This window comes from Gymnoscopelus braueri (genome assembly GCF_963280865.1).
Source record: "Gymnoscopelus braueri genome assembly, chromosome: 7".
Taxonomy (NCBI): Eukaryota; Metazoa; Chordata; class Actinopteri; order Myctophiformes; family Myctophidae; genus Gymnoscopelus; species Gymnoscopelus braueri.
Window position 1 is genome coordinate 56126321 of NC_137608.1, and position 72089 is coordinate 56198409.

At 42.6% G+C, this 72089-nt stretch overlaps 2 protein-coding genes across 3 annotated transcripts in view; both read right to left on the reverse strand.

Annotated features, from left to right (window-relative positions):
- Positions 1–1073, reverse strand: part of LOC308089515 (protein NLRC3-like) — a 67476-nt gene extending 66403 nt beyond the window's left edge. The window contains exon 1 of the mRNA XM_080434287.1: positions 955–1073. The gene's annotated coding sequence lies outside the window, so the exon portion shown is untranslated. The remainder of the gene's footprint in view (positions 1–954) is intronic.
- A 20511-nt stretch (positions 1074–21584) lies between these two features.
- On the reverse strand, positions 21585–55219 carry LOC308089536 (ras-related protein Rab-35-like). 2 transcript variants are annotated; one of them, XM_080434326.1, is made up of 8 exons: positions 55066–55219; positions 52159–52206; positions 51921–52041; positions 43515–43651; positions 42512–42636; positions 26375–26481; positions 23774–23929; positions 21585–23255 (listed from the first exon to the last, which is right to left on the reverse strand). In XM_080434326.1, exons 1-7 carry the CDS (start codon positions 55175–55177, stop codon positions 23794–23796), a joined length of 786 nt encoding a protein of 261 aa, XP_080290452.1. In that variant the 5' UTR covers positions 55178–55219; the 3' UTR covers positions 21585–23255; positions 23774–23793. The 2 variants fall into 2 exon arrangements, with proteins under 2 accessions (XP_080290452.1, XP_080290451.1); XM_080434325.1 differs by having other exon boundaries at positions 21585–23929.
- Positions 55220–72089: the final 16870 nt, after the last annotated feature.

Here is a 72089-nt window from a genome sequence, read left to right on the forward strand (position 1 = left end):
AGCACCAGTAAACATAGATCTATAGCACCAATAAACATAGATCTATAGCACCAATAAACATAGATCTATAGCACAGTAAACATTAGATCTATAGCACCAGTAAACATAGATCTATAGCACCAGTAAACATAGATCTATAGCACCAGTAAACATAGATCTATAATACCAGTAAACATAGATCTATAGCAACAGTAAACAAAAAATGTCAGTTTGAGGGTCCTTCACATGAAAATGTGAAAATGTTTTGAATTCACATTATTTTATAATGGTCTTAAGTTCTCTAAGTAATGAATTCATGACTTTTCCAGTTCACTAACAGTTAAAATTACAGACATTTAAATGAATAGTTACTCGTTACTTGTGAAATGTGAAAATAATGAACATCTTCATAGGATTATAATGATTATTATCATCCAGCGATGTGCTCTCACTCTAACCTCACTACAGTACATATGACCCGACCCTACTCTGCCTCTGATTGGTTTAGGTGATGATGACATGATGCGAGATGATTGGTTGAAGTATAGTGTCAAATATCATGGTAAGCCAATCTGAAGCAGAGTTGGAGCGGGTCTTTGTTTTAGCTTTCCTGGAGCGACCGCAAACAAACCACATGACAGTATGAGTAGATTACAGGAAACTGTCTCAACACACGCATGCACGCACACACGCACACATGCACACACACAATGGTAAGTTGAAGCATGAGCATGAGAGAGGGAGGGAGGGAGGGAGGGGGAGAGAGAGAGAGAGAGAGGAGAGACAGAGCAGGGGAGGGTAATATTCAAAGTTCTCCTTCATTGTTTGTATCTTAAAACAAACTTTTATAGACGATAACAAGTAGTTCTAATATATTGCATATAACACTTAAACAGCATTAACCTTCATAACAGCGGACTAGCAGTATGATTACCTTACATTAACCTCCGTACAGACCTGATTAATAACACTTACCCTAAATTAATCTTTATGCTTTAATCCAACATGGTAAAACAACATGGAGTCCAGACTGTTCAGTTCACTGAGTTGTTGTCGTGTCTAAATGGTTGAATGTACCGACGCATCATGTGTTTCACTGGGTGTGTCTAAGAGAGAGAGAGAGAGAGAGAGAGAGAGAGAGAGAGAGAGAGAGAGAGAGAGAGAGAGAGAGAGAGAGAGAGAGAAGAGAAGAGAGAGAGAGAGAGAGAGAGAGAGAGAGAAAAGAGAAGACGTGTTTGTCTCCACTTTGTTTTCAGCCAAACAAGTTCAAACAAGAGAGAGAATAAAGACAGATGAATATTGTATTTAAACAGCACCTCGATCTCCAACGCGCCTTATGTACGCACGCCCACGCCCACACACACACATATGGCACACACTGTACACACACACACACACACACACACAGGCAGAGCCCTGGAGACAGCAGCTGAAGTCTTTGTCATGTCGGTCTGTCTATTAGTCCCTCCTGGTACACACAACACCACTGACAACTTTCTTAACACGCTGAGGAGGGCTTGACGCCGAAACGCTATTAATTCAAAAGTACCAGAAGTTTTGTTTTTTTAACTGGCTGTCTTGACCCCCCCCCCCCCCCCCCACGCACACACACACACACACACACACACACACACACACACACACACACACACACACATACACCCCGTGACGCGGGTGGAACTAAATGTAGCTTTACAAGGTACGCTTTCAAAGTAGCTTCCCCACACACACACACACACACACACACACACACACACACACACACACACACACACACACACCTTTCATCTGCCGTTCATGTTGTAACTGAGTATCTTCAATGTGTTTCCTGTCAATTCAACCGTCTGTCTGTCGCCTCACTCTCCCGTGGATGAACACAGAGCGGTACAAACTTCCTTTTCTGCTAGCTGCCATCAGACTGCTGTAGTATCGTTTTTAAACATAAGCACGGTGTTCGATATAAGTAATTTCATTTCATATTGAGATACAGTACTAGGTGATTCTGGGTTTTGCAGTTAACAGTGCTTGGATTGGAAAATAACCCATTTGCTTATTTAGGCTGAGAGGCGATCAACTTTGCATTCCCCCACACCCAAACCTTTTGTTCCTCACTGATATGTAGAACTTCAGAACCTAGGTGTCGACACACTGTAACCACAGAGCCATGCTTTTGTCTTAATTTGAACGTATTAAAATAACCATTGTCCCCTTGTGAGAGGCGGCTGGCCACAGACAGTGAATGCGTAGTGGATGGTAATCCAGGGACAAGATGTCTGCAAGACAGCCACCTTTTGGAGAGGGTGGAGGGATTTAAGAGTTTAACTATAATGCTGGCAAAATAATAATACTAAGAACCTTTTAAATGAGTTGTTGAAATGATTAAAGTTTTGATAACTATGACTTGTGTTGTTAACAAAGAGAAAAGCCAAAAGGTCAAAAGTATTCACTCTGAATTGATTTCTGTGTCATTAAAAGCCTCATTGAGTTAACTATTGTTTACAGATGCATGGGGATGTGATTCTTGGTATTATTCTAAAGTGTATAATGTGCAAAGTATTAATCTCATAACAAAACTTCACTGTGAAATATGGTTTTGTACTGAAAGCAGATATTGTCGAATTGATTTCCCTGTACTGTGTGACCTACTATAATATGCGCTGTAGCTGTCCGCTCGGCAACGACGGATCAGCTTGTGATTGGTTGAAAATGAGGACAGGAGGAGCTTTGAGACTAGGAGCGCCTTTTGAAATCTCCAGTATATATGCGTTGTTTGAATGTGATGACTGGGTGCTGCTGAATGGACCCTTCGCTAAGCCCCACCCACTCCACTCTGTGACTGGTGGTGCGAAGTTAGTCACACCCAGGCCTGGCAGCGCCTGGCAATCTCTGCTTCTCACCCATTGACTTGCATGTTAAATGACGGCTTTTCCCCTTTAAAATAATCGATCATTTCAGCAGCAATAGCTTCAAAATCTCTTCTAAATCTAGTCAACAAGGCCTGCAGTAGGCTATGCACAGGACAAATGTGCAGGACATTATTTCAATAAACTAAAAACACGGGAAATGTTAGAGGGAGTAATAGCCATGGATACACGACGGTCGTCTGTCTCGACCGTCATGGATGAACTTCAACCTGGTGTTTGCACTTTCTCCATTTATAGCCCGTACATCTACAGAAACGTTCATATTTCAAATATAAAGTGCTTATCCCATGGCCACGGATGTTACATTTATGTACGGGCTCTCAAAAGTACCCGTATCATCCGTATTGTTAAATAAAAAGCATTTTAATCTGATCGGTGGCCATTTTCTCCATATGCTTTCACCTAAGCGACCCTATCGGTTGGTAGGTGTATTGCACTCTGATACATTATAATTCTATGAGAAAATGATTAAAATGCTTTTTATTGAACAATACAGAATATACGGGTACTTTTGAGAGTCCCGTGCATCATTTTAACATCCGTGGCCATAGGGTAAGCAATTTATATTTGAAATCTGAACGTTTATATAGATGTACGGAACCGTAAATGGAGAAAATGCAAACACCAGGTTGAAGTTGATCCATGACTGTAACAGGAGTTTTCATGTACCACGGGGTAAGACTACAGTAGCAGTTAATAAATCGACGAACAAATGAATGAATATACTTTAACGTGGGGAAACAGGCAGCGCTGTGATTCTGAATTTTGTTATGATTACGGTGATTAGTGACACCACCTGGGCGAGTGGGTCGTGTAACTTTCCCGACGTTAAGCTGTGTATGTGTTCAACAACACAACCATGCAGCCTTGCAGTTTAAATGCAGATTTCAGCTTGGGAAAATAACCTTCCAACGGTTTTGGGTACGTGGAATCTGTTGCTGGTTCATAGTCACCATTGCGTTATCGTGGTACATTATTGTGTGTGTGTGCGGGCGAAATAACATTGACAGCTATGGCAGGTGACGAAAGCTTGCCAGACCTGTGCCAGGCTAACAACGGTTTCTAAGCTGGCATTGGACAATCGCTTTTGGGGTGGGGTTTAGCGAAGGGTCCATTAGACCCACATGGCAGTTGGCCAGTCGGGCGGAAATAAAATATGCTTGACTTGAAACCTTGGACCGGAATCTCTCTCCTTGAACCTTTTCCCAGGAAACTGATTATAGCCACTCTTGGATCATAAAATATACTTCACTGCAAAATGCATGAGAACTCTTTCCTTAATGCATATGGTGCTGTGTCGGCCCTGTTCCTGTGTGATTATGTCCATGTGTGTCTGATGCAGGGCAGGAATTTCACGGCGGCCACGGCCGTCGTTGCCCCTCTCATTGGCCGTGTGCCCCTTGAAAAATGACTTGCCTTCACGGCCACAGTGGCCGTGGTTCCCCCTGCATGCACCGCCCACGCTGATTTAACCGTTTCCCCTCTGCGCTATCTTCCTGTCAATATGGTACACACAGAGAGACATAGGTTCCGGCACGGCGTGCAAGGCCGTCGAGTGAGCATTGCACCCCTGGCTGTGTGTCTCATTGATTGTCAGTGACAGAGCATGTGTGCACATCAAATCACAGTAAAGAAAAAACGACATTTGATCAACAGCAAAATATAGATTAATACATTTGACAACATACAGCCAAAATCCCAAAATTTCTTCTTAATATCCAGCAAGCAATAGAAATTAATAACTGCAAACAACTTAAAAGTTTAGGCTATCAATATCATCAGAGAAGCTGCGTGACCTCACCGCTCTGATGGACAATACATAAATAATCCTTTTGCAAATAATATCCATGTTCTGTTTGTTTTCCAACAATGATCCAAATGGGAAGTTTATATCAGCAGTTAGAATGTGACAGTTTGACATAGTTTGAGCTGTTTTGGTGCACAGCTCCTCGTTTAAGTTAATTGCCTTCACCTGTTATGCTGCTGCGCAACAGGGCAGATCCCCGCCAGGCCAGGTTGACCTAGAGACCCATGAAATTCATAGGCAGTCATAGCCAATTACATTTAAATCTGCTAAAACTGACTCATATACTGATAAAGGTCCACATATAGGCTATATTGTCGCTGTATAATCCAATAATACAAGCTATAATTATTAATAATTAAGAAATACTATATTTTAAATAGTGAAAAATCTACTTAAGACATTATTAGTGCAAGTTCAATTACATTTCATTTGAATGAAAATAACTACATACAATCTCTAATCGGTGAATCTAATAGTGATTAATGTGACCCCTACAGTCAGTGAGGTCCAGGGCTGAATGTGACAAATATTGAGACCAATAGGCTAAGACTTTGTACAAATGTTGGTAATTTGCCAATACATTATTTTGTAAAATGAATGGTTATATTTCACAGATAGTTATCACCCATTCTTGAGAATCGGCACAATATTCTTCAATTATGCAGAGAAAAGATATTTCAAAAGATCAAAGTGTTGACTATTAAACCATGTATGGGCCAACCTCCCACAGTTGTTTTTCCTGGTGTCTCCATACGATGGCATATCTGACGGAGTTGACATCTGAGTTGCTTAGGTTCTATTAATGCTAATAGAATTGCACTTTTTTTTTCTTTTTTGGGGGAGTTTAGAAGGACTGACGGAGTTGACATGTTATGGTTGGGACACTCCAGATAGTATTATTATTTAATGCATTTATCAAAAAATGTAAGCTTACCAGAGCTTTCGCAGCTTTCCAGACTTTTTTTAAACCCGGAAGTGAAACAGGGGACCTTAGAATATAGCTAAAACCTGTTTATGCCTGAATTAAATTACGTTTTTGTAGGAATCTGACAGAGTTGACAACGATCTTGGACACAACTTTAAAGGGCAAAAACTTTTACAAAAAAACACATTTAAAAAAAAGTTGATGGCAAATGTACATTCTTACACCTATGTTATCAATACACATGGTTAGTTTTTTTTTAATGATTTTAACAAAAAAACAAAAAAAACAATTGAAGTTGTGAATCCTTGTCTTAGACAAGGATGTTTTCTGGCAGAGTGCACGTTTAGATGTAAAAAAGAAAGAAAGAAGGAAACCAGACCAAAACATTGAATGAATCATATCCTTATATATTTTCACCAAACTTTTTTTTAATTGGTTTACTAATAAATAATAATCTGAAATGTTTTGGTAGGACATGATTTGTCCCAATTCTCAAGAATGGGTGCTTGTAAAAGAGTTCCTTCTGATGAGGGCTAGAATGTTTCAATAATCCGTCTTTATTTTCAAATAGGTGCTCAAAGATAATGTCCAGTTTTAAAAAATGTAATTGAAAAAAATACAAAACAATAAACTTACATGCTTTCAAACAGTCTAGAGAATACACTGACTTGGGCTGATAACGTGGGTATCGGGTGTTTATTCCTATAAAACGTAGAAAATACTGGCAAAATGTAAACTCATAAACTTCATTTGCCAACTGTGTTCATAAAACCATGAACTTTATTATTCCAGGCCTGAAACGTCTCATTTTGAACAATAATAATGATCTCCAGACAACACACTGACCATATAAAAGTATTGACATCAAAATGTACTCAAAGTACCAAAAGTAAAAGTACTCATTCTACAGAATGTCCCATTACAAGTTTTCAAATGTATAAAAACCTTTGAAAATAGCAGATCTCAGATCTACAAGCACAATGCGTCGCAAGCTTTTAGATTGGCTATTTTAAATTAGAATCCTGAAAAGTAAGGTGAGGTTTGGACATAATGAGGTTTCAGCCCAACAACAACCATATATAAAGATGAGATTACATTTTATACACCAGAATGTCATTTTTTACGTCACATTACAAGTAATTCAAAACTGTGCTAAAGCTCTTTCATTTCTGCCTCTCTGCCCATAAAACATAACATGAGGACATTACATTTTATACCAGAATGTTGTTTATTTCTCTTTTCTTTTTTGGAAAAATAAAATCATTTTGGTTTAAATAACTGGAGTCGTTTTAAAACATGTTTTGGTTACTCCACAGCGCCCTTTACATATCTGGTCAATGGAACTTTTCTATTGACCAGATTTTTCCTTCCGGTGAAATATTTTCTTTTCCGGCCAAAAAGTGTATTTTAGACGTGAGGTGGGGGAGTGTTCCCACTAAGTAGAGTAGGCTTTCAACTCCATAAAACTCCATAAAACCCTCTTTGTTTTGGTGAGTAGCGGAAGATTTTTTTTTCTTCTAAAAACGAGAGGGTGCGCAAATGCTCGAAAGTCCCATAGCGTTAAGGATAACTCCTAACACTATGGACCAGAGATAAACTGCACCCAACTCTGCTGCGACTCAGGCTAAGTGCGCAGACGTTTATCGAGTCTGACTTTTACTTTTGTATACGAAAGTAAAAGTCAGACTCGATAAAATACATATAGAGTCTTGATCCAAGTCTAGCGCAGACGCATGACAGAAGATAGGACAGAAGATCTGTTCCATTCAATTGATTTGATCCTACTCTCTCTCTACGTCGTCCTCAGACCAGTCCTCCGTTGGAGTCTCCAGTCATCTTGGTTCTCCATACATCTGGCCAGCTCCTTTGTGCTTTCTGCACCAGAATCTTTCCTTAGTACATCCACGTAGGTAGGTGTGGTTCCCACAGTATGAGCTTTTTGACCGGGAATTCTCAGTGTCGGTGGCCGGCTAGTCTCATCCTCCTGACTGCAATCTTTTCTGATACACTCGGTAGTGCCCCGTACAGACGCTTGTTGGTAATGTGCTCGTCCTGGTTGATGTTCAGTACCACACGTAACATTCTGGTATAGCACCCGTCCAGGGACTTCTGTAGGGCTTGCTTTAGTGTCCATTATTCACAGCCGTAGGAGAATGGACTCCACAGTCGCAGAGAAGAAACTGATCTTGATGTGTCGGGGGAGGTTGGATTTCCACATACTGGTCATGCCATTAAGAGCTCTCCAGGCAAGTGCTTTCCTCACTTTAAGGTCCTTTTCTGTGGAGCCGACCCATGCACCCAGGTATTTAAAGTCACTGACCTCCTTTAGCACAGTGCCTTCTGTTGTTGTTAGGGGTGGATGTTCTTGGGGGATGTTATTGGTCATGACCTCAGTTTTCTTTGCATTTAGCATGAGGCCAACCCTAGCACACTCTAACTCCACTCTGGTCAAGAACTCCTGTGCCTGCTTTACGTGGTCAGATAGCAGGCAGATGTCGTCAGCGTAGTCCAGGTCTGTCAGGGTTTCTGCAGGGTGTCTCGTAGACCTTCTGGGTGCGATAGTGAAGCCGAGCTCATGCTCCCTTCCTTTCACAGCTTGTCTCAGAGCATAGTCCAGTACTGTTATAAAAAGGAAGGGGGCTAGGGTGTCACCCTGCAGCACTCCGGTTTGGATGTTGAACTCCTCGCTGTTACCGTCGTGCGTTGTCACTTGGGCTCTCGTTCCCGTGTACATGGTCCCAATGGCTTGGAGTAGGTTGGGAGGAACATCGTAGGCTTTAAGTATTCTCAACATCATTCCTCTGTGGATAGTGTCGAAGGCCTTCCTGAAGTCGATGAAGCACAGCACCGCCGCCAGGTTGTTCCTCTTTACCTCCTCAATGATCCTCCGTAACGCTGGAGCTAAGGTGGTGCTCCCCTCTCGAAATCCGTTTTGGATTACTAATATTTATATCCAACTAATCTGCTTCACTGGAACTGATAGGACACAACTGAACCCCTGATAATCAGCATTTTTTTTTAGCATTATTAAGGCACCAAACTTTCAATTATATAAGTAAACCATGTCTAAGTTGCACAGATTTCTGTAATATCAGACATACTGTAGGGGAAATGTCACGGTTTGTTACCCACACCTACTCCAGAGCAAAGGGTTCCCACATTTCAAACGAGACTTGATCAAATCATGTTCATTTTATTTTATTTGTATTGCCTTTACACAACCGTATAATCAACAAGAATATCAACTCATTGCATAAGGTTGTTTTCTATCTTCAGGGATCGGCGGTGACATTCTGACAGGAGGTTGTTACTGGCAGAGTCCAGGATGGCTGTGACACCCTGAAAAATACAGTTGAATATACAGAGATATTACATTAATGAGATTTAATATATGAAACTAGAAACAACATTTCTTCGAAATTTTAAGTGTGCCTGCAACTCGCTAAGTCTGTGCAACCTTGTGTTCGAGAGGTAGGGTGAAATAAATGAATGTATTGTTTTAAGCACTTACCCAAGATCGTACAAAGTCGAGACCTAGCTCATTCCCTAGCTCAGTGATATGTTATGGACCCAAAATAGTGTCACAACAAAGTATCACCATTCGACTCCAAATGGCCTGACACGTGCTCCTAACTGGTTTTTGGGTGGTCGAAAATATATATAATTTTTTCCAAAAATCTTCGAAGTCCCTAGCTCAGTGAAATGTTATGGACCCAATTCTTCGTAGATCCCCACTTAGGGGGTGTGGGCGAAGTGTAGTGACCACATATCCTTTTGTTAAAAAACTACTTTTCCCATTTGTGTGAGTCACTCTTTGGGCAGACTGAAATAATAGACACTTGTTGCAGATCAGGTTGAAGAATAGAAGGTCCACTCCAGGTTTGTTTAGGTTTCAAATTAAATTAAGTTTATTTTCTTCCTTTCCAGAGCAGCAAAACATGAGAAGATACTGAACTTGAAGTAGAATAAAATAATAAATTAAATACATCTCCAGCACGCAAACAAGGTCTAAAGACTGTGTCCTTCTCAGTCTGTCACGCCCCTGTAGTGACGCACATGTCCTTATAAGGGAGACCTGCTGGGGATTGAGCCCAATGCAGCCATTAGTAGCCCCACACCACTATACATGGCCAATAAATAAATAATATTGAATATAAAGAACTGGCTCCTACAAAACCGGCCCCTAATTGTATTTTGGAGCAACAAAAAACAATTACAATATACACTGTATCTTATAGGAGCTTCTAAACATTTCATTAACTTAGGTGTGGTGTGGGTTCATCATAGATTGGCGAAGTCATCATGCCATCATTCATGAGGAAAGGAGCATCACTCCTCACATTCTAGCACTAGGCAGATCTTGGTTATTGGCCTCTCTAGGACATTGGTCTGTGTTTTGACGTTTACAGCTCGCACCAATCCTTTAGAATCCGCCATAACTTCCAGCACCCTTCCCAAGAGCCAAGAGCCACGTGGAGCAGAGGGGTCCACTATCATAACCACATCTCCAGATGTGAAGCTTCTCCTCCGTTTGCACCATTTCTGCCTTTCTTGCAAGAGGGGCAGGTATTCCTGGCACCAGCGCTTCCAAAATAAATCAGACATGTACTGCACCTGTTTCCATCGGCGTCTCACGTACAGGTCATTCTTGTCAAAGACTCCAGGTGGCAGAATGGGCTTGGTGTTCAGGAGTAAGATGTGGTTGGGGGTAAGAGGCTCTAGGTCTTGTGGGTCATTAGAGACAGTAGTGATTGGGCGGCTGTTTAAGATGGCCTCCACTTCGCATAACAGAGTCTGTAGTCCCTCATCGTCTAGAGCCTGCTGTTTCAAAACAGAATGGAGCACTTGCCTTACAGACTTTATGAGTCGCTCCCAAACTCCTCCATGGTGGGATGCTCCTGGTGGGTTGAAACTCCACTGTATGCCCTTTTGAAGCAAAGCTCCTCGAATCCTTTGCTGGTTTAGTGCAGCAAGGGCTTCCTTCAATTCTCTCTGAGCCCCAACAAAATTAGTTCCATTATCGGTTTCACTTGTCCTCTTCTACAAATGAAACGTCTCAAGGCATTGAGGCATGAGTCTGTGTCGAGGGAGTTGGCCACTTCAATGTGCACAGCTCTACTAGTCATGCAAGTGAATAGCACTGAGCACTCCATACCTCTTCAAGATGGTTCGTCCTCTTTTAGTTTCAATAGGGCCAAAATAATCTACGCCAACATTGGAAAATGGAGGCAAGTCTGGCTCGAGCCTTCCCTGTGGCAAATCGGCCATCTTTTGCTCTCCAATTCTGGCCCTGTGCCGTCTGCATACAACACATTCTCCTATTATTTTTCTTGCTGCAGAGTTGGCCTTGATTATCCAATATTTTTTCCTGAGTTCGGAGAGAATGTGGTTTCTTCCTCCATGTCCAGTTTTGTCATGTATGTGCCTGAGAATGAGTGTGGATACGTGAGAATATTTGGGGAGTATGACAGGGAATTTGCTCTCTTCTGGCATAGCTGCCCTACTCAGACGTCCTCCCACTCTGAGCACACCATCCTTGAACACTGGGTCAAGCTTGTAGATGTTACTTGCCTTTTTGACACCAGATGTCCCTATTTGCAAGGTTGTCATTTCTTCTGGAAAATATTGCTTTTGCGTTTGACAGATGATTGCGTTTTCTGCCTTCTCTAGATCTTCCAGAGTAACTGTCTGTCCACCCAATGTGGTTTTGACATTTGTCATCTTCTGGTCCATCACTTTCCTAGTGCTTCAAGTGATTATGTTTGAGGCACTCACAGTGGAATGAAATTCCTTTTTCCGTGAACCAGCAGTTTCAAAGTTTCTTTGAGTTTTAAAATCCATGCTACTGCAACTTTCAGCTTTCTCCAGCTGGAAAAGTGTGTGAGAAGTGTGTCAGTTGGATTTCCATTGTCTTTTACAATGATTGTACTCACAGCAGGATTTCTCTTGACCTCTGGGTCATCGAAGGAGTGTGAGACCAATTCTAATGGAAACTGTGGCCAGTCCATTTCTGACTTCCAGAGTATGTCTGGGCCATGGATCCAGTTCCAATTTTTCATGAATTTGTCTGCATTCTGTCCCCTGGAGGCAACATCAGCAGGGTTCACCTTTGTGTTGACATATCTCCACTGGGTCATTTTTGTGGCTTCCCTAATGGTGGAAACTCAGTTAGCCACAAATGTATGGAATCTTGTGTGTTGGTTTGCTATATATTTTAGCACTGATTGGCTATCAGTCCAAAACATTGAGCTTTCAAGCTGCAACTGCAACTCTCTTCTGAGAACTTTATCCACTTTAGTGGCCAGCACTGCAGCAGCAAACTCCATCCTGGGGATTGTAATCATTTTGAGGGGGGCAACTCTCGCCTTCCCCATCATGAACGCGACGTGAATGGTGTTTTTGTCATTCATCAGTCTCAAATAGCTCACTGTACCATACCCTAATTCACTTGCGTCTGCAAAATGATGAAGTTGTGCCTGTATGGGTTTGCCAAAGTCATTGGGTTTGAGGCATCTTCTAACTTTGAAGTCAGTGATCTTCTGGAGATCTAATTTCCATTTAACCCACCGCTCAGAGAACATCTTGGGTATTTCCTCATCCCAGCCAAGGTTTAAGCTACATAGCTCTTGCAATAGCAATACCAATTTGGCAGGCAGAGTGAAAGGTGCAAGAAACCCTAAAGGGTCATAAATGGAGCTAACAACAAACAGGATCCCTCTCCTTGTGTGTGGCTGCGTCTTGGTGGTGACATTGAATGTAAAATTGTCATCCTCCACGCACCACTGCACACCAAGTGCTCTTTCTGTTGGGAGTCGATCTTTGTCCAGGTTGAGCTCTTTCAACTCTTTAGCTTCAGGGACTGAGAACAGTACTCTGCGGCTGTTGGTTATCCATTTGGAAAAGTGGAAACCTCCACTATGACAGACAGCTGTGAGCTCTTTGATAAGAAGTATTGCTTCATCCTCTGTGGCTACAGATTTTAAGCAATCATCCACATAGATATTGTTTAGAACACCTATATCACCCCCTGGCCACCACAGGAATCTCAGAAAATTGACATCTTGTTTTGCAACTTTCACTTGATGAAACATTTCTTGAATGTCTCCCATTATTGCAATAGGCTCCTGTCGGAACCTGGTGAGCACTCCTATGAGAGGTTTAATTAAGTCAGGACCCTGGAGTAGCTCTGAGTTGAATGAGGTGCCTTTAAAGGATGCTCCACAGTCAAAAACCACTCTGAGCTTTCTTTTTCTGGGGTGGTACACCCCCTGATGAGGTATGTACCACACTGTCCCATCCCTTTGCTTCAGCTGCCCCTGTGGCACTGCCTCAGCGTATCCTTGATCGATGACATCACTGAGGAAACGTGTGTACTCCTCGTGGTATGATGCATTTTTTAAGAACTTCCTTTTTAAGCTCCAAAGTCGTTGTTCTGCAACCTGACGATTGTTTGGCAGTGAAACATCATGGCTCCTGAATGGTAATTTAAAACTGTAGTGTCCATCCACAATCATGGTTGAATCTTCAACAATTTTCAAAAACTGTTTGTCCTCTATTGACATTTCCCTTTTGTCCTTATAGGATTTTTCAACAAAGTCAGCGTTGTACTGTGTGACCAGTAAATCATGAAGGTCAACTCCTGTTGACTGCAGCTGCATTGTTGGCCTTTGTACCTCCTCCCCTTTATGGACCATTGACCACCCATCCTAGCAGTGTCCTTGCATATGGGCCTTCTCCTTGGCTGTTAATGATATGTTGTGGTTCCATTACCTTGGGTGCATTTGTGCCAATCAGCAGGCCAATGTCTGCATCTATGGTGGGGAGTTTGATGTTTTTGAGGTACGGCCAATTGGATATATCAGCCTGGTTGGGAATGTTGTGTTTTGTAACAGGCATGGTTTTCTGGGTGTAAAATTCTGGGAGGGCTATAAAGGTGTTGCCATGAAGCTCACTCACCTCCAAACCTGTTACTATGTGACTACTGACAGTCTTTTCTTGACCCATGGTCCTCTTATGTTCAGCTGATGCATGAGACTGTTTGTGCAAAATGAGGCTGAACTGCCAGGGTCAAGGAATTCATATGTTTGTATAATTTTATTTCCTTTGTTGGATTTTATTTTAACAGGCACAATAGCACACACTCCTCTTCACCGGCCCCAATATGCCCACATGCTTTCGGAGATGCACTGGCCTGTGCTGTTTCAGACATTTCAGTTGTTTCTGATGCTGTTCCTTTTTTCTTTCCTATATGAAGCACAGTTGGGTGGTTAAGTTTGCACTCTTTACATGACAAGCGTTTATGGCAGTTGTTGCTCATGTGTCCTTGTACAAGACATCCAAAACATATTCCCCTTTCTTTCAAAAAGGTGATTTTGTCTCTGTGCAATTTCCTCTTGAATTGTTGACATGTATCCTTTATATGGGCACCTGAACAGGTTACGTGGCGCTGCTCCGACGACCCGCTGTTCGCGATGCCCAGCGCGAGGTTCCGTCTCGGGTGGCGGCGCGGGCCCCCTGCTCTTGGATCTCCGCGTCGTACCTCCCTGTCCCCTCCCCGTAGCCCAGGAGGCGTCTGGCTCGTCCCTGCCTCCCTCCTGTGAAAAAGTCTCCCGGGCGAGACGCCGACTCACTCCAGAACGTACCTATGGAGCTTGGCCGTCACGAAGCCCGGCGCGAGGCTCCGTCTGGGGGGCCGAGCGGGGCGCCCGGTGGTGGTGGCCGCGGGTCCCTTTCCCCCCTCCCCGATAGGGGGGATAGAACCATGAAATCGGAGGGCACGGTGGCCATCGGGCTGATGGGAAGAGAGGTGCCTCCGGTCGGGCACGGCCGGGCACACTGGAGGTCCTCGTGGAGCCCAGGAGGATCTGGGCTCTAACGTGGCCCCCTCCTTTGAAAAACTCTCCCGGGATTCCCATCCCGGATATATGGAACAGGCGTGCGGACGCCGAGGATGGGCGACGGCAGGCCAGAGAGAGCTCATCGCAAAAGACCTCCCCCTCCCCCCTTCAGAGGGAACACAGATCTCCAAAGGATGGCTGCATAAGCCAAGATTCTGCATCTTCAGTGTAAGGAGAAACCGTTATTGCCCAATGGAATTTCACCAGAGACACACACAGCCTGTCTTTCTAGAGATAAGGGAAACCTTAGAGCTTTACGACATGTTGGAATGTCGTCACCAAGCCCACAGTATTGACACACACAGACTCACTGAAGCGCAATACAGTGAGGGACAAGTAAATGTGAATAAACTGTTTACGTGTTATGTTCTGTGACTTTAAAATATATAATTATTGTCCTGTATTATGACTACAACAATAATATGAACTTTTGTGTTTTTAAATGTGATGCTTCTCTTGTAAATTAGACTTCGATGCTTACCTGCTTTCTAGTTGACATAATGCTGTCACGATTAGTATCTAGACAATTCTTAATTCATTGTGATTCCAAATATTCAGTCAAATGTATTAATAGAAGGTCCCCCAAGATAGTTAGAAGAGAAGTTTAGTTTTTCATACTGTAGGAAGGGAAGTTGCCACACAGCTGCCTCCAACACGCCTCCAGTGTGACCAAGGAGCTAAGCTCCCCCTTCTACCTATAAATGAGATGGGGAACCCTGTCTCACCCTCTCTTATCCACTGCGCTCTTGATGAACCGAGGGTTGACTGAGTCCCCTCTCCCTGCTCTTCATAATCTGGATTGACAAATCCCCCACCTCTCTCGACGGCTCTCTTGATGATCCAGGGTTGACCAAGTCCTCTCATCTCCTCTCTACACGTTGGGTGGCTCCCAGTCCAATGCTTCCAAAGGACCCGGGGGGTTGACGATAGCCACGTCCCCCCACCACAGCTCTCTCTTCTACAAGGGTGGATCGGAGTCCTCCTTCCCCCCACGAGAAGAGCCACCAGCCTACGTCCAGCTCTCCAGCCAAAGCCAGATGCCCTGCTACCAGATGACCTCACAACTGCCCTGCCTCCTCTACACGTGGGCCACACATCCTGTCTCTTCAACCCGAGTTTGAATGGAGACTGAGGAGGACTGCGTGACGCAGTGAAGTAGCAGCACAGACGCCACTGCCTGGACGCTAGCTAAACCTGCTAGCCAACAAATGTAATAGAAAAATAATGTTCCATTCGGGTGAAGTTTTTGATCATTTATTAGGAAGATTCAGGCAGAGAGCAACAGCATACAGATCATTCAGAGCCAGGCCTCCTGGCCTGACCAACAGCCCATTCGGGGCACAAGCCTCTCAAACCTCCTCTACCACAGTTCTTTATACTCCACATTGTACCAAAGAGGCTTTTCTAAATGGTCTTATAAGGTATGGACTAAATATAAGAGAGACACAACCATAGCTACACAAATACACATAGCTGAGACAGTGACAGTAGCATGAAGGATTCAGATCAGCTGTTCCATTTACAGCTGTAGGTGAGTTACATTTAGCACATTCATGTGTAGAGTGGTTGACTAAAGACCCCTGCTGTGAGTTTAAACCTTCTTAGTTCAGATAAAGTTAGATAGTACAGAAATGATAGAAGAACAGGTTGGCATTCTAATTTATCCATTACATTCCAGAGTTTTTTCTTTTTGTACATGAATAATCATATTCATGTACATACGACATAGAATGCCAAATCAATAGACATTTTCCTACCTACATGTTGATATAGCTATATATTTACTCAACCATTTACTGTATGATCAATCAGACAAAAATATCAGGAGACAGGACGTGCGACTTATAACTGATGCATAATTGCCTGACACAGAAGGCATCACTGACTCTGCCATTAACCTAATAATAATATCCAAAGTAGATCTACTTGTTTGGGTTTGAGAGCTCTCTCTCTCTCTCATTTTCTAGAATTTAGTATATGTGAAATCTTTTATCTGGTTGGACGTTAAATCTCTGTTTTTCAAGGCAAAGGGCCCTTAGCACGCTGGCTAATTGGGGCGATACGCGTGTCTAAACACTTCTCTCCCTTCTAAACGTTAAAAGGCCAGAGACTATGCAGTCAAAACAAATATTTCAACATTTATGGCCAATGCCCAGTTGACTATATATTTTTTTAGATATCAGCTTTTATCTAAAATTCCTATATTAATTAATTCAGATAGATATCAAACATATCACATGAAACATATTACAGAATAATAGACCTGGTTGTTTTAGGTTTGAAAGCCTCTCACTCATAATGTCAAATTTATATCCGTTTGTATGTTAAATCTCTGTTTCTCACGGCTGAGGGCTCCATTATCATCACGTGGAATTTGCTAACAAATGGAATTTTCATCACTCGGGCATTTTCGCTACATGGAATACAAATCTCACCCTTCTAGACGTTGACATGCCAGAGATTAGGCAGTAAGAACAAATATGTTCACATTAGTTATCGAATATAGTTTTCCAGTCTTCATGGCTCTTTCCTCCATCTTCACTTGGCATACGGGTCCATTTGGTTATGTCTCTGACAGCGATCTCCACTTTGCTAGTGGTTCCAGTAGTGCCTCTCACGTGCAGCATGTCTCTCTGTGGCAGTGATCTCCATTGGGCTGGTGGGTCCCAGTTCAGTGGCTCTCAAATGCTCTCTGTGGCTCTCTGTGCCTTGTCCTCCTGCTGTGGCAAAGTCTCTTGGTTGTTGACATGGTGTCGATTTCGTCACCTCTGCTGCTGCATGGTGACATTGTTGGTGCGGCTCTCATGGCTGGTGACCATGCATGCTCTGCTGTGGAAAACGCATGCTCTGCTCCTTCCCTCTGTGGCTTGAAGCTTGTGGTTTCCTTGTTGTCATCACAGACAGAATAGATCGGTCTGCAAGGTTCCAATCGTGTAGACCTTGTTGAAGATCATCAGAAGTTGATTCTGCATAGCTTGCTTCTGTAGTGCTCCTCTTTGTCCTCCATCGTCTGGATCTGGTCCGGATCTGCTTTGAGAAAATCTTTTTCCCAAAAAGTCCTTCACCCTTAAGTTCTTTTGATCAAGTATCCATAATCATAATTAGTTATGAAATATGAAATATTGATCCTGCCGACAACGCCAAATGTAATAGAAAAATAATGTTCCATTCGGGTGAAGTTTTTGATCATTTATTAGGAAGATTCAGGCAGAGAGCAACAGCATACAGATCATTCAGAGCCAGGCCTCCTGGCCTGACCAACAGCCCATTCGGGGCACAAGCCTCTCAAACCTCCTCTACCACAGTTCTTTATACTCCACATTGTACCAAAGAGGCTTTTCTAAATGGTCTTATAAGGTATGGACTAAATATAAGAGAGACACAACCATAGCTACACAAATACACATAGCTGAGACAGTGACAGTAGCATGAAGGATTCAGATCAGCTGTTCCATTTACAGCTGTAGGTGAGTTACATTTAGCACATTCATGTGTAGAGTGGTTGACTAAAGACCCCTGCTGTGAGTTTAAACCTTCTTAGTTCAGATAAAGTTAGATAGTACAGAAATGATAGAAGAACAGGTTGGCATTCTAATTTATCCATTACACAACCTCATGGTCTCTCCTCCCGGAGACAAAGGAATCCGCATCTTCTCTCCCCCCAATGGACAGACGAGCATATGCATCCACATGTGGCTGGCAACTGAGTTTATTTGTGAGGGCAGAATAGCTATTATTTATCATTGATCTTTCTTTTTTCTTTATGACTTTAATCCCTTCTTCTCCTTTAGTAGATTAAAATGTGGCCATTTCCTTATTTGACCTTATTGATCTGATCATATTGTAGATCTGTTATTTTGTATATTGTTGAGATTTTAACCAGTTTCATCATCTTTTGAGTTATTGATCTATTGTTCTTTTCCCCATTTCATTGGTTGTTTTATTATCATCTACATAGGATTTATTATACTTTATTTTGATATAAACGGAAGTCCTTTTCCAAATGATTTCAACTCATATATTTCCAATCAATCTCTAACCAGAATCCATGCATCATACTGTGTCCAAGATTCTTACGTAGCCTTTTTCATGGTTGTGTTGAGGTGCGAATTAATCCCTTAATTTTATTTTTCATAAAATATTTTTAATATTTGCATAATTATCATTAATATTTCCCATAATAAATACGCCATGTCCGCTACACTGGAGGTCCTCGTGGAGCCCACGAGGATCTGGGCTCTGCCATGGCCCCCTCCTTTGAAATTCTCTCCCGGGAGTATCGGCAACTTTTCCCAGACCGGATATATGGACCAGCGTGCGGACGCTGGGGACGGAACGCAGGCAGGCCCTCCCGGATTGCGGGCCTGCCGGCGGCCGCTAGTCGCTGCACTGTGACCCGGGAACCAGGCCTCCCCGAAGGCCGCGTTTGAGGTCCGCCGCGTTTGATTCGGTTCCATTCATTTCTTGATCCATTTGATTTGCATCGGTTACAGTTTTTAATCAACGTGAATACACAGTACAAGCACAATCAGATGCTGCTGTGTCCAGTCCAATCCATTCCATGACATTCATTGATTCAGGTAGAGAGGGCGGGGGTTTTAGCGCACATTTTGTTATTCAGTGGCAATGAAATAAATTAATGTCAATGTCAATGCGCATCAAAAGTCACTTTTCTTTGCTCCTAAATTAACTTCAGGTCCTCCTTTATCGAATTCATCCACACATGTGGAGTGTCAGATCATAGTTTCTTCTTTATGATTTGTTTTAAAAAGTTTGTATTTACCACTGTTGCGTTGCAAAAGCACCGCGCCGACTTTCTTTGTCCTCCTTTGTTCTCTCAGCCACACTGTCCTCCACTCAAACAGATGGCTATATCTTCCAATCCATTCGTTCAAAATGTAGCAATCCAAAGCGAGTCTTTAGACTATTGTAGTGACCACATATCCTTTTGTTAAAAAACTACTTTTCCCATTTGTGTCACTCTTTGGGCAGACTGAAATAATAGACACTTGTTGCAGATCAGGTTGAAGAATAGAAGGTCCACTCCAGGTTTGTTTAGGTTTCAAATTAAATTAAGTTTATTTTCTTCCTTTCCAGAGCAGCAAAACATGAAAAGATACTGAACTTGAAGTAGAATAAAATAATAAATTAAATACATCTCCAGCACGCAAACAAGGTCTAAAGACTGTGTCCTTCTCAGTCTGTCACGCCCCTGTAGTGACGCACATGCAGGGAGACCTGCTGGGGATTGAGCCCAATGCAGCCATTAGTAGCCCCACACCACTATACAAGGCCAATAAATAAATAATATTGAATATAAAGAACTGGCTCCTACACGAAGTTTCGGAGCATTTTGGGCACTTTTTCTTTAAACATGGGTTTCAATGGGGGACTAAAAGGGGGGCGTGGTTACATAGTTTTGCGTACAACTATATTGTAATAGTAATCATTGCTATAGAGTACTTGTTCATTAACAGGGGTCTCTGCGTCTCTCCAGCTCTTTGATAAACAGAAAATACCTTTTCAGGTAGGTGACAAAATGTCAGCCAATCAAGGAGAGAGTACCTATTTTTTTATAGTGTTCCAGTTCCAATCTTGTCTGCTCATTTCTTTGAGTCATCACTTCCAATTTCACTTGTTTAACCTGTATCCTGACTGAATTCTCTATCCCGATTGGATAAAATTGCTATCCCGACCTGAAAATGCATTTTCTGTTCAATTAAGAGCTGGAGAGACATGGAGACTCCCGTTACTGAACAAACACTCTATAGCAATGAGTACTATCATAATATAGAGCCATTTAACACTTATTTTAACCAAAGAAAATCACTTTCCCTACCTTTAATATGAAATGAACGGTCAAATAATTGCATATTTCTGAACACTTTTGAGTGCCATCATGAGTGGTCTTCGGTCACTCAAGTTTTAAAAACATATCTTTCATTGCATTGTGCCATGTCAGTCAAAAGTTCCCAAAGCACTACATTGATTGATTGACTACGTCAGTGGTGCCCACACTTTATAGCTCAAGACCCAGAAGAAAAATCAGATGTTTGCCCGGGACCCAAACTAATAGCAGATCTACAAGTTGACAACGCATCACTTCACGCCATGTTGCGAGCTTTATTTTCTAAATTAGGGAATTTCTTTGACTTTTTGAAAAATGTTTGAATTTGTTTTCAACTCATGAAAATGTGTGAAATCTTTAGAAATTCTTTGAAAATTATAATAATTAATTATGACAATGTTGAAAAAAATGGATATTCACTCACGACCTACGGAAATGGATCCGCAACCCACTGTTTGGGAAACAGTGGACTATATAATACGAGTCTCACCTGTATGGTCTCCTCTCCCTGGTGCAGTCAAAGCATGCTGCCGCTGGTCTGTTCACTCTGGGCTCGGACAGTGGGGTGGATTCTAAACATCCACTATTGCCCATCAATTTCCAGGTATTTACCCTCTATCTAGAAAGTTGGACCACACACATTTACAAAACGTTATCAAGTAAAATCTCACGAGTTACCCTGTAAGAAAGGTGGAACAGTACTGTGACAGGAAGCGGTTTGTTTCCATGACATTACCCCGTACTTTCCCTGTAATTGCAGGAACGGTAGTTTTGACTGTGTTACCTGGCAACAACTCAGATATTTCCCCAGCATTTCCCCAGTATTTAGTGTATTTTTACCCAATCACTTTTCACCCAGTAATCACAAACTTGTACCACTTACATTTCAAAATGTTAAAATCTTGCAAGTTAGCTATAATGGATCAGAGCCTCTGCATGATGACCAAAATACTAATATCTCCCCCGGCCGCTAGAATTCCCCTTTACGCTAGTAATTCCCAGGTGTTACAGTAGTACCACTACTGCTGTGAACTACTTATAATACAATTACAAACAACACACATGAAACAGTAATTTATGCTGAATTTATTAAATTATATTTTAGAACATATATTGTGCACTAAACATTAGAGCAGATTTACACTTCATAATTATAAAAACAAATGTACAGTATTTCTCAGTGACTTTTCAGAAGCCTTGTGACCATATGCTGAATCCCCAAAAAGAGGACACCACATACATATACATATATGTATACTAGGGGTGGGACGATATATCGATATCGCGATACTTTCTCCCACGATAACTAATTGATATACTGCCGAAAAATATCTATATAAAAATAAAAGGTTTGTGATACGTTGTTTTTCCTACTCTGTATTTGTGTAATGATGATTTTGAACTGTTTGGTGCTATTTTATGTGTTTATGAATTGAATACAAGGACTATCGTGATATATCGTTAGTGAAATTTCATGCAAATAGCTGTAATTAAATAATTACTCGCTCACTTCCGTGCTTCAAATTATACTACTCTTATAAAAAAATAGTCTTCAATTATATAATTATATATAGAAAAGTATATATATATATATATATGTATATGTATATGTATGTATACACACACATACATACATATAGATAGATACACATCGACTCTTGTTAATACAAGTAAGACGCGCGAACGCTGGAAGCGAACGCAGCTCGAAAATATTGTGTATTTACGGACTTGTAATCCGTGTTATTTCACCGTGATGGGGAGAGAAGTGTGTGTGTGTGTGTGTGTGTGTGTGTGTGAGGCTGTTGTGCATTGTAATCAGAGCAGGCTGTTGTGCATTGTAATCAGAGCAGGCTGTTGTGCATTGTAATCAGAGCATTATGAGAGCATGAACACAGACAGACACACACACAGACAGACACACACACAACCTGAGCAGGGTTACATAGTAAGCTCCACTTGGTCGGAGGCGCGGCGAACCGCGTTCGCAACTATGAATAGAATAGAATAGTATAGAACAATGTTTCATACTATATAATACAAACTACATAATACCCCATTTAGTAATACGACAAAATGCCGCAATATCGTACTACCTTATAATACTCTATATCAGGGGTGTCAAACTAGTTTTGAGGTGAAGGCATTGTGGCGGAAAGTGACAACAAAGTTCAAACAATTGTGCGAACGCACATGCGCGCGACCACTTACACAGTTGTCACTTAACTTTGTTTTTCAGCCTCTTGTCTCAATCACATACAGTATATAGCTTTACAACTTTTGTTTATTAAATGTATTAAGAAGAATAGCTACTTTAATTATTGATTTTTATTATTGGTATCACAGTTGTAAGCTACTAAGAATTGGTATGAGTGGTGAAACGCACAATGCAATTTTTGAAGGAGCCCCAATAAACCATTTTAAAGTAGAACAATTACAGTTCAAAATGAAATTTTGAAACTTTGCAAAACAACTGTAGATCCTTTTCTTCAAAACACACTTTTTGCTACTAGGCCTACTCCTACAGATTGTGTCCAAAACTCACACAAATGGGGTCATGTGATCAAGAACTCTTAGTCAGATTTTTCTTCTTTCTTTACTAAATTTCAGGGTTCGGGTAGGCAACCCGACCTGGCGGAGACCTGCTCAGAGGAGCGCACTTTTCTAGTTTGTTCTGCATCCTGCAGTAATACTTGTCATATGTAGTTGTCTTTGTGTGTCTCATAGTGTGGTTTGACGTTGTAACTCTTTGCATATCAGACAAGTAGGTAGGCTTTCACTTGAACTCATGCGATCTCTCCAGCAGTGTTGTGATTTTCCTCTACATCTTGGGACAGCCTTTTGAATCTTCTTCTCAGTCCTCAGTTTTGTATTCATGCTGTGAATGACAACATAAGTGTCATTCATTCATGGTGAACTAGTATGTTAATTGCGAGCAGCGAGGCGTGTTCTCTCCCAGCCATAAACTTTACACAGGTAGGCTTCAGTCAGCGGCGAGAGAGAGAGAGAGAGAGAGACAGAGAGAGAGAGAGACAGAGAGAGAGACAGAGAGAGAGAGAGCGGTGCCGTGTGGCCTACAACTAGCAGCGAGGGGGGGTTGGGGGAGGGGGACGCAATGGCAACCACGGCATAAAAGGTAGTAAGATTTTATTTTTCAGAAAATCCTGTTGGGGGCCGCAGTGGACCCCTTTCAGGACCTATTGTGGCACCCGAAAATGTGAGTAAAACATACTATACAATATCCTATAAATACAGTAAACAACCCTTCTACCCTACGTAGACTCAGTGGAACACCCATGTATTATCCATTCACATCCTCTCTGTATCTTGTGAACATCATACTTTTGTACATTACTTTAAACTGACTGGTGCTTGGACATTTCTTTTGTTCCTCACTCAAAACTGTTCCACACCAGTCATTCATCATGTCGCTCCTTTCTGCGATGCGCTGCTGCCAGTAGCTGGTCTCTGGCCCCATCGAAGGCAGTCTGGAGGCGTTGTTGATGTTCTCTCAGCCAATCACCGATGGATCGTTCGGTTGGAGTGTTGATCCTACCAAGGAGGAAATCCACAGGCAGTTTTTACACCAGCAATTGATACGCAAAAACCTTTCATGGTGGTATTTCTGCTTAATGTTTTAAAATGTAATTCTCCTCTCAAATGATAACCCCCCTCATGATTTATTTTTTTTAATATTTTTTTTCCCCCACGATTTTGTAACCCTTATTTTTCATCCGGTGACAATTTTCGAAGTGATCCTGGGCACTACACTCCCCTCACCAGCCTAGGGAGGCCAGAGCCGAGCTCATGCCTCCTTCAATGCATGAGAGCCAACTGACCTTCTTGTCACCTGACAGGGGAGAGTTTCCCTGGTTGGACGTAAGTGCACCTGGGGGGGGGATCTACGCGAACCGGCGGTTCGCGTAGATCTACGCGATTGGCACGCTGCGGCTTTAAATAGGTTTGCGTAGATCTACGCGATTGGCATTCAATGTGTTAAGGAACATTGAGCAGGGATCTTTGTTAACCAATTTCCCCATATGTTCCCCATCAGACCCGGACCGGAATTCTACTTCCTCGATCAGGGCCCCGGTCTACATTAACAGAAAAAGTATTAAAGCGATCTGCAAACCTCATCCATATTGTAGTTTTCAATATCATTTTAATAAAATATTTAGGTAAGCCGTTTTGTTTAGCACCATGTCTTATACCATTGTTTAATACATTCCATATCCCTTTAATATTATTGCCAGACCCAGGGGGTCGGGCCTACATGTGGCTTTGTCTGTCCCCCTCTCCAAACGTTTTTCTCCATACATGGGCATAAAAGAGGTCTGTCTTCTGTCCTCTTTTTGATTGGCCAAGCTTAGCGTGACGTAGTGCTCTGATCTTTCAACCACTAGGGGTCTGGCAGTACCAGGTCTCCTGGTTCCCTTGTTTTTAACAATATTCTTTCTTACTAGAAAGAATATTGCTATGCAGCCCTCAAACCTACGTTGCATCACCGATCCGACTGATATGGCCATATACAGAGATCTCTGTATCAGTCCTTGTCCGTTTTATAGGCATTAGTATATGGCCATATATGGACCTGGCCCCTTTTGTGCCCATATATAGAGCTGAGCAATTTGGGAACCCATCGCCAAATGAAAAGGAAAAACAGCGCCCTCTGCTGTTTTTCATATCTCACTTGGCTCTGGGAGGAAGTCGACGTAGCACACGTACGCAAGGAAACCGGGGTTTTGGTCTGTCTTCAACTTCCGGTGGTGCGACTATATTTCTACACGGAACACTAACACCACTTCTCCCAGAGAACATGGATGGTTTTGGTTATAAGCCCACTTGTTTCTATGATGAAAGAGCAAGATAAAATGTAAATATCTTTTCGTGGTTTTGTCTGCTCCGAGGAGCAGAATCTGTTCTTGAGAGATTAAGAGCTGATGCCATGATGACACATTGAGGTTAGACAACACACTCCATATTTGGGCGTAGCTGCTTTGAGAACTCCTTAGTATATGGTTATGGCTGAGTCATGGTGACATGAGTGTGATGGCCTGTCCTCCCTTAAGCCAATTTGAATTAGTGTATTTTATTATTATTAGTAAATTTTATTTGAATAATAATTATAAGTAACAAATGAGAATCTAGAATAATTAAATGTTTAACATATTAATAATATAAACTTTAGGTTTATATTTACTTTAGGACATTTGCAGATTATTCTTTAACACATTGACCGCCAGGCCCGTAGTTCTACGGGCCGATAAATCCAACCGTAAAGCGCCGATCCCATAGGCTCAGTGTGTGTGTGTGTGTGTGTGCACAGAAAGACAACCACTACGTAATTTGTGCACCGATCTGCACGTACGTGCAAACGCACACACGTAACATGTTGACATAATGACGACCTGTTTCTGTAGCTGTAGTGCGATGGTACACATGCGTCTTTTTTACAGGCATTTTGTAAACCATACCATGGACAATTATTATATGCTAGTTTTTGTTATTATATTCCTTGATTGGACAATGTTTATCATATATTGACCTAAATATTGATACAAATGTGTTATAAGCACTGTCCACATCAGCTTCACTGTATATCTTACCCTAGATCTGTGTCATTAATTAATGTGTTAACATAATTGATTCATCTGTCCTTATTCGTCTGCATAGTTTTTGTTTATCTATCTTGTTCCTATAATTACTATCAACTACTATAAATACTGGCCGATGGTCGGTAATATCGCTGATTAGTAAGATTTTGTTATCAATTACATTGGTGAATATGTTGTCAATGAGAAGGTTATGAACCCTCCCTTCTCAATTGGATGCGTGTTCCAACCATCTCTGAAATGTTAATAACTCCTCTCTTCAGGTGCAGAGTTTCACTTGACTCATAATGTCCCATTGTGAAGTGGAATGAGATGGATAAACAACATACTGATGTAAGAATGTTTCATATACGTATATAGAAATCTGAGCATTAATGTCACTTACTTTTGCTTAGCGAGCACCTCCTTAGCGAGCACCTCCTTAGCGAGCTCCTCCTTAGCGAGCTCCTCCTTCTTGGCTCTTAGCACTAGCTCTGTGATGCAGATGAACATCTGGAGAAGTGGAAAACCAACAAAGGCATGGTGAGCGAGCATGTTAAAGGGACAGTTCGCCGATTTTGATAAAAAAAATCTATTTTTATGAAGTCTAGGACCCATAAACATGATCCTGGTGTGTTTTTTGTGTTGTATCTGTGTTTTTAGAATTTGTATCCGTAAGACGTTTCCCAAAGCGTCAAATGACGTTTTCAGAAGGTTTTCACCTTATGTCCGCACTACATGACTGCAGGTGACTACAGGTGTAGTTCAAATCCAAACCAACCTCCATAGCTCAAAGGACCGGCCCCGAAGGGGTCACTGTAACATTGTTCAACCTTCTTTCCCCACTCGACCACTCCCATTAGCTACCTCACATGTACTATCATGGCGTCTGCAAACATATCAGAGTTATACTTTAGTACCCAGACCCACACGCAGTCCCGAAAATAGCAGATCTACAAGCTCACAACGCGTAGCGATGTGACGCATTGTGAGGTTGTAGATCTGCTATTTTCTAAGAAATCTTGAGGAAAAAAAGCGCTAAATGTATGGAATATTTTTGAAACATTTTAACAACACAAATCTGGTACAGGGGTCCATGGCAGAAATTATAATTTCAGATGAGGGTCCGTGGACAAGTACACAATTATTTTATTTATGTATTTAAAAACAAGCCCAAAAAAAGTAACCCGCGTCCCAGAGTCACTTATAATAAGCAGACATGGCAACACTGGTTGATGTTGATGACAACATGATGTTGTTGTAGTGAGAACTGGGAGGGGAAAGTTACAATGTAGACCACACCCCCACGCAGCCTTCCCTCCCCACAAGGAAGTGCAGTGCCCCAAAGCATTATGGTCATTGTAGTAATGCAGCAGTCCAGTCAAACCCCAGTCAAAAACACATACTTCTATATTGTTCTGGCCATAGGGTGCAAATTTCAAAATTTGATACGGTTGTCTACTACAAATATTATTAACATTGAGTGACTGTTAGTTCTTCCAGGGGTGAACTGCTCCTTTAAGTCAACTGGAGCGCCAATGAGAGACCATCATACACATCTACTCTAATCGAATATCGTATATATATTATACTTATTTTAATGAATACATAAAGTACAGACACAATTACAGACTTCCAATAAATTGCACACTGTTCATTGAACGACACCACTATAGTTTATATAATAGTGTGCAGTAAAATAAACAACCAAGAGTATGTTAATGAAATATAACTATTAGGGGTATCACGATACTCGATACGTATCGAAATCGAACCGAAAATGACGTTCGATACAGTGTATCGAAATCAAAAGCCGTATCGCGATTCAAGGGTTAATTAAAAAAAAATACTCCCGCGCATGCGCACATCCGATTGCACGTCCGGGTGAAGCCATGCTGCGAGCAGCTGTTGTGTTTTTCCGTGCTTACGACGGGGGAGAAAAAAAGACGACAGGACAAACCCACACACACACCACAGAGGAGTTTAGAGTAGACAGAGAGAGAGACCGCTGTAGCGTTGCGTCTGTACTACTACTTTACATTTCACCATGGCCAATGCTGAAGCCAGCGATGGTAATGATGATACACAAACGGAAGAATTGGAAAACCCTCCCGCTTCCTTTAAGTCAAAAGTCTGGCTATATTTTGGCTTCCCAGTGAATTATGAGGGCACCCGACGCGTTGACAAAACGGCTACCGTTTGTCGATTATGCTCCACATTGATAGTTGCTCCGTCTTCTCTTTTTCCCCTCTACACCTATACCTCTCGGCCAAACATCACCGATCTACAAGCTCACAACGCCTCACAGCGCGAGGCGTTGTGAGCTTGTAGATCTGCTATTTTTGGCTAAAGTTCACCTCAGAAAAGGGATGGGGTTAAGGTAAAAAAAAAAAAAAAAAAAAAAAACTGTTGAAGACCCCTGGCTTAGCTTATTATTCACATTTCTTGTTTGTTAAAGCTTTTACCTGTTCAAACAATGTGAACATACTTTAAGAAGTTTAAGAACATGTAGCCAAATAACAGTTGTCTTTGGATCCTTTTTATTACATGTTCAACTTTGTATTTAGATTTTATTTTGTTATAGAGCTTCTTGTTGTTAACTCATCTTAAAGAATCTGAAAATGACAGTTGTTTTAAGGGCATAAAACCCTTTTTGTTATTCTCATGCTCATTTGATATTATTCAAATAAAAGGGACTTATTGAGAAACATGTGTTTTTCTTTACAAATCAAGACAATAGCCTAAATTAATAATCATATAGCCCTCAAAGTTGAAAAAAAAGGACGTTTTAAATATATATATCGTTAACTACCTTAAGTCTTATGTATACTTGCTTGTACACCGAAAATAGCAGATCTACAAGCTCACAGCGTCTCAAAGTCCTCCAAAGTTCACTAATTAAAGAGCTGGTGCCATGGTTTTGCATGTGTCTATGAGGTTGATAGAACTTCATTAGACTCCCTGGTGGTGTTTTTATGGGCAATGGTATCGTCTCTGACTATTTTGAGTTTCTTCCTGGAGGCTGAAACCTTCATAGTCAAATGTGCCAATCCAAAAACAGCGATTTACTGACGCAACACAACCATACCCTCCCCCTCATTATCATAACACAACAGGTGTGGGCTTGGCTAAGAAAAAAGCATGTGTAGCAACGTAGCAACAGAGGGGGAAGGGGGGGGGGGGGAATCAATGCCTTTGATTGGCTAGAGGGACGCATGACGAAATAAAATCCTATAAATAGGTGTGTCACTTCAAAAAGCCATTTATGTTTTTTGAAGTGAGGTAAGACAGGATCAATCAGTCTTGATTGGAAAAGTACCTTCCAGTACAAATCACCCGTCCGTGCGTGTGTGTGTCCCTCTGAGAACACCTAACATTGGTCAAGCAAAGGCGCAGAAGGCCAAAGCTAAGAAAGCATACTCATCTACAACAGTAACACAGAAGAGGACTATAGAGTTGAATTGATCCCACAACAAGGCCGAAGTCTTAATACTGTAACAATTGGCCACCTTGATCAAATACATTATGTAGCACTAGAGAAAACTGACATAGAACAAACACACCAATCAACTGCTGAAACTGTTCAAGACAATGAAGATGAAGAAGACAGACAAGCATTTGAACAAACCAGTCAATTATGACGACTCCCATATGACACATTGCTTCAAGAAGAACATTTTTTAGATGCAGACACTACATATTCAGTCGCCCCTGCAGAACACCAAAAACCACGCGCATTCTACCAAGACGACCCGTTCTACCAAGACGCACGGCTCTGCTGGCGGAGACTTGTGCTCCGAGGAGCACATTTTCTAGTTCAATATCTTTTCACTTCCTAGGCTACAGGTGTAATGCAGATAATGCATTACACCTGTAGTGTGTTTTACCACTGTACAGCAGCTATTTGAAAATAGCAGATCTACAAGCTAGCAACACGTCACATCACAACATGTTGTGAGCCTGTAGATCTACTGTTTACAAAAAATATTGGGGGAAAAGTGAGATTTTTTAAATCATTTTGGCACAAATCTTGTATGGGGCCCGGCACAAAATATTTTCAGAGGTCTGCGGACAAATACATAGTAACACTTGCATGACTAAGCTATCAATATGACCGATTTTGAGAATTTAAAGTGGATTATCTTCTCTCATGAAGCTCTGAGAAACTTTTCCTAAATATTTGTTTCAAATCATCTCAGTTTTTTTTTTCTTCTGAAATGTATTATAAATATGAAATATATACCATATATACCATCCCAGCCGTTATATTTCGGCTAAATTGACCGTTCTCCCCCTCTCTCCCCAAGGCAAGAGCAGTTGACACCTCCAGACCCCCCGCAGAGCGGCCCGTAGACGAGCATACGCAGCGAGTCTATGCGAGTCTATGTTGCCATGTCTGCTTATTATAAGCGACTTTGGGCTTGTTTTTCACGTCTTTCTATTATTATTATTATTATAATTATATATATATAATTACATTATAATGGTAATAATAATATAGCTGCCCACGTGTTTTGTGCACAGTTTGCACACTGGGTTGTTTACAAGTTACTATAGTTTGCTTGCTGCTACTAAATTTAAAGCAGCATTACATGACGGTCATATTATGACAGTCATGACGAAACTTCAACCTGTTTTTTGCACTTTCTCCATTTACAGCCCGTACATCTACATAAACGTTCGGATTTCAAATATAAAGTCTTTATTCCGTGGCCACGGATGTTACAATTTACTTCGGGTGGGTATAAGTACCCGTAACTTCTGTATTGTTCAATAAAAAGCATTTTAATCCGATTGGCGGTCATTTTCTCATAGAGTTATAGTGTATCAGAGTGCAATTACACCTCCCAACCGATAGGGTCACGTAGTTGAAAGCATGGAGAAAACACGGAGAAAATGGCCACCGATCGGATTAAAATGTTTTTTATTGGACAATACGGAAAATATGGGTACTTATGGGTTACCCGAATAGAATTGTAACATCCCTGGCCATGAGGTAAGCACTTTATATTTGAAATCTGAACGTTTGTGTAGATGTACGGGCTGTAAATGGAGAAAGTGCAAACACCAGGTGTAAGTTTATCGCTACATGCTAAGAAGCTAACGTAAGTTCGTCAGCATTAGTTTGGGCACTTTGGGGTCGGATTAGTGTTTTTGTTTGAACATTAAGCCGACACGCAACACCACATTTAATGTTACGTTGTAAACAACCACCACCAAACCTTTTGTTAACTTATAACTCGATCTATTTGTGGTGAACGCTTGTGTCTCTTCAAGTTGTTGTGTTTTTCCCACATTGCTTGCCTTCGGATAAAATCAAGCATTGTGTTTTGTTCTCCACATCGATGTAGCGAAAATGTGTCCATATCACCTCTTCTCTTTCTCCCGAGCCCCGTGCAAAGCATTTTACCGTTTTATTTTGTAAAGTTTCGCTCTGAAATCTGAATCCTCCTGCCATTCATTTGACGGTGGTGTGACTCTGTGTGTTTGCGTGCGCGGCTGCAACTTTAAAAGGGGGTGTGTGTGAGTGAGGAACAGCATGCCCTGCGCTGCGCATCAAAGGAGACAGGGAGTGACAAAATCATATAATAAATATATGATATAATATTTCGTCTCGTCTTTGTTCGTGAACTAAAATGACCATAGATTTTAGTCCAGTCTTTATTTAGTGAACTACATTTTCGTCTCGTCTTTATTAATCAACGAAATTGCATAATGATTTAGTCCCAGTTATTGTTTATTCATATGGGTGGTGGTCTCGTCTCGTCTTCGTCCTTTGAAAAATGTGCGTTGACGAACATATTTCGTTTTGTTTTCGTTAACGAAATCAACACTGCATGGAAGTACAAATGAGATCCCCACATACACAAATCACAAATCATGATGACATATAGGAGACAGATAGAAATACACACTAGCCTACTGCTTCATGTCTCACTGTTTTCTCAGGGCACAACGCATGCAGTAACACTTTCATAGACCTGCCTGCTTATTTCTCTCTCAAAATTTGGCAACCCATCTTCAACTCTCAGCTTTTTAGAAGACAATGGAACCCCCCACTGTTTGGGGGAGAAAGTGTGAACTAGTCTGGAGCACAGAGGGGAGACAGTGGCCAATAGGATAGCCTGATTTGGGGATCAAAATGATCGTTTTTCAGGCATGGTGGAGGATAATGAAACCTCAGTCATGCGAGTGTTAACACATTATATGCAAATGGGGTACATCTAGTGCCATCGCTTATTACCGCGTACGCTGAATTGTTTAGGGCTGTAGTCGCCATTACGAGGACGCGGATGTAAACAAAGGCTGCGTGCGCGACGGTGGAGGGTCCCGCAATCGCCTGGAACAATAATATTTCTAAAACGATCCGTCATTGCAGAGTGATCTCCCATTAGTAGGGGCTGTTAGTGACACGATAGTTCACTTTGTGATACAAGCGCCAAATTTTCCACTAAGTTTCTTCTGGACCTACTTTTTCACAAAAGCCTGTTAGCCACCCAAAAAAAACAATATGGCTGCCATTTTCCAAAATGGCTGCCAGTGAAAGATATTTTATGTTTCTTTTACCTGGCTTGAAATTATTTTGGCATCAGAATATAGTTTTGACTCCCCCCCACCCCCTCCCCCCGTTAGCCAAGCAAAAAAAAACCAATATGGCTGCCATTTTCCAAAATGCCTGCCAGCGAAAGACATGCTATATGGTTTTTGACCTGGATTGTGATTGGATAATCCAATTTTGATTATTTTGGCATCAGAATATAGTTTTGACCCCCCCCCCACCCCTCCCCCCGTTAGCCACGCAAAGAAAAATAATATGGCTGCCATTTTCCAAAATGGCTGCCAGCTAAAGACATTTTATGTGTTTTTTGCGCAGAATGCGCACCACTGAGCTAAGGGACTAACGGGACACGATGGAGAAATAAAACTAATCACAAGGTAATGAGACAAGACAGGAAACATTATGATAAAATAGTAAAGTAAAAACTAAGTAACCACTTAAAACAGGACAAAGTAACACATTACAAAACAGTACTGTGCTGTACTGTATTTTTATTGAACATCACTGTACTGCACTGTACAGTAATGTACTGTATTGCCATTGCAGAGCACAATACTGTACTGTGCTGTATTGAACAGCACTGTACTGTACTGTACTGTACTGTACTGTTATTGAACAGCACTGTACTGTACTGTATTGTTGTTGGTTACCAGTTCACGATTTAGTGAAGAATCTAGGCCCTGAAAAATCCATTGGCATCCTTTTCTTTCACACTTTCACTGGATGTGATGTCGTGTCAGCCTTTCGTGTGAAAAGGCAAAAAGACAGCACGGCAAACCCGGCAAGTGTGGCCTGAAGTGTCTCATGTCTTCCAGAAGCTCAGTCAATACCCACCAGTAACAGTGCATGACAAGAACAGCACTGGTGATGGGGTTGATGATACAAGATTTTACCTGTTTGCATGGAAGCAGAGGTCCTAGGATGCCATTCCACCTACAAGGGCATCTCTTGCACATCATGTGAAGCATGCCACTTATCAAGTTGCCTGTGTCTGAAGCCAGGTAACTGTATGTCAAATGCAAATGCAGAGCAGAAGATGACATTTGGCAAGTAGCGTGGATGACACTCTAGTCTACCAATTGCCCAGATTTGTGAACAACTGACAAAAGCCGGTGCAAGACTGAACGTCGTGGTAGATGCAAGTGCTACCGATTTGGCGTTCAGTGCACACAGCTGAGTGCTTGCAAATGACGATTAGAACAATTCGTGATACAGACATGGGGGGGGGGGGGGGGCTCATATGTTGATACCAAAATAATCAAAATCCAATCACAATCCAGGTCAAAATACACATAAAATGTCTTGCCCCAGCAGCCATTTTGGAAAGTGGCAGCCATATTGCTTTTTTTTGCGTGGCTAACGGGGGGAGGGGGTAGGGGGGAGTCAAAACTATATTCCGATGCCAAAATAATCAAAATTGGATAATCCAATCACAATCCAGGTCAAAATACACATAAATTGCCTTTTGCCTGAAGCCATTTGGGAAAATGGCAGCCATATTTATTTATTTTTGCGTAGCTAATGGGGGGAGGGGGCGAGGGGAGTCAAAACTATATGTTGATACCAAAAGAATCAAAATCCAATCACAATCCAGGTTAAAATACACAAAATGTCTTTCGCCAGCAGCCATTTTGGAAAATGGCAGCCAAATTTTTTTTTTTGCGTGGCTAACAGGTTTTTCTGCAAAAGTAGGTCCTAGGCATTGTTCATACCAAATGTGGCACTTGTATCACAAAGTGAACTATTGTAACATAAAAATGGAGATATGAAGCTTTTTCTTAAGGAGTTATAATGGGAGTGGACGGGAGGTAATTTTTTTGGCACGGATCCACATCCGTCCTTTCCTTCTTAGAGACTCCGTGGATGATCCCGAAGTCAGGAGGGCCGAAATCCGCCACTGACTCGGAGTCGTGGTAGTCGTTTCCTAGTTTCCTTAGTCGTGGCAGGTCAGGCAGGTCGGGCACGCCACGGCCAGGTGAGGCAGGTCATTCACGCCACGGCCAGGTGAGGCAGGTCATTCACGCCACGGCCAGGTGAGGCAGGTCATTCACGCCACGGCCAGGTGAGGCAGGTCATTCACGCCACGGCCAGGTGAGGCAGGTCATTCACGCCACGGCCAGGTTGGGCAGGTCGGGAACGCCACGGCCAGGTCAGGCATGCCGCGGCAGGTCCTGCCTGACCTGGCCGTGGCGTGAATGACCTGCCTCACCTGGCCGTGGCGTGCCCGACCTGGCCGTGGCCAGTGTTGGGCAAGTTACTTTTAAAAAGTAACTAGTTTTAGTTATAGTTACTGCTCTCAAAAAAGTTACTTGTTACTAAATTATAAAAGTAACAAGTAACTAGTTACTTTACATAACCTACAGATTGGCATTGCTGTTATTGGATGTGTATAATGCTTTCTGTTCTGCACAGAGTTTACATTTAACAGTAGTATCTTTTGCATCTTTTATCCCTTCATATTCAAAATAGTGGCTAAATCGCCAAGTTGTAAAGCTGCTGCTGCTGTCGTTTGCCATTGTGTGTGTGTGTGGTGCCGGTGGGCATGTTGCTGTGTGTGTGTGTGTGTGTGTGTGTGTGTGTGTGTGTGTGTGTGTGTGTGTGTGTGTGTGTGTGTGGATAATGGATAATGGAATCGGTGTCGCCACCCGAGGTTATTAATACAGGGTGTGGCACAGGGGAGGGGGGTGAACCAAATCGTTGTGCCAGGTTGAACCAAACAGTTTGTGCCAGGTTGAACGTAGGGGAAAGCAGAGACCTCGAGGCGTCAGTTTACCGTTTAGTTTGAGTTTAACGTGACAGTAAACTACAGCCGAGGTTAAAGGACTTTCGAGCCCAGCGGAGGTAGGAATATGCCGTTTCTGCCGTGCCGTGGGATCCGAGCTGTGGTGTTGTGATCGAGACGCCGGTCGGGATGGGAGTTGTGAGGAGCCGAGGCCGGTGAGACCAACCCGAGTGTCTTGTTCTTTTTGGAATACAAATTAGAGGGGTACCCCGAAATGTAGCTATTATTTGGGCCACATCGTGCGGAGGAGACTTTTCTTTTCATTGGATTAAGGAGCCGTTTGCGTCGCAGAAGCGCGGTAAGAAGAGGACGGTCGCGGGGACTGTTTATTTATTTATTCAAGCCGCGTGCATGCGTGACGGACTCTCAAGCACCGTGCGTGTTTGTTAATTGTTTGAATTTAACTTGTGATGGGTTACAAAGGACAGTGGGATTTGTTTGGGAGGGAGGGGCAGTTGAGGTCATTATTGTTTGTTTTTGATTCATTTGTTTGTTTGGCTGTTTATTTTATTTACCAGGGAGAGCAACAGGGACAGAGGTTAATTTGGAAGTGTTATTATTTGATTTAAATACCTTGTGATCTGTCAATGAATTCAAAGGCTTCTATATAAAGACCTTATCAGTGAAAAACCCACCGATCTCGTTGTTTTTTCCTTTTTGGTAATAATTATCCTTTCAGTTATAAAGGCCAATTGTTACATGTGGTGGCCCGTACAGGGATCGCGGGTTTTAAAGTAGACACTGAAAGCCAGTATTTTGAGAATTGATTTTGAAAAAAAAGGTGAAATTAAACATTTCTGGTTGGGTCCCAGGTGGAAAAGGATTGTTCTTCCTCCAGCGCCTACTGGAAGAAGGTAAATCAACAAGGCGGAGACAAGGGAGTCAAACAAGGCGGAGACAAGGGAGTCAAACAAGGCGGTGACAGAGGAGTCAAAACGCTGACAGGGAAAGGAGCTCAGACGCACGCATGGATGTCAAACTGGGGCAACCTGACAAAGAGGAATGGATTAACTTATTATTCGTGCCCATTGCCACGAGAGGCGTGGAGTTTGATGCGGTGATGGACACAGGCTGTTCATACACCCTGATGAGGAGAAGCAACATGGCAGCAGTTAGTGTGATGACCGGAAGTTCATCTTGGCAGATGGAAAGGAGCACCAAGCGGTGGGGAAGGTGGGTTTGATCTACGATTGGCATGGCCATATGTGGTCTGTGGAAACATTCGTCCTAGACGACCACAATCTCACCTTCCCTTTGATGCTGGGCCTCGATTTCTGCCTGAAGACCAAAACGGTCCTCAACTTCGGCAAGAAGACATATGGAGTGTGGGGTCCTGACGGCTACACGCACTATCCCTTTGCCTCACAGGCATCACCCGCCCTGCCGTCGGCAAAGCTCTATCTTGCTGTGCCGGTGTTGCTTTCGATGGGTGGTGTTGGTGTCGCGCCATTGCACCGTGTCCGAAATGTTCCGCCTGAGGTGGAATGTCTGTTCCAGAGATGGCCGTCTGTGTGCTCGGGGAAACTAGGTAAGAACAATGTTGCCACCCATAAGGTGCACACCACGGATGAACTGCCGGTGCGGTGTAGAGCCTACCGAGTCTCACCGTACAAACGCCAAATCATCGTGGATGAGGTACAGGGGATGCTCACCAAGGGAATCTTGGAACCCTCTGACTCTTCCCGGTGGTGTTGGTCAAGAAGCCGGACGGGAGTAACCGGTTCTGTGTTAACTATAAAGGACTAAACTCCAAAACGAATCTGGATGCCTACCCCATGCCCCTGATACACGACATCTTGGAATGCCATTTTAGCACCCTGGATCTGAAGGCAGGATGCAATGGATAAGGAGAGCAAACACAAGACCGCAGTCATAACTGTATCAGTCCGCAGTCACATCGAACTGTATCAATTCAGAACCATGCCCTTTGGACTGAAAAATGCCGGTGCTACTTTCCAGAGATTGATGGAGGGAGTGCTCGTGATCTCAAGGCAAGGTGCTGTTTCGTCTACATCGACGACATTATCGTCTTCTCTCCCAAGTCCCGAGCAGCATATGAAAGATCTTGATGCCGTGTTCGCCAAGCTTCATGTCGCCAACCTCACCCTGAATCTTGAGAAATGTCACTTCTACCGAGAGCAGCTGAAGTTTCTGGGACATTTTGTCTCTGCCCAGGGGTCGAGATGGACCGTTGCCGTTATGAATTATCCAGCTCCCCATGACTTGAAGTCACTGCAGAGATTTCTCGGAATGGCGGGCTGGTATTACAAATTCATTCCTCACTTCGCAGACCTGGCCACGCCGTTAAATCACTTGAAGCGGGTGAAGTGGAATTGGACGAGGAATGCCAGACAAACTTTGAAGAGTCGAAGCAGACTCTAGTGGAGACACCTGTGTTGGTCCAGCCCGATCTGTCACTACCGTTCCAAGTACATACTGACGCCAGTAGTGTCGGGTTGGGAGCCGTACTGACCCAGCAGGTGGGCGGCTTAGAGAAGGTGATTGCCTATGCCTCTCGTGGACTCAGAGGAGCCGAATGCAACTACTCTACGTCCGAGAGAGAGTGTCTTGCGGTGGTGTGGGCGGTGGAAAAGTGGAAACACTTCCTCGAAGGAGTGGAGTTTGACGTGTACACCGACCATGCTGCCCTCACTTGGGCATTCAAGAACCCTAAGTCCTCGTCTAGACTCACTCGCTGGACAATATGCCTTCAAGAATTCCAATTCAACATATACTACAGGAAGGGTCACCTGAACATCGTCCCCGACGCCTTGTCTCGGGCGGTGACTCCTACTGAACAGCAGGCAGTGTGTGCAGTAGTGGCAGTGTCTGGTAACTCGGAACTACCCACACCCCTAGATGATCTAGCCAAAGCACAAAGCACGGATCCTAAGGTCAGAGATCTTCTGGAGAATCTCGACCAGTCGGACCAGCATACCGATCGGATAGGCTTCGAGGAGATTCAGTGAAACTTGTATCGGAGGCAGCCAACCAGGGACATCGGACTGAAGTATCAGGTGGTGGTACCCGAGAGCCTTGTCCAATGTTTCCTGGAGTACTTCCATGACCGTCCCATGAGTGGGCATCTAGGAAGACTAAAGACTCTACTTCGAGTTCTTGAGGTGGCCTGGTGGCCGACGGTCCGCCGAGAGGTGTGGGATTATGTTCAGAAGTGTCAAGTTTGCCAAGCCTGAGAATCAAAAACCATCCGGTATGTTACAGTCCACCCAGATAAGCCAGCCAGGAGAGGCCCTCGGGATCGACCTGATGGGGCCGTTACCGAGGAGCAAGAAGGGAAACACCGTGTTGTTTGTCACTAGGGGTGGGACGATATATCGATATATCGCGATACTTTCTCCCGCGATAAATAATCGATATGCTGCTGAAAAATATCGATATTAATTTATTTTTTTTGTTGTTTTTCCTACTCTGTATTTGTGTAATGATGATTTTGAACTGTTTGGTGCTATTTTATGTGTTTATGAATTGAATACAAGGACTATCGTGATATATCGTTGGTGAATTTTCATGCAATATATCGTGATATCGCAATATATCGATATTTTCAGATATCGTGATATATCGTTGGTGAAATTTCTTGCAATATATATCGAATATCGTGATATCGCGATATATCGAACATCGTCAAATATCGTGATATATATTGTTATCGTGGGCCTAATATCGTGATATATATCGTAATGTGAGGTACCCATATCGTCCCACCCCTATTTGTCACCATCGACTATTACACCAAATGGGTGGAAATGTTTCCGCTGACAAATGGTAAAGCCCCGAGGCTTAGTGCGATCCTTAAAGATGAAATATTCACTCGATGGGGGGTCCCTAAGTACCTGATCTCGGATCGTGGACCACAACTAACCGGAAATGTCTTTGACGATCTCTGCAAGACCTGGGGTGTGGTACATAAGTTCACCACCAGCTACCACCCCCAGGCCAACCTCACAGAGAGGGCAAACAGGACCATCAAGACTATGATCGCATCATTCGTGGGAGACCATCACAACAAGCGGGATCAATGGTTGCCCGATTTCCGATACTCCATCAACACTGCAATGCATGAGACCACTGGCCATACACCTGCTGAAATGTCCATGGGCCGTGGGTTGTACGGTCCCTTGGAGCGTATGTTAGCGTCTCCACCAATGCCCTCACAACCCTCATACAATCTCCTAGAAAGACAGCAGGCCATGGTCAAAGAGGTCAAACGAAGGGTGGGTGTCTATCAAGCCAGACAAACCTGGCCGTGGCGTGCCCGACCTGCCTGACCTGGCCGTGGCATGCCCGACCTGCCTGACCTGGCCGTGGCGTGCCCGACCTGTGAACGATGGCTCGTTGAGCCTGTCTGCGCATTTGACCACACAGGCAATCAACAGCACTAATTAATGGCAGCTCTGAACGTATGTGTCTTGTGTGTTGAACTGAATGTTTTCTGTAGCTTAGATATCAAGTAATTCCCTGTAGAGCAGGGGTCTTCAACAGGGAGTCCAAGAGGTAGAGAGTAGATAGTGCTGTCAAACAAGTATATGAAGCTACTTTGAAATCTATGAAAAGGTTTAATCTGCAACACAAATTGTATACAATATTTAGTGGGGGTCCCTGCTTCATCTCTCCCTAAGGGGTCCTTAACCTGAAAAACCTTGGAGACCCCTGATGTGGGCAGTACTCAGAGTAGACCCTCTCCCTCATGCTAAACTTAAATGACAACCTGACCTGGCCGTGGCGTGCCCGACCTGCCTGACCTGCCGCGACTAAGGAAACTAGGAAACGACTACCACGACTTCAGCCACAACCTGAGTTGAGTCAGTGGCGGATCTCGTTGTCCCTCCCCAAAGTTGTGTTAGAGCGGCCCATGCGGGAAAAATATATAAAAAACAAAAATTGGCTTAACACTCGCGTGACTAACCTGTCAATCTGACCGATTTTGAGAATTTAAAGTGGATTATCTTCTCTCATGAAGCTCTGAGGAAGTTGCCCTTTCATGACTTTTCCTAAATATTCGATTCAAATCATCTGTTTTTTTCTAAATCTGAAACGTTTTATAAATATGAAATTAGCTACACATATACCATCTCAGACATTATTATTTTGGCTATTACCGTACTCACCCTCTCTCCCCCAGCCAGAGAGGCTTCACACCTCCGGACCACCTGGAGATTGTCATTGTTCTATTTAATGGATGATTTGCATTTCACTGTCCGTCTGGCCAAGCGATTTCTCTCCTCTAGGCCTACTAATAATGAAATAAAAATGACAACTGCATTGTCCCCATAAATCTAACCACTAAATGTTGTATTTGATCGGTGAAATGTACGCTGCTTCTCTCGCTCGCTCTCTTGATCTCTCGGTGTTGCCATCTCTGCTTAAGTGACTTAAAGGTTCTATGACATTCATTTTCACTTTTTTTATTTTTTATGTTTTTTTGGGGGTTTTATGACCTCAATTACACCCAAAAATCTGAACTTTGAACATTCAGTGGATTTTCTGTGGTCTGGGGTTTTCTGAATAATTAGGCTGAAAAGTAATCTGAGCTTGGCCCTTCGGCAGTGAGGTCACAGTCGATTAATCCCGCCCACTCTCCTCCTCGCCCCTCCCCTCCCCTATCCTTTCCTTGGGGGGGGGGGGGGGCGGAGCAGAGGCGATGATTGACAGGCAAAATCCCTCACCAGCGACACCCGCAGGCAAAGATTTATTTTTTCATTCCAGTTGAAAAGGCTTTAGAAATGTGAGAGAAAAACACCTGCCATGGATCAATGGAGTGGAATTTTCTATACACATTTGAAGGACCATGACAAAGACTTTTAATGGTAAAACTGAACGTCATGAAACCTTTAAGCGACTTTGGGCTTGTTTTTGTATGAAGTCAAAAGATAAAAACATTGCTCTCCGTCCATTGCATAAACTTGTGCGGACAACTCACTTGCTTTCAATATCAGGGCCTCTCTCTCTCTCTCTTTTATGCTTGTAGATCAGATAGTTTGCGCAGCAGTAGCCTAGAGCAGGATTGAGCAGCACATCTGTGAAACATACCGATGTGTTCATTTGTTGCGCTGCAGTGAGATAGAAGGAGGAGAGGAGACGCTTACTAAGGCAACTAATGTGAATATTATTATTATGAATAATAATAATATTGGTTTGTCAAGTGTTTTGGACAATGGAGATAGTCACATAATTAGACAGTGGCTTCAGTGGTTCATATAGGCTCCATGTTTCACTGAAGAGTTTAATGTGACGCTACAGATTGCGCTGTTTTATACACTTTTTTATAAAGATTTTACATACAGGATATGTAGTTACCTTTACAAGTTAGCCTATTTTATAATGTTTATAATGTTTCTGCCTGCCTGCAACAACATATAATGTGAGCTCACTGAGCAGAGTGGAATTGAAACGTTAATAGCTATTTAAAAGACAATGGAACCCCCCACTGTGTGCCGCAGCACGGGGGGACAAGGTATCAGCTCCTCTGGAGCCAGTAGGAGACAGTGGCCAATAGAATGGCAGGAAAAAACTGCCTTTTGGACCTGCAAGTCAGGCAGCATAGGGGATGGTCAAACCTCAGTCATGCGAGTGTTAAACAGTCCGGACCGCTTATGGCACTCCACGCATGGCTTTTCAAAAACGGTCCGGACCGTTTTTGGCACACAATGTGTTAATCTGGGGGTCCTTGACATGAGATAAATGTGGTAACCACTGGTTTAAAAGACATGGGAAGCAAACCAAAATAAGCAGATACACTTAAGAATCAATCCCAAATTCGCTTATTATAAGTAGACATGGCTACACTAGTAAACAGGAAACCCAATGATATGGGGCTCCCTACCTTCCTACCTACTTCCTGGGCGTGGCCAGGAATAAGATGAATAAACAACTGGGAAGGGCCATGGGCAGTCCTTTCAAGAGGATGGGGAGGGACTAGGACAGGTGGGTGGTTTTGTAGGAGGAGGCGGAGGGACTGGTTCAGGTGGGAGGTGCTAAGGCGAGAACCAGGTATACTTAATGAACTGGAGGCGTGTCCACATAAAAACATAATTTTAACACTTTCTGTACACTTTTTTGAAAAAGATCTTCCTCCTAGTATAATCATAATACCTGATGATCATGTTTTGGGGGGGGATCACTGAAAATCACGGCACCCCGTCTTTAAGGAGATGGAGGATCAAAGCAATGGGCGAGCCTACCTCTTCAACATTGATGTTCTCTTTTGCACTTGTCTCAAACAGGTTGATTCCCAGCTCTTCTGCAAACATATATGCTTCAGTCGTATCCACCATCTTGCGGTCGGGGCAGTCGTTCTTGCAACCCACTACAAATTAATCACAAATGAATAACATTGATATGACTTCTATCTGTCAGACAAAGCTTGATGCAACTGCGCTGACTGAAAGCTGAGAGAGGACACCAGAGTATCTCCATACAAATGTGCTCGTCAGAGTTAAAAATGTTTAAAAGAAAGTAATCTCTCACTCCAAATGTATTTTCCTAGCACTGCTCTCTCACATGATCCTTATTCGGTCACAAAGATATGCTCTGCAGCTCAGGCCCTTGCACTTTTTTCTTGTTGGTGATTTAGGAATTTAAGCTCATACTGCATTCACTAGTATAATTTACTCTGAATAAGGGTGTCAGCTAAATACCTTAGGTGTAAAAATGTTATGTGACAATAAAATCACCGTATTTCTGGCCACGCCCACCGAGGTAGGTGGGGTGGGGAGCCCCATATCAATGGGTTTCCTGTTTACCAGTGTTGCCATTATAATAAGCAACTGTCAAGGACCCCCAGATTAATATGTATTTGTCCGCGGACCCCCATCTGAAAATGTTTTGTGGGGACTTAGGGACTCACATTTGTGTTGTTAGAATGTTTCTTTGAACTTTTTTCAAATTCTCAATGTGTCGCGATGTGACACGTTGTGAGCTTGTAGATCTGCTATTTTCAATTAGCCAAAGTGGTCAAACTTAGTTAGTCTATAGTTGCTTCTTTTAGGCTTGTTTTCGTAGACCTAGTCGCTTGTTTCTCTTGCAAAATCTAGCAACACACTGATTACCTGCATTAGGGAGGAAGTGAAGAGATATTGAATGAAGCAGCAGAAAAGGGCAATGGCGCCGCCCTGGAGAAAGGCCAAGAATAATTTGAATAGCACAGTGTCTTTCATGCATCAGCAATTGTGGAGATGCACTCACCTAGTATTCGGCACACGTCATCACGACAGTTCTGGTTGATTAAACGTAGCCATTGTTTTATTTGTACGAAGGATTCCTGATTGTTGACATCATAAGCCACTATGAGTCCCTGCGGTGAGTCCCTGCTCTTCATGTAGCTGTGTAATGGAGACAGAGAAAAGACGGGTCAGCCTTTTTCCTCTGCGTTACATAACTGGTGCCCAGCAGGGGGAGACAAACTTAGGAGAGGTTTACTTAGATTAGGTTATTCAGTGGAGACTCCATAATGCTCCATCAAACGTTGGTCAGTGACAACTAACAGTTAATTATCACTCTCTGGCCTTTAACTCTTTCACTGCCGGAGTATACATTCATAAACTCACCCACTGCTAGCGATTTTCGTGTTTCCGTGGCAATGAAAGAGTTAAGTATATATACACTGTAAAGGCATAAAAGGATCAGCCTAAAATTCAGTTACCATGTCAATGTAGATATTTGAATGGCACGATTTCTAGATATTGTAGCTTAAAAGAACATTTAAGTGGAGTGGGGAGAAGGAATGGGTTTCCTGCAAGAGAGCAACCAATCACAGTAGGGGTGTGCCGATATATCATCCCGCGATATATCGCGACACGTTTTCATGACGATATGTATCGTTTTGGTGTTTTTGAAAATAAATAATATATATATATTTTTTTTTTTTGCAATAATAATGCTACAAAATAAGTATTTGTTTGCATTTGCTTTTTTTCTTTTTACTTATAATTTTTTTATCCCACAATGTTGTAACCCCCTCGAAGTGATCCTGGGCGCTACACTCCCCCCACCAGCCTAGGGAGGCCAGGGCCGAGCTCATGCCTCCTTCAATGCATGAGAGCCAACTGACCTTCTTGTCACCTGACAGGGGGGAGTTTCCTCGGTAGGACGTAGCGCGTGGAAGGAACACGTTATTCCAACCAGTTCCTTTCCCCTCCATCAGGCGCCCCGGCTGTCATGGGGGAGGCAGTATAGAGACCAGGATTACTGCATGTTTTTGTGAGGGTATTAACTACCCTAGGAGACACGGGGAGAACATGCAAACTCCACACAGAGTAGACCCTTTCACCAACCCCACCTAGGGTATGGGCACTGATGATGCGGAGGAGAAGACACGCCCCCAGCGCCCCCGGCGGGAATCGAACCCAAGACCTTCTAGCTGTGAGGCGAAAGCGCTACCAACTGCGCCACCGTGCCCCCAATTTGCAATTGCTTCCCCCCTCCCCATATATTTTCATATGCGTCCCCCCCCATATATTTTCATAATAAAAAAGTGCCATATATCGTATCGATATCGTGAGCCCAATATCGTGTATCGTATCGTATTGTGAAATTAGTTAGTCTGCACACCCCTAAATCACAGTGGTCGGTGTGTCCAGGACTAAGGAAGAAAGACCAAAGTTGAAGGAGGAACAGTCACACAGGGAAGAAGTGCCAGCAGGCTGACACTCCTGCAAACCACTACCTGAAAGAGAGCATCCTCAACCTAGCTGCACTGAGCCAAACACACACAAAGAACACTCTGTCAGGCCTATTGTGTGGGTGTGTCTCCAGTTTCCAGACACACACCCTCTCCTATCTGCAATAAAAACCTTATAAAACAGAATAATAAAACGTACAGCAATGAAATGTTAACAGAAGCATCAATGTTAATGTATTGACACAAGAGTAGTAGTAGGGGAAAACGGTGTGTGTGTGTGTGTGTGTATGTGTGTATATATATATATATATATATATATATATATATATATATATATATATATATATATATATATATATATATATATATATATATATATATATATATATATATATATATATATATACACACACACACACACACACACACATTATATATATCTCAACATATTTACTCTCATGTACACAAGATGTAATAAACACATTACAAAATGTCTTTGGCCTACAAATATATAAACTTGGGTCAGTGCAATGAATGGAGGAGTCTGATTTCACCTTACCAGAGTAAAACGTCTTTGGTACTAAACCCAAAATACTTCTAAAAACACAACATCCAAACATTTATGACAGCACTCACTCACCAAATAACTGTAAAAAGAAAAAAAAGGAAAGAGACAGTGCCTCAGTTTCACCGATTTATTTTTGGAAACTTGTTTTGCTTTGATGTCATAATAAAGAAACCTTGAACTAAAAAACAGCACACACATGTTCAATTTGGCCTACAAATATATAAACTTGTCAGTGCAATGAACAGAGGAGTTGGATTCACCTTCCCAGAAAAATACTTTAAAAACTCAATAAAAATATTTGAAAATAAATATATAAGAAAAATTGGCCACAATAGTCTTAGTGTGAAACAGTTTTAGAAAAAAAAAAAAAACTTTTTAGGCCAGTACAAATGTCTTTGTTTGTCCTTTTTAGAAAAATACTTAAAACGCAATAAAAAGATTTGTAAAAAGAAAAGAAAAAATTAGGTCACAATACAACTGTCTCAGTGTGAAACTTGAGCTTGTTTTGCTGAACACAGAGTTTGTATCCTGGCTGAGACTGGTGACAAGCACACACGAAGCTCATCGTCAACTGCTCTCAGTCTCTCTCTGTGTTTACTTTTTTTTACGTAAGTCAGGGTTGAAAAGCTGAGGTCACACAGGTAGGTTGTTGAAAATGGGAGCAATACTGCCATTGCACTGTCTGAGATGGCTGGAAATTCTTTTCCAACAGTCAACCAAAAACTGTCCAAGCTTAGATCGCTGAATTTCATTTCCAAGCCAAGGTTCTCCCTTATTTCCACTAGCTGCTCTTGCTCCTCAAATGGGCTGTTCTCGTTTTCAGCAGACTCGCTGAATGGGTCACGGACCCAGCCGAAGTTTGGTGGCCCGGATACACCGGCAGCGCTGCTTGCAGGAAGATCTGGCGGCGGCAATGTCTTGCTGATGACGGCAAAATTTAGCGTCTTCTGGCCCTGAGTGCATCTCTTCTTTCATGGTGGAGCTCTCATCCTCATCTTATAGTAATAATACTGAGTGCCAAAGCATGTACCCTGTGCCCTTTTTATACAGTACCAGGTAGGCCAACATATTTGCATTCCTATGGGTGATGGTCGCTACACTGAATGGACTCGGGCGTGGCTGTGTGTGAAACGGGTGATGGCCGTATCGATTGACGGACGATCGCCGCTATTGTTCTCGAGGGGCTGGGTTCACACCTTCTTCAAACGGCGCGGAACACCCTAGCAGTCCTCCCGGCACAAAAATGGTCCGTTTGCCAGGGTTGACAAACACTGTTATAGAGCATGAACACCCTCCCTGCCATCATTGCAGGCCAGTGTCCAACCTAGAAACATATGGCAGCTATTGGACATGGACAGAGGGACAGACATGCAAGGGATAATTGACGGGTAGCCAACAGACAACAAAACAAAGTATTTCCTTGCTTACGGTAATACAAGTATTCCATACGTGTTGCGCTGGACGGACACGGTCGCCTCGGAAAACAAGTAAGTGTTGATCAAATAGAATACATGTTCGGGGGATTTTAAATTGTTGAAAAATAGGCTTCATTTACGGTCTGTAGAGTCTATGGGCGTGACTTTGTCCATTTATTGTTTACAGTCTATATGTTGGATACAGCATAAAATTCAAGCAGCACAGCAGGTGCTCTGATTCTTTGATTAGACAGAGGTCTGTTATTGAGATAATGACCGATGAGGTCATTATCCAGAAATAACACGCCGCTGAATTCAGTGATTGACCTATCAGAATCAAGCATTCAACCAAACCGTGTAATAAAAATCTTTAACGATGATTTTTGCCTCTGCCACCTGATAGGTCAATTCAGTGATTGACCTATCAGAATCAAGCATTCAACCAAACCGTGTAATAAAAAGCTTTAACGATGATTTTTGCCTCTGCCACCAGGGGGGGGGGAAGAAAATATATGAACATGTATTTATATAATTATGCAACATATATGTTTATCATATATGTGACATATACGAAATTGGCCGCCTGCATATATGTCTCTATACATGTACATATATATCCATATATGTGGCATATAATCTACAAGCTACAGTCTCAGTAATGTGGAATTACTGAGACTGTAGCTGCTGTGTTGGTTTTTTAGCGCACAATGAATTTCACGTGCCTTTTACTTGTAAATGGTATTGTTGACAATAAAGTTGAACCTTGAACCTTGAACCTTGATGTAATGTGGACATAGCAGATACATATATTTCCTTTATATCCACATATATGCACATATACGAACCTGAATATGGCATATATGCAGCATATATTATGCATATAGGCCTACTTGCCATATATTGGCAAACTACAAAAAGTGCTCCTCGGCGCACTGCCAGACCCCTAGTGGTTGAAATCTGAATGGCCGGACTTCGCATGACGTGTGTGCAGAGGAAAAGAGGGACAGACCGAGGAAAAGAGGGACAGACCGACCGACAAAGCCTCATGTAGGCCGACCCCCTGGGTCTGGCAAAAATATATATATTAAAACAAGACCAGGAGACCTGGCTCTGCCAGACCCCTAGTGGTTAAAATCTGAATGGCTGGGTAGGAAAAGAGGGACAGACCGACCGACCGACCGACGCATAATTGACATAGCCCGCTCCATATATGGATATGACCGTCATCACCGTAATGACAACAGGGCCGCAACGGTATAAAAGGCAACAGAACACCCTGGTTAATTGAGTTCCATCAGCGACCCGAGCGACATTAACTCCTTCCAGAGAGATAAGCATCAATACAACTCATCAGTAGTTGGTTTTCAAAGCCCAAAGCATTACATACCGGTTTCACCTACTTCTTGGTGTGTGAGATGTTACGCTGGACGTGGACGGTGCATCTAAGAGGAGAATGGCTAGGTAGGAAAAGAGGGACAGACCGACCGACCGACAAAGCCTCCTGTAGGCCGACCCCCTGGGTCTGGCAAACATTTGCCCCCCAGGCCTCCCCATAAAATTACCTATGAGCCCCAGTGTCACGTGCAGGTGAGAAGTAGGACCCACATGCTGAACAGACAGGCAGGTGCAGAGCAAGTCAAACGCAAAAGGTTCTATTAAACTGATAGGTGAACAGAACACCAAGTGTTGTTGGGTGAACCGGCTAATGCGATCCCTCTCTTTCTCAGACTGGCCATCATCCAGATACATTTCATGAGGTCACCTGGAGAAACCATCGGCATCCAGATTTTGTTTACCAGCCCGGAACTGAAGTTTGAAGGAGAAAGTACACAAAGCAGCCAACCATCTGTAACTGGTTGCGTCCAACTTTGCAGAAGTAAGTATGTATGTAAGGGGATTACTTTCTGTGACTACAGTAAAATGACAACCATACAAGTAATCATGGAATTTTTCGGTTACACTCCATTTGAGTGCAAGCAATTCTAATTTATGGGCTGGATATCTGGATTCACTGTTGGACAGACCCCGACTGGCAAAGGCAATAGCTCTCAGTTTTCCATCCTGTTCCTGGTATAAAGCGGCTCCAGTGGTACTGGCATCGGTATGCAAGAGTTAAGTGAAGGCAAGATGTCAACATTTATAATCTAGCAAGGAAATAAGGAACTGAGGGTTTAAATTGACACAGGACAAACTAGACACAGGTGAAACTCAAAGACAATCAACACAGGGATTGGCTGGGAGACTAACAGGACACAGGTGGAGAAAACCAGTAATCACAGGGAGGTGAGACAAGACAGGTAGCAGTACCTAGGCAAAACAGGAAACACTAGGACATCACTACATAATAAAAGTACAATGAGACAGATCCTGACAGTACCCGCTCTCAAGGGATGGATTCAAGACATCCCACAACGAATGTCAGAACACCAAGCAGGCAGGGTGGGTGGAGGGGGTCGGACTGAGGCAGATAACTTATCACTGGACTGGCAGGGCAAGGCAAGGAGTCACACAGAAAGGCATGCAGACAAGCACACAGACAAACAGACAGGCACAAAGTGAGACAAACCCAAAGACAGGCAAATAAACTGACAAACGGACAGACAGGCAGACAAACATGCGGATTGACACAACAGGTGGATAAACCAACCAAACGTCTTGCAGAGGGGCATGGAGCTCCAGAGCCGAGCAGAGGGGGCTGGGGAGAGGTAACAGTCTGTGGAATCTGAGGGCCAGAGACCCGGGGAACAAAAAGACTTCAGTCTTGATGACTGGTGGCAGTTCAGAATGTTCAGAATGTTCAGGTGTGTCAGCTGAGAAAGCCGACAGGGGTTCAGGCAGGTTGATGGCGGCTGGCGAGGGTTCAGCAGCATCAATTATACACAAAACCAGCTTCAAACCGGAATTTATAACAGTGACCAGCCGGTCATTGATCGGTGCATCTCTAGATATTTTGAATGTAAATCAATGGGTATTCTAGCAATACTGTATAGAAAGGACATGCATGCCATCATGTACCAATACGTGACTACAAGCCATTATGTAATTATCATTCTATAAACAGGACTACGATTGCACAATCATTCCAAAAAACACGAAAATTGCAATAGTGATCACTGGCATTTTCAAATGACAGGAGGTGTTAACGGTGAAGAAAGATATATAAAGATGATATTCTGGTTCTGTGCAAAATTCCTGCCCAACAATTGAGGATGCATGCTGGATAAAATGTGTGTATCAGTTTTGTTGTATTCATATCGGTGCGGCTCGTCTGGTGTTCAACCGCCCCAAGTTCTCCCACACAACTATCCTTCTCCGTTCTCTACACTGGCTCCCCGTAGCGGCACGCATCAAGTTTAAAACCCTGGTGCTAGCCTTTAGGGCAGTGAAAGGAACAGCTCCTTCTTACCTCCGGGCTATGGTCGAGGCTTACACCCTGCCCGACCACTTCGGTCTGCCACCTCGGGGCGACTGATTGCCTCGTCGCTCGGTGGTCCTTCTGGCCGATCTACACGGTCACAGCTTTTCTCCGTTCTGGCCCCACAGTGGTTGAAAACTGGTTCTGGCCCCGCAGGCTGAAAACCCACCTCTTCAGGAAACACTATCCTTCCTCTTTTCCTTGCCTACTTGGATCGTGTTTATTTGATTTTCCTATTTGTCTCATCTTTTTAAGAAAGTAGGTAGCTGATATATTGCACTTTTACCTTAGCGCTAGGTACAGTATACTCTTGGTTGCTTGTTTTAGCAGAAAATGCACTTAGGGCACACTTGGGCACCAGCCCTGTGCAACTGGGTCTTGGACTTTCTTACCAACAGGCCACAGACAGTGAAGATCCACAACAACATCTCCTCTCCCATCACCCTCAACACCGGCTCCCCGCAGGGATGTGTCCTAGTCCCCTGCTGTATACCCTGCTGACAGTAGGGCCAGGTACCCAAACAATCATATTGTCAAGTTCGCAGACGACACAGCAGTGGTGGGATTAATCTCTGAAAACAACTAAGTGGAGTACAGGCGAGAGGTGGAACATCTGGAGCTTTGGTGTAGAGCAAACAACCTCTGCATCAATGTAAAAGAAACTAAGGAGATGATCATGGACTTTAGGAAGAGTGGCCCCACCACCAGCCCTCTCTACATCGGTGGAGATGTTGTCGAGGTGGTCTCTAGCTTCAAGTACCTGGGAGTGCACATTGCCAACAACCTAACCTGGAAGCTCAACTCAGCCTCTCTAATAAAGAAGGCCCACCAGCGGATATATTTCCTGAGGAGATTGAAGCGGGCGGGGCTAGGTACCCCTGTCCTTACTTCCTTCTACGGGTGTGCTGTGGAGAGCATCCTTACATCCTGCATCACCGTATGGCACGGAAACTGCTCCGCTGCTGACAGGAAAGCTCTGCAGCGGGTGGTGAAGTCTGCTCAAAAAATAATCGGAAGCAGCCTACCTGCCATCAGTGACATTTATATCAGCAGGTGTAGGAATAAGGCTACTATCATCATGGAAGATGCCACCCACCCCGCTCACGGTCTGTTTGACCTCCTCCCCTCGGGAAGGAGGTTGCGCAGCATCAAGGCCAGCACCACCAGACTGAAAAACAGCTTTTTCCCCGAAGCTGTGAGAATCATGAACTCTCGCTCTTAGTGATCTGTAAAAACAACCTATGAACTCTGCACTATGAATTGAACCGTGACACATGAACTGTTTTTTAAATGCTGTTTTTAAATGCTGTTGTTTTTATATAGTTGTTGTAGTTTTAGCCTTTGTTGTGTTTAGGTGTTTTATTTATCTTATTTATTTACTCTGCCATGACCAGGACCTGAGTAACAAATGTTGTTCTGTATGGAATGACAATAAAGCTCCTTGACCTTGATGTTCATGTGTGTCTGTGTGAGCGTGTTTTTACGTGAGTGCTTGAGTCAGTGTGTGTGTGTGTGTGTGTGTGTGTGTGTGTGTGTGTGTGTGTGTGTGTGTGTGTGTGCTGCCTATACTCACGCAGCGACTATACTTCTACAGCGCTCGTTTCCTGGTGTATCCCAGATCTGTAGCTTCACCTTCTCCCTGTTGATCTCCACTGTCCAGATCCTGAAATCTATTCCGATCGTAGCCGTATCATCTGCAAAGCAGTTACACACAAACACACAGAGACACACACAAGCAACTTCTAAGATATAGAGATATTGCCACAAAAGTGTCAAAAAGTTACAGTGCACTCTGAAGTAGAACCACTTACTAAATGTGTCGCCTACAAACCGGGATAGGAGACGGCTCTTCCCCACGTCTGGGAATCAAAGACAAGTACGGTTTGAGTTTTAAAATGCAGCTTTCATGGGCTTTCATACAAAATCCTCACAACATTAGAACACTAATGTTGTTTTGCTTTGGGTTGTGTCGTTTAAGAAATTAGGCACCAGAAAAGTTAGCAGATTCCCAGTGAGTTGTTGTTTACATACTTAACTAACAGCAGAAACATGTGAGCACAAAGCTAAAGTAATGATTGTGGATATTAAGAATTGTGTTGATAGCTAGACAACAAAAATGTTGCTACAGAGTTAAGTCCTGAGTGTTAATTTAACTCAAGAGTATAAACATATACCTGTTGGGGTCCAAAATGAAAACACATACAATATATCACTACGTTTGAATACGAATAAGCATAAGGCTGAAAAGGTAAGTGCCAGTCAAGGCCAGCCCAAGACCAAGAATGAACCTGACTTTCTGTGACAGCTGAACTTTGTTTATCTAGGTCAGAGGCTTCAGAAAGTGTGTCAAAAATAATCAGATGATCGGGCGTAACTGATGGAATTTCCTTTACAAATTGTGCGGCAGATACATCCACAGAAATATATGCTTCATTAGTAATTTTTGGCACAGAATTTAAATAGTTCTGTGTTCTGAACATTTCATTCTCAAAAGTGCAACTTTTGTTTCCCAGGGGTTTGGGCAGATAAAGGTCAGGCAATGTCATGGTTGATAAACAGCAAATATACTGTATATTTGAGGGGAAGAAGATAGGAGCATGATGAGGTAGAGGAAAACAATAACACTGAAAAGAGAAAGGGTGTGATTTAGGGAGAGGAAAATAAACGCAAGTGGGGGACATTACGTATTTATCCATCACTATAATTTCAGTTTTCAAATGTATAAAAATCATTTGAAAATAGTTCTACAAGCTCACAGCTTGTAGAACTGCTATTTTCAAATGGCCGAAATGTATATAGGGCTGAAGTGGTTAATGTATGTTATGTAATAATAATCAAAATCTACAAAGTAGAAGTAAAGTAGAAGTAAAAGTACTGAAAATTGGAAATACTCAAGTAAAGTTTAAAAAAAAACACCTAAGTTACTTTCCATATGCAATTGTAAATAAGCTCTTGCTTATTATATTTAGGGGCCTATCATGTACACATATCAAAACGTCAATGAATGAATCACTCAATCAATCAACATGGTTTTTATCGCCCTATTCAAAACGTTTGTTGGTCAATTAAGGCAATACATTGCAGAACCCAAGGTTTACTTCATTTTGTGATGCCTGATCCCTACAAGCATCTCCGCTTCATATTATGACATGATAAAGTCAAGTATATAGCCTACTGTTTGTTGATTCCAAACAGTAGGCTATATACTTGTAAACAGTGTATATTCAAGTACTCTGTATTGACAGGGATACAAAAAGGGCACTAAGGAAGAGTGGGCACCTTATTGTCCCCAAAAAAAATAATATTAGGAAAATGATCTAGAGTAATGTAAAGTAGGCCTATACATGATTTGGACATGCATGGTACATCATTATCAGACCTACATTTATTTATCCCTCAACATAGACCCATTAACAGACAACGTCACACTGATAAGAACCAGTATGCATGCGCAGAAAGAAACCCATTCTGTCAGGTCTCTAGGACGCGCCTCACTAGCCAACACACAGGAGGAGGTTGAATGAACTGAAACCAGAGAAACCCTGAAACTATATGTTTGGGAATTGATTGCATGAAACAATCACCTGTGCGTCCAGTCTCAATGTTGGTAAACAAACTAATTGGTCTATTGTTTGTACCCAAAAAAATGATTGGATATAAGTTGGAGCAATTTGTGGAAATTGTAGAAATATTACACCTTAATTAAATAATGTTGTAGACATATACAGTATACTTTACATTGTAAAGTATATATGACTACGACCGTTTCACTGATTGCGTTGATTAATTATAGGCCTACCATAGAATCTCCAGTCCAGTGCACTGCTGTGCTCTCAGTGCACACAGCCCATACAAAATGAAACATTATAACATGGCATTCATATTATTAACTTTATAACCTACCAAAGCATTATGGTTTAAGTGATTAATTTATAATGCTGCATCCTTTATGTGTAAAGCCCTGATGTTGTTTCTTTTAACTGGTGCGTTGCAAAAACAATGAAAAAGACGGGAGGGTCCTCAGGGTTACACTCAGAAATACATTCCAACCGTCTTATTCCATAATATGGCTCACAAGATGACAAAATACTTTTCGGCTATCCAGCAGAGTGAAGGCTGGATTTACGAAACTTCTGTGTCATTTAGGTATAAAGAAAATGTTTTAAATGTATTTCTGAATATACATTTTGAGACCCTCTTTTGTATTTGTGGAACAGTCTTTGTAAAAATACAGTCTGTATAATTATAATTTTTTTGTCAAGTAGTCTATAATGTGATGTAGGCTGTAACATCTGCTTTACAGATAATTTGATAGTTTGATAATAATTTAGCATAAATTATGCGATGCCGGTGATACAGCAGCGCGGTGTAAAGAACTACAGTTTACTCAAGTACTCTACTTTATGAGGTACTTTTACTTTACTGGAGTATTTCTCCACTACATCTCATAGGCAAATATTGTATGACTTTTTACTCCACAACAATTATTTTAAAACTTTAGTTACTAGTTACTTTGTAGATTTGTATTATTACAAAACATACATTAACCACTTCAGCCCTATACATTTCGGCCATTTGAAAATAGCCGATCTACAAGCTCACAATGCATTGCATCGAGCTATCTGCTAATTTCAAAAGATTGTTATACATTTTATACATTTGGAAAGTTGTGAAACGGGGCATTCTGCATAATGAAGTGTAGACTACTTTCTACTTACAACCGTCACCTATGAGCATCAGCTTTAAGAGGTGGTCGTAGTCCTTCTTCTTGTCGGTGGTTGGTGGCGTGCCCCCCCCGCCTTTTAAAGCCACTCTCTCTGCTTTGCTCATACTTTCGACTTCTCCCCGAACCCTTCCTTGGCTCACTATTAACCCAACTCTGAGCCTAAATATGAATGAAAGAGACCCCTGCAAATACCCGAAAACTCCGCTTCCTTCTCCGGAAGAGAATGCACCCAACTTTTCTGAAGATGTGTTCCGTGAGCAGAAATAGAGCAGAAATAAGACTTCCGGTTGACATCTCTTCAGAATAAGAGTATCCTCTAGAGTAAAAATAAGCCATTGAAAACCATTGAAAAACGGTTCATTTGCACATTTAAACTATAAATTAAGCATTTAAAAGAAGCTACACAATACATATTATGTTTCTGTGTAACAGAAACGTTTTTTAAAACATAAAAAAGTAATCTAAATGGATAAATGCTGTTCAAAGGAGTGCATAGCCTGTAGAAATTGGACACTGGACCGGAGACGGCTGGGGATGCCAACACTTGTGACATACGCACGCGTTCGGGGAGACCCCCTCTACAACACCACACTCTCCGCTAAGCGGGAGAGGTGTAGAAAAAAGCGTGGGTCATTTGGTGTTTCACAAATGCAATAGACAGTTGACTTGACTAAAGTAAAAATACCTCAAAATTGTACTTATAGCAGGAAAAAGAATACAAGCAGATCTATAAGCTTGTGAGCATATAGATTGGCTTTTTGTGTATATAAATGTCATAAGTTAACCACATAAGAGTGTTTAAGTTATATCTGCCGAATAATATATTGTGGTGATTGATTTATGTTTTTATTGACAAAACATGCATACATGCATGACCATATATTTGTATTTTGTACATAATCTGTCAAAAGGATAAAACAAAAAAGCTCAAGAGGTTATTCCCATTGTGGTCATTTGAGTGCAAATGATGTGTAAACTGAGTTTACATAGGTACATTCATACAATTTTAACATACTTGATACTTCATACATTAAGTAAAATAGCAAAGAACAACATGGGTATGTAAAAGGAACCTATTATGAGCAGTCATTATAGGCAACAACAAAAAAATATTTTTGAAAATAGTAGATCTACAAGCTCACAGCGCTTTGCAGTAGTTGTGAGCATGTAGATTGGCTACTGAACAGCATAAGTATAAATCAGGCTTAAGGGGTTAACTTATATCTATGCTGAATAATTGCAGAAAGCAATGAATATAAATATGGGTATATAAAAGCTGTAAAACATACTACTGTAATTATGTAATTCTAGGCGTCTGCTTTAAAATCAGGGTTGGACTGATAACATATAATTATTACCTAACTATAAACCTCTATCACGTTTCAGGAAATAACAGCAGTGTGAAAGGAGAGGGTTCATTTCCTGAGACATTTAGCAGGGAAAAACGAAAGCAATAATATAAGGTTTTCAGGTTACACTTTACACTTGCAGGACAAACATTAATTAGAGAATGCATGCTTAGCCATTCAAAGTGTTTCTAACCTATAATGCAGTGGTTTTCAAACCTTTGAATGAAGTCCTGTTACAAATGGCCCATATTTAGGTGTGAAGTGCACATTTAATGGGGGTCAATAGCCTCAATCTGGAACAACCTGGCACTTAGAAGTGATCTAGTATAAGCCATTTAAAAAGACATACTGTACATCATAAATGTATTTTTTAAATACAATTGTCTTTTTTTTTTTTAAACTTGCCACTTAGAAGTGTTTTAGTATGAGCCATTTAAAAGGCATACATCATAAATGTCTTTTTAAAATAGATTTGTCCCTTTTAAAAAATATAAAAAAAGGACTGTCTTATTTTGAAGGCAACCGGAAACCTTATTTCTGCTAGTTCGAAAACCGGATGTCCTATTTCTGCTAATGGAACGGAGCTCTCTTGAGAGACCCAGGTCCCAGGCTACGTGCGCAGACGTTTGAGTCTGAAGTGAAAGGTGATAAGGCTACGCAGACGTAGCCTTATCACGACTCACGTAGATGTATTTTATAGATTTTGAAAAAATTTTAACACATTTTTACGAGCTAAAGTGTGATATAGATTATCTGAACTCATTTTACTATGATGTACTATGATTTTAACAAAAGGGTTATTGTTGTGAATTATTGTTGATTTAATTCATTTTTATCCTTTTTATACTTTGAGACTATGAGTCAGTCGTTCCTTATTACTTTTTTGATCCTGAAGAAATAATCAATAATGTGATTATATTATTTTGGTTTATTTTATTGTTTTATGACCATACTGTATCATGTCTAATCATGTGTTTAACTTGTACTCTGCTTGAGAGATGTAATGTGTTGTATGGGGCTGTTTGTGCTGCAGTGACAGTGGAGCAAGGAGGAAAACAGAAGTTGGTTAAATGATGAAATTTCGCAGGAAAGTACATAGCAGATGTGTACAACATGTGATAATGAAATGGAGGAGAAGTGATATGTTGCTTATAATATGACAGATGGAATTAATTGTTTATTATAATAGAAACGTCAAATTAATCATGACTGATTGTTTTATGTTAACAAAGGACATCTGCAGTTTGGTTAAAACATTACCCTTTAGAGCAGTGGTAACCAACCTTTTCAAGCCCAAGAGCACATTTTATTTCCATTTGTAAGCCATGATCTACCACTAAAATATGTTCACAAAAAGTCACGATTGCAATTTCTGACAGGCTTAATGCATGTGCATACATCCACCCAAAGACTAGTAGTTTAAATAAGAATAAACATGATAGTTATATAATCAATGCCTAAATATTAAGAAAGATAAATATGTAAATATTAGAAATATACATTTTAGGACAAAAATACAAATAAAATCTTTGTTCAGTTTTTTTTCCATGCCCACAAAGGACATGAAATTAATTGCTTTTACAGATGTCTTCTCTTCAATGCACAATATTTAGTGTCTCAGTTCGATGAATTTTCACATTTACAGATATTCTGTTCAATTGACAAAAATGTATACATGACCATATATTTGCACAGATATGGTGACAGATACAATACTCTCAGGATCAGCCCACCTTTAATGAGGCGTCTGCTTGAAGTATCAAATCTCCATTATGCAGATTCAGTGCCAGTGCTCATTTACATGACACAAGATTTTTTTTACCATTCCAAGTGTGGTATTGCTACTTTTACTTCAGTAAAATATCTGAGTACTTCTTCCACCACTGCTTGTGCTCAAATGCGATCTGCTGCGATGGCACTTTGTAACGTTGTTGTAGAACACTGTTTGAAGATTTTAATCCAGCGTTCTCCACCACTGAAAAGGCTTGCAATGTCACGAAACTGCGCTCGTTATTTCTTGAGCGCGACCCGCGAGTTGAATTATGTGTGCGCGGAATGTACAGGAAAACAACAACGCATGGCTTCACTTGGACCAGCGTTGCCAGATTTTGTGAGAGAAACAAGCAACCAGGTATATGAAAATAAGTCCAAAATAAGCGACTACTAGGGCAGTTCAGTCAAACTTTATTGTCGAATGTTGTTTTAGAGCAGTGGTTCACAAACATTTTCATGTCAAGGACCCCCAATATATTCAAGCGACTTTACAGAAAAACAAGCCCAAAGTAGCTTATAATAAGCAGACTTGGCAACACTGCCTTGGAGACAAATTCTGTGTATTGTCGATGGCTGCCCGTCTGCCACCCCGCGATCGACTTAGGGTGCATACACACATTAGTCTGTAGTCCTTGGGCCAAACCCCAAAATCTCACATATCGGTACCACCTGGGATGGCAAATTCTAGTTGGGATTTTTTTATTCCTATACATCCCTAGATATTATTTTTGTATGATAGACCTTCCTGAGGCCCAGCTAAATTGGGGTTATCAGCTGCTAAAGTTACCACCCCCCATTGAAAAATGGCATTTTAGACACATGTGCATATCTTGGTATTGGCTCACGTTCAGGACATATTACAATGTTTTATATTTTATGTTTGGTATCATTTGTAAGGGGACACTTTGAGCTTTCATTCAAGCCCTTCGGTGACTATGTATGATAAGTACAGTGGTCACTGGAGCTCTTCAAACCTTTAATAACCTTTTTTTTCTCACAATTTCCGCCTAAACCATATATTTTCTTTTAGTTCTGTGGCATCAAGAAACATCAGAGACACAAAACACAACAACTGGAATACTGACATGACCCTAAGGATTCAGGAAATGTATAATTTACCCATAGTATTTCATTCTGAGGTGGTCATTTTCAGCCTTATCTTAAACAAGCACTTTTTATGAGAAATAGACCGGTCAATAGGCATATAAGAAAGAGTACCACTAAACCTCCCTAAACATTGATACAAAAGGGTTTTCAATTGATTCTGGTACCTTTAGGCATGCTTGAGAACATCCCAAATATCCAGGAAAATATACTTAGCAGAAAGGCATAATTTTCAAGATGGCATCCAAGATGGTTGCCAGGAGCTTAAAATGTCTATATCTCAATTACCATTCAACCTAGAAAGTTGGTTTTGGTGTCGTAACCCTAGGTTTTGGATATCATCGCCCCCTGGCGATCACACAGAGCACACACTGGACTCCCGAATTCCAATTCCTATTGGATAGGGTCGTGTGACGCAAAACACCGGCGACCGGTGGGGGTATAAATACCATTGCGTCACATGGACTCGCCCTCTGAAACCTTCCACTCTGCACGCCACACTGCGCACAGTGCCGCCATGGCCCCCAGGCAACCCAGACCCTGTGGGTCAGGAAGCAAAAGGATTTATGGTAAGACCTTGACAGACATAAGTCCTGTCCCTAGTCACCAGCCCAGACAGACCCTGCTCGTGACAGAGAAACCAAGGCCTCCTCCTCCCGGACCCTGCCTAGCAGGTCCAGAGAGGGCTTGAGGGGCCAGCCAGGCAGAGAGAGAGAACATGCCCCCAGGCATGTCTTGCATTCCCTGGCCTAATCCGGCTGCTGCCCACAAGTAGGAAGAAACCACATGCCCTTAGGCATGTGTTCACCTAGCTTGAGCCAGCTCCTACACCCAGGATCGTGCGCGCCATCTCAGATGCCGCCACGTCCAGGCTGTAGAAAGATGCAAAGGTCAAAGATGACGACCAGTCAGCGGCAGAGCATATCTCCTGCATTGACACCCCTTTGTAAAGGGCCCAAGATGCAGCTACACTCCGAGTAGAGTGGGCCCTCAGTCCCAACAGGACAGCGGCACCACTACTCACATATGCCAACCGAATCGCCTCCACGATCCATCTGGACAGAGTCGGTCTAGCCACCGCCTTCCTCTGACCCCGGCCAAAGGAGACGAAAATCTGAGATGACTCACGATTGGCCGCCGTCCTCTGACAGTAGAGCCTTAAGGCCCTCACTGGACAGACAGTGCAACCGTCTGTCCTCCGCCGAAATGAACGGTGGAGGATGGAAGGCCCCCAGTTCTACTGGGGCCTGGGCAACCGCGCCGGTCTTAGACACAAACGTCAAGTTGGGTTTCAGCAAAACCCTCTTGCCGTCGTCTGAAAACCACATGCAGTCCTCGCTCACAGAGAGCGCTTGCATGTCACTGACGCGTTTCGCCGTGCAAAGGGCCACCAGAAGCACCGTCTTCAAACTCACGATCTTCAGATCTAACGTTTCAAGAGGCTCAAAGGGGGGCCGACACAGTGCGTCCAGCACCACAGTCAGGTCCCACTTAGGGAACAAAGGTCTGTTCACTGGCCTAGCACGCTTGGCGCCGGCCATAAACCGTCGCACCAGCGAGTGCTTGCCCACCGACTGGCCATCGAACCCATCGTGGCAGGCGGTGATGGCAGCCAGGTACACCTTGATGGTGGAGAAAGCCAAATCATGCTTCTCACAGGGGCCTGAAAAGCCACCACCGGAGGTGATTGCTCCAGGCATCAGGTCTCAAACATATTCCACCTAACGTCGTACTGACGTCTGGTAGAATCTGCCCTAGCCCCCTGTATAGTGGCCACCACTGCAGGGGGCAGGCCTTGCGAGTTTAGACTCGACCTTTCACGGGGTAAACCCACAGATCCAGAGCCTGGGGGTTCTCGTGCCAAACCTCGTCCCCGCCTTGCCTCAGAAGGTCTCTGAGCAGGGGGAGAGGCCACGGCTCGTCGTAGAGGAGGGGAAAGATCTCCGTCCTCCACGTGCCCCATGCTGGTGCTACCAGCAGAACCATCCCACCCTGGGTCCTGATCCTCTCCAACGTTGGACGGATCAGACCCAGGGGTGGAAAGGCAAAAAGTAGACCGCTCGGCCACTCGAGCTCTGGGAGGAGTCCCACAACCCCCGGGCTGAGTAGCCTTCGTGGACAGCCCCCCAACCTGAGAGGCTGGCGTCTGTGGTTATCACCTTCCAGGACACTACAGCGCCTATCTTGACCCCTTCGGACAAGAAGGTCACCTGTGTCCACGGTTGGAGTGACAAAACACAGCGTGGTGACACTACCACTTTCCGAGAACCCATGGAGTGCGGTATCCTCAGAGACCACATCCATCTCTGGAAAGGTCTCATGTAGAATCTGCCCAGCTGGATCAGGTGTATGGCCGAGGCCATGAGGCCCGCAGCTTGCATGCATGTCCTGTACGTGACTTTGCGCCCTAGGCGCATGGAGCGCACACATGCCAAGATGCTCGTTATCCTGTCCTGGGACAGGCGCGCCATCATCGTGGTGGAATCCAAGGATATCCCCACGAAGGTGGCTTGTTGGGATGGAATCAAAACGCTCTTCTGAGCGTTGATTGTGAACCCCAGGGACTGCAGGTGCGCAATGGCCATCTCCGTGTGCCGAGCTACCTCTTCCCTCGACTCCGCTGCCAGCAGCCAATCGTCTATGTACGACGCCAGACGCAGACCCTGCTGACGCAGCGGAGCTATCGCCGCCTCTGTGCATTTCACGAACACCCGGAGCTCAGTGACATGCCAAAGGGGAGCACCGTGTACTCGTACACTTTGCCTTCGTAGCCGAAGCGCAGGAACTTGCGGTGCCGTGGATAGATTGGGACGTGAAAATAGGCATCCTTGAGGTCTATACTCGTCCACCAATCTCCATGACGTATCGTTTGCAACAACGTCGCCGTTGTGAGCATTCGAAAGTTGAAGACCTTCAGAAATCTGTTCAAACCCTTGAGGTTCAGAATAGGTCTTACGGATTGTGGATTTGGATTGTTCTTACCAGTCACCTGTGACAGCTGTCCCCTTCAGCTTTGATTCCTGAAAAAACTGCTCCACCACCAAATAATAGGCCACACCCACTTCATCAACTACTTTAATTGGACACAGGTTTGTTTAATTTATTAAAAAAAGGAGCAGTGTGATGTCCAAAAAGTGTGTTATATAACTTTTAATATGTTGTTGGCTATGAATGAAAATCCGCCTATAGAGAAAAATAACAAAATGTCAAAAAATATAAAAAGCTGCTCCAATGGAAAGGCTATCATATTTTTATTTACTTATATTGGCCCAAAAAACAATTTAGTATAGGTAAGGTTTTGCCGACTTAGTGGTACCGATATCTGGTCTGGCCCAAGGACTACTGGTTCACTATGTAATTTTGTCGGATTTTTTTGAAGATTTGCAAAACTATACATTTTTGGAAAGGTTATTGTCTAAGGAATCAGAAAATCAATGTTTGCATTTGCCCAGATGTGTATATGGCGGCCATATTGGCAATTATAAAATGGCCACCCTAAAATGTACGTTTTTTAATATCTCGGCCTCTAAATAAGCTGGAACATTGATTTTAACTCTTAAACCTACATTTTCAGTGTCGAGGAATCCAATGGTGGTAATTATAAAGCTACAACACTTTACAATATTAACCCTTAGATGCATGACTGAGTCCAAAATGACCAGATGTGGTTGTTTTCTTGCAATATCTTTGTAATTAAAAAAACATTTATCAATTAATATTGAAGATTTGCAAAACTATACATTTTTGGAAAGGTTATTGTCTAAGGAATCATAAAATCAATGTTTGCATTTGCCCAGATGTCTGTGGCCATATTGGAATTGACAAAATGGCCGCCGTAAAATGTATGTTTTGTAATATCTTGGCTTCTAAATAAGATGGAACATTGTTTTTAATGGCTAAACCTACATTTTCAGGGTCAAGGAATCCAATGGTGCAAGTTATCATTTCATTTTTTGTAACATCCCATTGACATAATCCATCATATGGGTAAAAATAGCACAGCCCAGGCAGTCAGTCAGATACTAACTCAGTGTTCTTTTTATTTATTTTAACTGTGAACTTTGGATGTTTGTGTAACCATCTTAAACATCATGACATGTGTAATCTTAGACAGTCTCTATCCATCATCATCATCATCATCATCATCATCATCACTTTCGTGCATCACAGCTTGGGAATCATCATCGTTCTGGCACTGGCTGCTGCACTGACACATTTCAGTACAGGCTAAGTCCTTAGCTTTGCAGGAACATCTGCCAGAAGAACAGTCTGATTTGCACTTGCATTGAACCATCTCAAGGATGGCCTTTGGAGCTGGGAGGACCTCTGTGGTCGTTGGTTTCAGCATGCCACCCGAGTGTTTGAAGTACCCATTTTGCAGGGGATCCAGCTGTGGATCTTGCAGAGCAATGGCTGCTTGTGCCCATGCCCTTGTTTGGACATGGACTCTCAAAATGTGCTGTTTCAGAGCTCCAGGTGTTGGAGGGAGCTTGTCACTTTCTGCCCTGTGCTTGCAGAACAGATGCCATCGCAGTTCAGGGATTGTCTTGATGTTGATACCCTTGGGTGAGTAAGCTGCACATACAAAGGACTCCAGTGTTGACAGCATTCCTTCTGTCACTTCTGCTTCATCCAAAAGCATCTGCAGAGCTTTGATAATATCGCCATCCGTTTTGAGGTAGACCTGCAGCCAGGTTGCCTTGCTTATACGGGAGAACCTCCCTGTGTTGTCGGCCCCAGTGAATGCATGGAAGGCTGGCAAAGCCTTTGCTCTTTCTTTACCTAGAGCTCGCCACAATCTTCAATCTGCACAACACCAGAGGCCATAGAAATGGACGTGTTCATCAGCAGGAGGTCATAGTTTGCTGTGACTAGCACTAAAACGTCCGTATCTGGGGAGAAAAATACCAACGGTGCATCAGGTGGGTTTCGCTGTGAAGCCAGCACAGCCTGGTGGATCAGCAGTGTGTCTGCTTCTTCGTGGTTATTTTCTTCAAAGACCAGGTCTTTGTTGCTCCTGGTGTATCTAGAAGCAGACGTGATGATCAGCTTGGAGGATCCCCTGTTGTACTCTAGTGTTTTGGTATCAAGATAGTCAGTCAGATCAGCCTTCGTCTTGTCATGGGAGAGGAACCTGCTCATCGGGATGTGTTTGATGGTAGGCAAGGCAACCTGGCTGCAGGTCTACCTCAAAACGGATGAAGATGTTATCAATGCTCTACAGATGCTTTTGGATGAAGCAGAAGTGATGGAAGGAATGCTGTCAACACTGGAGTCCTTACAGCTTACTCACCCAAGGGTATCAACATCAAGACAATCCCTGAACTGCGATGGCATCTGTTCTGCAAACACAGGGCAGAAAGTGACAAGCTCCCTCCAACACCTGGAGCTCTGAAGCAGCACATCTTGAGAATCCATGTCCAAACAAGGGCATGGGCACAAGCAGCCATTAATATGCAGGATCCACAGTTGCATCCCCTGCAAAATGGGTACTTCAAACACTTGGATGGCATGCTGAAACCAACGACCACAGAGGTCCTCCCAGCCCAAAAGGCCATCCTTGAGATGGTTCAATGCAAGTGTAAATCTGACTGTTCTTCTGGCAGATGTTCCTGCAAAGCTAAGGACTTAGCCTATACTGAAATGTGTCATTGCAGCAGTCAGTGTCAGAACGATGACGATTCCCAAGCTGTGACGCACGAAAGTGATGATGATGATGATGATGATTATGATGATGCATAGACTGTCTAAGATTACACATGTCATGATGTTTAAGATGGTTACACAAACATCCAAAGTTCACAGTTAAAAGAAATAAAAAGAACACTGAGTTAGTATCTGACTGACTGCCTGGGCTGTGCTGTTTTTACCCATATGATGGATTATGTCAATGGGATGATACAAAAAATGAAATGATAACTTGCACCATTGGATTCCTTGACCCTGAAAATGTAGGTTTAGCCAATAAAAACAATGTTCCATCTTATTTAGAAGCCAAGATATTACAAGACATACATTTTACGGCGGCCATTTTGTCAATTCCAATATGGCCACAGACATCTGGGCAAATGCAAACATTGATTTTATGATTTCTTAGACAATAACCTTTCCAAAAATGTATAGTTTTGCAAATCTTCAATATGAATTGATAAATGTTTTTTAATTACAAAGATATTGCAAGAAAACAACCACATCTGGTCATTTTGGACTCAGTCATGCATCTAAGGGTTAATATTGTAAAGTTTTGTAGCTTTATAATTACCACCATTGGATTCCTCAACACTGAAAATGTAGGTTTAGGAGTTAAAATCAATGTTCCAGCTTATTTAGAGGCCGAGATATTAAAAAACGTACATTTTAGGGTGGCCATTTTGTAATTGCCAATATGGCCGCCATATACACATCTGGGCAAATGCAAACATTGATTTTCTGATTCCTTAGACAATAACCTTTCCAAAAATGTATAGTTTTGCAAATCTTCAAAAAAATCCGACAACATTGTAAATCTAAGCATAAGGAACCAGACTACATGATGGGATGGGATGGGATAGACGGGCGGAAGTCCCATACACACCCATGTTAAGTTTAAAACCGGAAGAACGGTCGCGATAACATGGGTGTGTATGGGACTTCCGCCCGTCTATCCCATCCCATCCCATCCCATCATGTGTGTATGCACCCAGCGAAGGCTTTGATGATCTACCTGTAGATCGTAATCAACTGGTTGGTTACCCCTGCTTTAGAGTGATGATAGGAGATAACTAGACTAAAGGTCAGCTGGACATGGGGTCGGCCCAAAGAGTTTGACAAACAACACTTGAGGAACCAAACTTATACTAACTGATATACTGTATACAAGTAAGACGCGCGAACGCGGTAAGCGAACGCAAAAAAAGAAAAAAAAGAATGAAAAAAAATATTTTAAAAAAAAGTAACCAATAATTTTTTTTTTTTTTTTTTCAAAAAAAATCTGCGTTAAAAGGAGCATCTTAGAAAAATACAAATTCACAAAAAAAAAACTTGGAATGTTTTTGAACAATTCAACAAAGTGTTTGAAGTGCCTGTTTCACCCACTTCCGGGGGGCGGAGCCAAAATCCGAGCCCGATGTATTTGTTCGTAGACCCCCACTTAGGGGGGGTAGAAAAAGTTTGGGAGCGATTCGGGCACTTTTCATTTAACATGGGGTTTCAATGGGGAGTTTTTAGGAGCCTTCTCCGGGGCGTGGCTTCCGGGGGAAGGGGCGGGCTTAAACGCAACCTTGACAGGTGTGTTCAGTTTTCAAAGACCTTTCATTTGATGTATGGTACGTCTAAATTGGACATTTACTTATCTCAGAGGAGCTGCACACAGGCAGTGCACACAGAGACACAGAGATACAGAGATACAGAGACACAACCCGAGCAGGGTTACATAGTAAGCTCCACTTGGTCGGAGGCGCGGCTTCGCCGCGCCTCCTCCCGCGTTCGCAATCAGATACTGATTTGTAACTTATGTATAAGTGAGCACACACCCTATTACATGGGCACATTTCCTAATCATGATAACTAAGGCAATCTGGTACACTTCCCCTTCTTGAGATTCTAATTCCCTTTTCTTTTTTTTTTATATATATTTTTGGGGCTTTTTCTGGCTTTATTGATAGGATAGTGGGCTGACAGGAAATGGGGAGAGAGATGGGGGGGTGACACCAGGCCCTCAGAGTTGCTGAGAAACATTGAAGCTGCCACCCCAGTGGCCAAAGCTGGAACTGCAGGCGGGGTGAAAGCAAAACAGAGATATTTATATATATAAATATATACTGTATGATATAATATAAATATGTAAACATATTATACAGAAATACATATGCATTTACATATAAATATGCATCTCGAGTGTATTTAATAAATATAAATATAAACACAGGCTCGTTCATGGAGGTAGGTTGTGACGTCGGACGCAAAAGGGACACCAGTGCTCATGCTCATAACTCTATGGCTGCTCGAAACGTCTCAAAAACGTCTCAATAATTCTACTTCCGGCAGGCTTCCAGGTACTTCAAAACGCCACTGAGCAATTTCATTGAAATGAATAGCTGGGGGCGGGGCAATCCGCCCTCTAGTTATATTATACCTCTATGGGTGACACACAGCAGAGGTCGTCGGGATCGGGAGTCGAACCCACAACACGCTGTCAAGCTGGATTACCTGCATATGTGGTATGCGCCGGGACCGCTAGGCCAGCGGGCGCCCCTAATTACCTTTTCTGTGGAAGTTATTGACCTCCTACCTCCCAGTAACTGCTGTCAACCACATTGACGTATCTTAGGTCACCAGGACATTGAGTGAACTGTTTTTCATGGCATGATTACAGGTGGTCCATGTCTGTCTCTTCTTGGCTAATGTGGAGTCTCATGTCTCATGTCATTTTCTGGCTTGAACCTTGCCCTGTACATATTCTTCAGGTATGCCAGCATGAAAGTACTACTGCCACAGAGATATGTAGTTACAAAAGGTAAAATACATTTGGCGGCCCCTGGGTTGACTATTGTCATGGCAGACCCCTGTTCAGCGTTTGTGCCACGTTTGGTGCAGATTGGGGCAACGGTGCACCTGTGGCACCCCGGGGGCCCCTGATGTGGCCCCTGAGGGCCACACGTGACCCCTGGTGTGGCTATTCTGATGGCAGACCCCTGACTAGTGCTTGTGCCAAGTTTGGTGCTGATCGTATGCATGTATGTATGTACTGTATGTACAGTACACATGTATGTATGTAGCATGAACACCTGCAACTGATTCAATTCATATTAAATGTCTAAATATTGAATCAAGCCACTTATATACTGTCTGAAGTGCACACAAAAATACAGATAAGTAGAAAATAAAATAAGCGGGTGCATATGGACCACTTCTTTGAGTACTTAACAGTTTTCTGTAATGGTGGCCTCTGATTCGCATATTTAGGAGTAGGCTTACCACTAATTAAATAAAAAAATCACACCCAGTGTGAAGTGGGCAGTGTGGTCACAGTGGTCATCGAAGTGATGGAAGAAGTGATGGAAGAAGTGATGGAAGAAACCATAACTTTAAAAAAACAAAATTATGTTTTTTTTAAAGTTATGGTTTCTTATATAGGGCTATGCACATGTGTCATGTTTCCCTAGCCAATCACAGTCCTGAATAGACTGTGATTGGCCAATCACGGTGCAGGGTTAGGGGGGTACATTTGTGGCCAATCACAGCACAGGATTTGGTGTGCAAATATCCAAACCTCACATATAGGGGCGGTTTCACTGCCCAAAAATACCGTACACACATTGTCTGACCCTCAGAACTTAGATATAGACACAAATGGAAACACATGTGTAAATCATGGAATATTTGTGCATCATGATATTGGATTCACAAATAATTTTCAGACAAATCTCTCCCCATAATTTTCGTTGCGCGACCCTGTCGTATGACGAAGTATAAATACCTCCAAGTGTTGAAAGTATTTTTGAGCCACACACACACCCCAGACCTGCATAGCATACATCATAACTTTATGTGGCGGCGCATGCTTAAAAAGAACAGATCTATAAGCTAACATCCTGTACATTGCACTGTGTTGATAGCTTGTAAATCTGTTATTTTTGCGCATGACACAGACACCGCTCATAGACCGAAACAGGGAGAAGAGAGAAAAAAAAACATTTGGTTTGTGTTTATACATAATAATAATAATAATTATAATAATAAATCATAATAAATCATAATAATAATAATAATAATAATAATAATAATAATAATAATAGAAATAATAACAATATCAACAATAAAATGATACAAATATATGCTAATAATAATAATAATAATAAAATAATATTAACAACAATAATAATTTATGGAGTATCTGCTGTAGGCCATGTTTCAATCAAGTTGACAGGCCTAGAGTTGGCCTATAGACGTTTGGCTACCAGCATATTTAAACAAATAAAGGTTATGATTTTTAAGCTATATAATAATAATTGGTGTCCACTGCGCCGTGCACCACTGGTGCTGCCGTGCGCGCGCAAGGTGCTCCATGGTCGGAATATTAGGATGTCGGAATTATGGGTTTTAAATGGCACGGCCGGAACATTGAGATTTTGAGATTATGGGTTTAATATAGTGGGGAAAATGGCATGTCAGACCTATGGGATGTCGGTAATATGGGTATTTTTCGGAATTATGGGAGGTCGGACTATGGAGAGGTCGGGATAATGAGCGGACCCCCTGGAGAGACATGGAGACTCCTGTTACTGAACAAACACTATGATTACCATCAGAATATAGAGCCATTTAACACTTATTTTAACCAAAGAAAATCACTTACCCTACCTTTAATATGAAATTAACAGTCAAATAATTACATATTTCTGAACACTTGAGTGGCCTTTTGTCACTCAAGTTTTAAAAACATACGTTTCATTGCATTGTGCCAGTCAGTATGCCAGTCAAAAGTTCCCAAAGCACTACATTGAAAGAGATTGATTGACCGACTACGTCAGCGGTTCCCAAACTTTTTAGCTCAAGACCCAAAAGAAAAATCAGATGTTTGCCCGGGACCCAAACTAATAGCAGATCTACAAGCTTTATTTTCTAATTTAGGGAATCTTTGTTTATTTTTATTTTATTCATGAAATTCTTTTTGAAAAACATTTTAATTTGTTTTCAACTCATGAAAATGTGTGATTTTTGTTTTGTTTGTGGAAATCTTTAGAAAATCTATGACAAAATTTAGGAAACAAAAAATTATGGGATATTCACTCGCGACCTGCAAAAAAGGATCCGCGACCCATTGTTTGGGAAACAGTGACTATGTTATGAGAGTCTCACCTGCATGGTCTCCTCTCCCTGGTGCAGTCAAAGCATGCTGCCGCTGGTCTGTTCACTCTGGGCTCGGACAGTGGGGTGGATTAAACATTAAACATCATTAAAAATCCACTATAATAATAATTATAATAATAATAATAATAATAAATTTTATTTGTAACAGACTTTATATTTGAAACAAATCTCAAAGTGCTAAATGTTAAAAAGAAAAAAGAAAACAAGAATACAATAATAATAAAACAGTGAAATGAATACAATTCAGATCAAGGTCAGCTAAACAAAGAAGTTTAAAAGGTTAAAACAACGCACATGGCTGAGTCCATCTAGGCAAATGCCTTGTTAAAAAGAAAGGTTTTTAGACCCCTTTTAAAAGTGTCAATGGACTGTGGTGCTCTCAGATGGTCAGGGAGGGCATTCCACAGTCGAGGAGCAGCTGAGCAGAAGGCCCGATCCCCCATGGTGCGGAGCTTCGTTGTGTGGGGTTCAATGTGTTTGAGTTTCTAGAGCGGAGGGAGCGGGTGGAGGTCGGGGGTTTGAGGAGTTCCTTTAGATAGGAGGGGGCGTTGCTGTGGATGCACTGATAGGTAAGGAGGGAGACCTTGCACTTGATCCTAAAGGAGACAGGAAGCCAGTGTAGTGAATGGAGAGAGCTCTGACCAGTACAACCACACTGTTCTAGAGCTCTGACCAGTACAACCACACTGTTCTAGAGCTCTGACCAGTACAACCACACTGTTCTAGAGCACTGACCAGTACAACCACACTGTTCTAGAGCACTGACCAGTACAACCACACTGTTCTAGAGCTCTGACCAGTACAACCACACTGTTCTAGAGCACTGACCAGTACAACCACACTGTTCTAGAGCTCTGACCAGTACAACCACACTGTTCTAGAAAACTGACCAGTACAACCACACTGTTCTAGAACACTGACCAGTACAACCACACTGTTCTAGAGCTCTGAGAGCTGACCAGTACAACCACACTGTTCTAGAGCTCTGAGAGCTGTGGTGCAGGTGTTACTTGGCGGTCAGGTTAAGGTGCAGGTGTTGGTCAGGTGTTACTTGGCGGTCAGGTTAAGGTACAGGTGTTGGTCAGGTGTTACTTGGCGGTCAGGTTAAGGTACAGGTGTTGGTCAGGTGTTACTTGGCGGTCAGGTTAAGGTACAGGTGTTGGTCAGGTGTTACTTGTCAGTCAGGTTAAGGTACAGGTGTTGGTCAGGTGTTACTTTGCGGTCAGGTTAAGGTACAGGTGTTGGTCAGGTGTTACTTGGCGGTCAGGTTAAGATACAGGTGTTGGTCAGGTGTTACTTGGCGGTCAGGTTAAGATACAGGTGTTGGTCAGGTGTTACTTTGCGGTCAGGTTAAGGTACAGGTGTTGGTCAGGTGTTACTTGTCAGTCAGGTTAAGGTACAGGTGTTGGTCAGGTGTTACTTTGCGGTCAGGTTAAGGTACAGGTGTTGGTCAGGTGTTACTTGGCGGTCAGGTTAAGATACAGGTGTTGGTCAGGTGTTACTTTGCGGTCAGGTTAAGGTACAGGTGTTGGTCAGGTGTTACTTGTCAGTCAGGTTAAGGTACAGGTGTTGGTCAGGTGTTACTTGGCGGTCAGGTTAAGATACAGGTGTTGGTCAGGTGTTACTTGGCGGTCAGGTTAAGATACAGGTGTTGGTCAGGTGTTACTTTGCGGTCAGGTTAAGGTACAGGTGTTGGTCAGGTGTTACTTGTCAGTCAGGTTAAGGTACAGGTGTTGGTCAGGTGTTACTTTGCGGTCAGGTTAAGGTACAGGTGTTGGTCAGGTGTTACTTTGCGGTCAGGTTAAGGTACAGGTGTTGGTCAGGTGTTACTTTGCGGTCAGGTTAAGGTACAGGTGTTGGTCAGGTGTTACTTGTCAGTCAGGTTAAGGTACAGGTGTTGGTCAGGTGTTACTTTGCGGTCAGGTTAAGGTGCAGGTGT

Coding starts and splice junctions, on each gene's coding strand:
- LOC308089536 (XM_080434326.1), bottom strand. CDS start 55,177: ATGAGCAAAGCAGAGAGAGTGGCTTTAAAAGGCGGGGGGGGCACGCCA. Junction 52,207..55,065: donor GATGCTCATAGGTGACGGTT/GTAAGTAGAAAG, acceptor TTTGATTCCCAG/ACGTGGGGAAGAGCCGTCTC. Junction 52,042..52,158: donor GTTTGTAGGCGACACATTTA/GTAAGTGGTTCT, acceptor ACTGCTTTGCAG/ATGATACGGCTACGATCGGA.